This window comes from Photinus pyralis, unplaced genomic scaffold (genome assembly GCF_008802855.1).
Source record: "Photinus pyralis isolate 1611_PpyrPB1 unplaced genomic scaffold, Ppyr1.3 Ppyr1.4_LG5, whole genome shotgun sequence".
NCBI lineage: Eukaryota > Metazoa > Arthropoda > Insecta > Coleoptera > Lampyridae > Photinus > Photinus pyralis.
Window position 1 is genome coordinate 15,736,274 of NW_022170596.1, and position 72,089 is coordinate 15,808,362.

General features: G+C 35.1%; 1 protein-coding gene across 1 annotated transcript; it reads right to left on the bottom strand.

Annotated features, from left to right (window-relative positions):
* Positions 1–29,007: 29,007 nt before the first annotated feature.
* Positions 29,008–57,790, bottom strand: LOC116172213 (stress response protein nst1). The gene is made up of 3 exons (XM_031489373.1): positions 57,194–57,790; positions 48,090–48,406; positions 29,008–30,545 (listed from the first exon to the last, which is right to left on the bottom strand). The coding sequence occupies exons 1-3, from the start codon at positions 57,748–57,750 to the stop codon at positions 29,296–29,298; spliced, it is 2,124 nt and encodes a 707-aa protein (XP_031345233.1). The 5' UTR covers positions 57,751–57,790; the 3' UTR covers positions 29,008–29,295.
* Positions 57,791–72,089: the final 14,299 nt, after the last annotated feature.

Genomic DNA, 72,089 nt, shown 5'->3' on the forward strand with positions numbered 1-72,089 from the left:
TATGGTGAAGTTTTACGATTTAGAAAGTCTGCTGCTACTAATGTTTCAAGTAACTACGAATTGTCTGGAATTTTGAAGAATAGTACTGGTTCAATTTTGACGCAAATTGTTGTAGGTAATTTCGATACAAACATATCATCCCCTAATGGGAAAGCTAGTATCCTTTTCGAGCCGTGCTAGCTACGCAAACAAAATTGGAGAAAGGCTGTGATGCACCTGAAAAGTGTCGATATATACGATTAAGCGTTTAAAAAAAGAGACATTTCCCGTTAGTTAAACTACGAAACAGAAATAATTAGGTACCATGGCCCCGGAAAACCAGCTATCCCTGGCAATATAACGAAGAAATCACTACTGTCTTTGAAGGTGCAGCCTTGCGTTGCATCAAGTTTTGCGCTAATTAGTGATCACATGCAGTTCAGCTTGCAGAAGATCATCAAAACGACCAGTGTGACGCTGAAGGTGCTGATAAGGGAGATAACCAGGATGCTGATCTGCTGATACATCTCCAAAAAGTCCTTTGCAGATCGTTTAAGCTTCTTATATCTAATACTGTCTTCATATTTGTTTATTTTACTGTTATTCAATCCAATATTCTTTAAAACAGTAAATAGTTGAGTGGTAGAGTCATTATCCCAGAAAGAGTTTTAAATTTATCCATTTGTTTGTGCTTCCATATGTATTTAGCAGATACGTAAATGGCGACATTAGTCTATAGATCCTTGTAGGTATTATATGAGGTTAACGAACGATCGGTATTAAGTGCTGTCGGTGCACGAATATGTAGCTTAAGGAGGTGTGGGAGGATATAGTTCTAAGGCATATGTAACGAAGTGCTTGCGCGGAAGAAAAAAGCGAGTGGGAACTTTAAAAAACAGGTTTTACCACTGAAAGGACCAATTGTTAAAGTAGAGATTGTTAAATGGGTAAACTGAATGCACCAATAACAAGAACTGAATTTCAACATACATCGGCAGTTTTCTATTCCCTAATGGATCGTCAAGGAGGCCACGTATTGTTTTACACAACACCTGCTGCGTTTTGTTCCTTTGTGCTCGCGATTGTTTTTTTTAATGCTTAAGATTTGATTTTGAATTACGCCCGGGGTTATTGGAAGAAAACCTAGATGTTTGGTTAATTCCTCAGAATTGTATTGTATTTAGAAGAAGCGGGCGGTGCAGTATATCGAACTCAGTCTGTATGCGCTGATGACGTACGGCTGAAACGCTTATTTAAAATTGTTGAAAAGAAAAACATTAAATTCGTTAGATCAAGGTTTCAGTGTGTCAAATATAAAAGATTTGATAGCTGACTGTACGTTTTTTTATTAAAATCACCTTGAAGATCTCATCGTCTGTCGTCTCGATTTTTTCAACAAGAATTATTCCTTACAGAGGGATGTCAAAAGGTTTATGTTTATGTCTCAAATATTCTGCTAATAAGTTTGACTTAGCATTTTCCCAAAATTTGGTTATGAATTTTTAATTTTCTGTGAAGAAAAATGAAATGAATTGTTTCCTGTTCTATTTTTTCTTTGTTATCTGAGCTAGCCTGGGAAGTCAAGTATGGAAGGTAGGTCCAAACGTATTACAATAAAAGAAGAAGACGAAAAAATTGCATCCATAACTAACCCGAAGTTCTTTTCCACAATTGTAACTACCGTTACAACTGAAAATTAACAAATGCTGTTCGCGTGTATTTTCTACCAAAACTGCCATTGTCCCCTTTTTCATTATTCCGAGAGAGATTTCTTTTGCTCCGAGGCGGGATTAGCCCGAGCAATCCTCAGAACTCAACACTACATTGTTTCAAGAAACAACAAAAGACATTTTAAGGGTTGGTTAGTTTCTATTTAGCTGGTTGGTAAAATTAATTAATTCCTAAAGAGGAAGCTATTGAACACACGTACTTGACTGTAAAGTCGTACGCCAGATACTTCCTTGTAGAGCTTTAAATCATATTAATTCAAATTGAAAATCCTATATGCCCAACGTAAATTTCAAAATTTAATAAGAACGCGAATATTTTCGTTTCTCTTTGAATCATCTTTGAACATTTACTTTCTCTTCTCTTGGAAGCAAAATGTGCTCATCTGTGAACATAAAATTATTTAATGTTGGAAACTGGCAGTAAAATAGTCAGGGGTTGATGAAATTGAAAATTCAATTTGGAATATAGTTTTGATTAAGTGAATCTAGAAATGAAACTATAATGAAAGTGAGGTGTAAACAGTAAGTAAGTTTAATACTAGGTGCTTATTTTGTTTTCAAATAAGCTTCAGATTACGTGAACAACATCAGTAAACCAATTAATCTTTTGTGGGAAGCAGGAGGTAATGGTCAAGATTTGATATCTCCAGTAACGACAAAAGAAATGTTCCCAACTGAGATTCAATACAGTCCATATAAATGTAAGAATAATCAATTAGGAGTCGTGCTGAAAGTTATAAAAATTGAGTTGAGATTAATAAAAGCTGGATTTATGGCTGCTTGACCAATTAATTTCCAAACAAGAACGCCTTTTTTATGGTTATTTTTATGCTCCTTTAGAAATACGATCATATGAATCAATCAGAAGCTTTCCTCCTCGCGAGGAACACGGATTTGATTGTATCTTATTCCTCAAGAATGGGGATTATTAATTGCCCCATTTTTACGTAATTGAATTCGGCTTTCACGGATGAAAATTCGCCGATTAAACTTGCAGCGTTCCACATTCCAAGTAAAAGCCTCAACTATATATAAGGCACGTATTTGATGTTACTAGAATAATGCCCGGGAAAATGGGAAAATGTCATAAACCTTACACGCCAACGCAAAAACCTTTATATATTTTATACCAAAAGCATTTCGATTACATCATTGAAGTAACAATCTTAACCGATTTATATTTGCTAAAATACTTGAGTTTCGATGGAGGATGTGATACGTCGTTTGGAGAGTTTCGCAAATAAAAGCTTTTGCCCCTATTTTAAAAGCACAAAAATTGTGCATTTGTTAGAACATTTTAATTCCCAACTAAACGAGTTTTTTGACTGTAAGGTGTAAGTTTGGCCCAAATTTAATCGACGATTCTCTTGGTACATGCTTTATTTCGTTAAAGAAATAGTTCTTTACAACGTTCTTTGTCTTACGATTCCCGATCTCCAATCATCTTGGTCTTTCCAATCGGTATCTTCCAAGCCTCTGTCTCATATCTCTTCGTGTATCCCACATATCCAACTTCTGGAGCATCCTTGCCTTTTTCTCCCCCTCGCCCCTGGCTTCCACTTCATGACTTACCTATCGTCTATTATTGTGTGTTTCAATTATTGTTAACGTTAAATGTGGTTGATTACTGGGGATTAAACGCAATGTCGATCATATTATTTGATTTCGAGGTCAATGTTTTGTATCAGAATTAATGATGTCTGCTTGTTTTGAAATAATTGTTTTGTTTATTTTAGTTATGAAATTGTAAATTTAATTTGCATGTTAAAAGAATAGACTTATTTACGTAATATTTGAAAACGATTATCTCATGATTTTCTCCGTTCGTTTCGTTATGAGTCCTTATCGCTGCGAAAGCTAATTACGTGCTATCGCAAATGTTTTTTCGCCAGTAAGAAAACACACGTGTTTAATTTATCCGAAGACGCAGTTGGGGGTGGAACGGAAATGGAATGCGTTTTAAATAGAAGAGGCGGACATTAATCGTGGCTCTTTTTTTGGTAGAAGACGTAAATGCAGTTTTTTTTGGACGTTGAAACAGCCGTATTTGAGCGTATTTGTTTGCAAAACAGTCAGTTTTGTTTCACTGTGAAGTTTATGAAGAAGCGATTTATCTAATACGTCGTTATTTAAAGAGAACGTTATAAGTCAAGTTAAGGGGAAGCGTGTTACGAAGTAGTTACCAGTACCCGTTGAAGGGAATTTTGTGAACCATCAAACGGACAATACTATAATTGTAATTACAACGAAGTCACTGCCGTCTAAATCCAGATTCGAATGCTTAACATATCTGGATGTGCAGTATTGCACAAATTTTCCGGGAAACATCGGACTACTCAGAATCGAATCCTATAATTGAAATCGAGAAGTAAAGTTTTGAAGAAATGTCACCTGCTGTTTTGTGTTGCATCGTTTATTGCAAATCGCAGGCACGACAGTAAATTTTGGATTATTCTTGAAGGTAATAATTGTTCTATCAATCACTTGTTGCGTGATATGTGTCACTCTGCCTACAGTGCGACAATAGAGTGTCTAATTTTTGATTGGTTGTTGAGATCGGCATCGAGTTACTGCTACATGTATACGGTTATTGTACGTCATACGTGTATTGTGTGTTGCCTACACTACAATGAATTTTTGATGCAGCATGGTAGCTGGACGAAGCTTTCAGCTCCTATTGCCGCCACTGTCTCGTATAAAGTCACTGTAATTCTGCGTACAGTGAGTCTATAGAGACAGTGTGGTCATACAGTGGTATTATTTTCTATTAGTAGTTGGGAGATTCGCCACGTTTCAACCATCTACACCGGATTGGTAACTCTAAAAAGTATAGGGTGGTCCGTATGAAAAAATATAGTTTAGAGTCGTATAAAAAAACTAAACACCCTGTATCAAAAACTGTGTAGCGCGATGGATTCTACATAAAAAGATGGCGTTGATCGTTGAGTAAGATACTTTTGTGCCTGTGTTTTAAAGGATGTTATACAGGGTGACAATTTGAAAACTTACCACCCCCCATATCTTAGTAAATAAACGAAATATTTAAAAAAATCAAAATCCGTTTCGGTAATTCGGAGGGGGAATCACAATGACATAGTTGGCGACGCACCCCCTCCAACCCCCTGCGCCCCAGCCACCCCAACTTTTAAATCTTAAATAGTGACCCCCCATGTGTGATACGTCGTTGGAAAGCTCTGAAAAAATGCTTTCCAACCATACCAAATAGCATTACATTTAGGTTAGTAATTATCGTGCAAATCAAAAAATAAACATGGAAAATCGTATTTAACTTGAACTTCCAAAGCCGACTCGACAGCAACTCATTTTTGATCGCCAGTTATAATCTATTCTCAAACTCTTGGCGAACCTTTTCAAATGTTGGTTTTGCAATATTTCGACATTCTTGAATTATTCTCTGTCTTAGTTCGTCTATGTTCGCCGGTTGCGTTTTAAATACGACAGATTTCAAATGTATCATATTAGTTTATTTTTTGATTTGCACGATAATTACTAACCTAAATGTAATGCTATTTGGTATGGTTGGAAAGCATTTTTTCAGAGCTTTCCAACGACGTATCACACATGGGGGGTCACTATTTAAGATTTAAAAGTTGGGGTGGCTGGGGCGCAGGGGGTTGGAGGGGGTGCGTCGCCAACTATGTCATTGTGATTCCCCCTTCCGAATTACCGAAACGGATTTTGATTTTTTTAAATATCTCGTTTATTTACTAAGATATGGGGGGTGGTAAGTTTTCAAATTGTCACCCTGTATATTAATGCTTTTAGTATTGTAAAATATAGTAAACTTATTAAAACTGTGTTTCTGTAAAGAGAAAAGCTCGAAATAGTTTAAAAGTTTTGAACTAAAACTATTTCATTGTAATGCCGTGTTTCAACAGAACAAGTTAGTACATGTAAGCATACAAGTTGGTCCCAAAAGCAATAGGTAGTATTTCACAATGACATTTCCCAAAGTGTTAAAGTTCATTTTCCAACATTAATTTACCGCCGTTAGTGAAGTTTGTAATTTGAAATAATTAAAATTCTGAAATTTATCATCTCGAAGTAGCGAAAGTTACACAGCATTCGGTAGACTAAAGTTTTACTTAATAAATAATGGAGCTTTTGAATAAAGTTCAATACTTTAGAGATAGTTGTTCGAGCGATGTTTTCCTAACATGATTTATGTTCGCGGTTTTCCACTGTAGTTTCTAACTTTTATTACCTAAAAATAGTGTCCCAGATTTTCTTGTTTTGATAATTACTGAAAGTTTAAATTTAGTGTTTATTCTTACTAACAAACAAAATAAATAAACAGGAAGCTGACCCGAATTTGTATAAATTGCAGTGCATGGATGCCATTATCTCACTTTACATGACAATGTCACAGCAGTAGTAAGGATTAATGGTAGCACAAAGTTTCCATTCGGTGCACTATATTAGCTATAATACTGCAAAGTTCATTAATACGTTCATTTCGTAGAAGCACCTCAAACAATTATTATCAATTCAAATTTCCATTGCTCTTGCTTTCTTTGTCTGCGTACAGGACAAAGGTTTCAGCGCTGCCGCTAAACGCTTTCCCAAAAGTTTTAATCCAATTTAGGGAGTTATCGAATCATTAACTTAGCGAAACCTATTAAAAATTGCTTCGAAATAATTACAATTTTCGGGCATACCATGGATTCGTTTAACTTTCACAGTACGTGTGGTAAATGTGTTATCCTCAGTTTCCCAACTTTCGGTAAATGCGTTTATATCTACCTGAATTGAATGAAGGGTGTGCACATACCGATTTTTATACCGAACGGGTTCATTCCTGTGCCTCCCTCTTTAAAATTATATTAACATTCATAGTCTCACGAAAAAATTCCTTGGAATTGCAATGTTTGCTTTTCAGTATAGGAAAAGGAAAATTACCTACTAGGAAAATTATAATGTATAATCACGTCTAACGGAGCGAAACATTCTCAAACACCTGGAACCGAATAATCTGAAGAATCCGAAGCATTTGAAGTTACGGGAGTGTCTGAAGAACCTGAAAAATAGTTTGAAGAACTTGAAGAATCGAAAGAACTAGCGGAAACGGAAAAATATCTAAAAGATCTGTTAAATTTGAGGATCCGAAGCATTCAAAGATTCCAGTGCGTTGAAACAATTCGAGGAAATTGTGGCATTTAAAAACTTACAGATTCAATGATTCGGAAATATTTCGAATTTAACGGTTGACTGATGAATTTGAAAAAATTGGTAAATAATATCTTTTTTTAACTGAAATTACTTCTGGAGGTATATATGCCTTCTCGTTCTCAACATTCAACTTTTAAATGCTGAAACTGTTATCAACCAGGTCATCTCTGACCTAATTGCCTAAGGCCACAGAAATACATTGCTTTGGTTGTGGTCGGCCTTCAGTAACTCAGTCTAAATGCCCAAAATGCAATCAGAACCGGGGAAACTAAGGCCCGAGTTTTCTCTCTCCGAGGAGATGACTCATTAATTTCCTTAATTTCGCCCCTCGGATAAACAACGAATTGTTTTGAACTTTATTTTCACTAGTGTTGGGGACGATGAAAGACCTTATCTCAAAGTTAATATTTATAGCTGTTTTTGTAGTGGTTTACTGTATTGGAGACTCGGGAGCTTCTCGAATCGTATTGAGAAATGAAAGGCGGAAAAATAGCCTGGGTACATGTTTAAATACTACTGAAAGCTGTGACAGAGAAAGAGGCATACCCTTACATTAGTTCAGTTTTAGATCGCTTACGCTATGCAAAATTTTTGACTAGGTCGGATATTGATTCAGCTTATTGGCATATTCCTTTGGCACCTGAATCTAAGTCAATTACGACTTTTAGAGTTCCGGATAGGAGGCTTTATCAATTCACTCGTATGCCTTTTGGACTTCCCAACTCGCCTACTACTTTTCGTAGATTAATTGACCATGTCGCAGGGGCTCATTTGGAACCACATGAACCATACAGTGATTAAAAAACAGTTTCCTTCAGATGTGTCGGTGTGATCTGTAAACATACTTTCCATAATAATGACTATCCAAGGGCACAACTTCGCTGTTATGACAATCTTTGTGAACAAGTTTGACAGTAGCTGTCAATGCAGAAACAACTCAATAATTCAAATCTAATGCCTTAGACAAGGAAAGAGAGGGGACCCGTAATACCGCATCCACGGCATGCATGAATTTGACGCGAATTTCGAGACGACTGCCATATTTTCGGTGGCACTCAAAGCGCGGTGGCAGTGTGAATTTTTTGACATTTCTTCATTATTGATAAAGTTTGTGTGTGCAAAACTGTGTGATATAAACGTGGTGAATTGTTCTGCGTACAACTGTAAAAGTTGCAGTGGTCGTTGTCCGGCAGGAATATCATTTCATAGGCAAGATAAAAAACGGCACGTTGTCTGGTTTGGCTAAATTTAATTAAATCTTCATGGTAGTTAATAAAACACTTTTAAGGTCTTCATTTTCATAATCTTACAATTGTCCTATATTTTTGTGCATTAATAAAATACTGCTTTATACTTCTTTTCATTGATAATTTTTCGATTACAGTAAGCAAGTGATATAACCTGCAAGAGATATTCCAGTGACGGCGTGACTATCTACTTACATGACGTAACAGATATGTACATGTTTGGATGCCTAACCCTTAGGCGACTGATTACTTTGTATGGAGTAGTTTAACTACAGTGTATGTTGCCTTTGTACTTACATGTAGTACGACAGATAGGATTTGGTCTTCAAAAGAGAGAGGTCATCGATAGATGTGCGAAGCAATACCGCATCGATCGCAGCCACATTCGATAAACACAAGATATCCTGAGGGAAGATCGTTATGATCAAACCCGTTAGGGGAGAAGACATCTCAATTCAATATTATCACAGTCGTCATCGTCAACGATTTGCTATACTATCAACAGCTTATTACTTAGGTACAAGAAACTGAGGAAGGGGTTTAAAGAAATTCTTTTTAGACACGCTTTGTATTTGTCTTATGCGGCTATCGATTTCGACCTAACTGGTCATCTTCAGGCCGAGCGTCATTGATGAATGCAAAATTTTTTTAACGATGTTATATAGTAGTGGTCAGGAATGACAAATTAATGTACGAAAGAGTGAGGTTGTGTATTAGTATTCTAAAAACGCTGCGTAGAAATGGTTACAATTGATTATCGAAATCAGGGCTCCGTTCGCCTAACGTTCCGTGCGGTGCGTCCAATTTATGGCTTTCGTGGACATCCTGCAGAGTCCACAATCCGTTGTTTAATAAAAAATTTGAGACAACGGGGTCAGTGATTGATGAAGCAGTTCCTGTACGTCAAAGAAACGCAAGATCGTTGGAGAATATTATTGCCGTTCCGAATAGTGTGCGAGAAAACCCCAGGCAGCCCATTCTGCAGAGTGCTCAAGAGATGGGTCTTTCTGGGACTTTAACTTGGCGGATTTTGCGCCGAGACTTGGGTTTTCAGTTCCCTAGTCTATGCAGACCAATCACAGTCAATTGCTGCCCTAAAGACCGGTATAACTCGCTTTCTTCGTGAAATTCAGCCCAGTTTAAGCGAACATGTCCAAAATTGGTCCACCACAATGCAACGTCCACAGCGGAGTCGCGGGGGCCATTTCACTGAAATTATTTTTCATAAATAATGTCATCGAATAATATATTTAAAATATTATAAAACTTGTGGTAATATCACTTAAACAGGTTGTTTTATTTCATTTCAAAGTTCGAGCGCTCTTAATGAAAAACCCTCGGAAAAACCCTTTACTTTCAATAATTAATAATGCGCTTATATCGCGAACCCAGTTTCTGAAACGATCAAAGTCCAGTCGTATGTTTACGTTTATCGCGTTTTTTGTCTCTCTATTCAGATAAGAACCTGATATTATGTCCGACAACTGTACGCACAGGTTAGTCATACCATGATGGCAGTATAAATAAATTGTAATTTCCTAATGTAATACCCGAGCGGGCGCCACTGGTGGTGGCAGTATGATCGCAATTTGCTTCACGCGCGCGCTCTCTATTACGGGTCCCCTCTCTTTCATAGTCTAAGTCTAATGCTATCCGAAGGCTCTACGATATTCCGCTGATGAAACCTGAAAGGAGGGGGGGGGGGGGCAGTTTTCACCACAAGGAAATTATAACTTACTTAAAACTTGACACGTTGTTCTGCAGTCAATTTGTATTGATTAATGTTTCTGGAATTGATATTCTGTGGTTAGGGATGCTACTCGAAGCAAAGTTCTTGGGGATGGAGTTTAGGGGTGTTTACGACAAGAACACCATCATTTATTCAAAACTCGACTATAAATGCTGTACTAGATTTGTATTGATCAGACAATTTCTGGGGTGGAATGTGTGTGGTTGTAACGGGAGCATTTACACGACGTTTGTTTGAGTTCACGAGAAACTCGCTTGTGTAATCCCCAAAATCGCAACATGTTCATGAATGCACATTAGTACTTAAAAAGAAACTATCCCAAATAATTATGAATTAACTTTCACACGCACGACCCATCGAACTAATTTCTTATTGTCATTCCTAACTCTGTTAGATGTTGATTCTTAAACAAACATTACAGTAACAGTATACCAAAAATAATTAATACGTACTTGCGAAAATAAAACTGCTACAAACGCCCAACTCGCGAGTAATTCGACGGTACACTGAATCCAATTTGCTCGTGGAAAAAAATTACTAGGTGCCATTTTGAAGGGGGGGGGGGGGGTTAATTAATTCAAAAAAGATAGGTAGGGATTAATCGGGAGTGATTTTTTAGGTGATTACGGGTTGAACCACGTTGAGTTCTTTACTAGTTTCCAGATCATCAATCAGTAAACAAATTCGGGTTTGGGCTACCAACGTGATGAGTGTGTTACGTTCACTTTGGGCAAAAGTAACAAAATTACCTTGAGATAAACACACGAGAAACTCAGGCAAAGTAGAGGTGGGTCGGGGTGAATATCGGGGTTCTTGTGCACTAACAAAGGGAAAGTGGATGATAGGTAAACCGGATAGGCGCTACTTAGTCATTTTCAAAAGAGAATACTTATCAAAACAGCGAAACAAGACAGACTAAGGGAGCTAAATAAATAAAATACTTGATAGGGATAGAACATAAACAATAATTGACGTAACAATCAAGGGTAATTTAATCAATGATCTCAAAAATATTACATATAGAACACTGTAATATATAAATCTGCTATCTCAATATTTAAATTTAAATTAATTTTTAGAAAGAAAAAAATGGATCAACACATAATCAGAAAAAATATCAAATGTAATTACAATTCGATTGTATCGAAAACCAATATATAATCAAACTTTATATCAAGGAGTCGACGAAAAATAGAAATGACCTTTGAATTTTGGTCGTAGCGGCCGTCTGAATTCAGAAGGGCGCGTTCAGCCTTTGCTGTAAGAGCAAACAACACAAACAACAAATAAAAAGGGTAGTGAATAGCGCGGTACATAAAATATTGCGAAATGGCTAACGTCTGACACGGAGGCAATCGGATATTAAACTGTAATTAATACTCAGAAGGAATGAATAATTGGAATTACTTTACAGTAGCAAAAGCAAAATTTATTTCGACTACGCGTCGAGATTAAAGCCATAACCGTGACGTTAAATTCAAGAAACGTTCTTTACGATGCACAAATAACTAAATTTCTGTTCATCAATCAATTCAAAACATAAACAAGATAATATGAGCCAATAGAAAAAAACTTAACTAAATCCTTGTGGATATCGGTTTCGGGCAACGTTTCAGTGACTTCAAAACGAATTTATAAAGCAACGGTAGCTAATATCGGTATAACACAGCTGATACGAAGGATACAATACAAAGAAATAACCTAACAAGTAGGTGGTCTAAAATAAAGTTTGAAATTTGCATTTATAATAATAAAATTGTTTTAAACGCACGTATTTGGAAAAACATTAAAAGTATGATGTAAAATTATTCGTAGTCAAAGTTGCTCCTCTTGTGGTAGTTTAAAGTGACAATCGTAGTCCAAAAACAACAAGAAATTACTGTGGTAGAGAAGAACTTCGTTTGCCTGCAACTAATAAACACAGAAAGGCAACGCCGGCAAAATTACGTCCAGAAAGCATCAACAGAGACTCCATAAAAGTAAAGGTATTCGTCTCTACAAAGAGGGTCGTACCAAGCCAGTTTTGTATGAAAATCATAATCTGCGAAAGGACATTTTGGTATGACGTACAGTGATTTTAATTTATGTAGAATTAAGGGAAGAGCAAATTGGATTTATTAAATCTAGTCAATATATTCAAAGTTTTATGATAATTTCGTGTTTATTGTTGCTGGTACACAAGTCACAAAACCCAGTGTAAAAAACAAAAAACATTTCCAGATCATTTAACTGTTGTGTAAAAAAATTAAGTTCGCATTAGTACGTTCGATATTTAATTCAACGGAGGGATGGTCAACACCCTTATTTGCAAAAACCCATTGCATGGTTGGGAACGCTACTCTAAATGACGCCTTTGGGAATTGAGTTCAGGGGCGCTACTTTCTCGATATCGACACATAATTTACCCCAAACTCGACAATAAATCCGGTAATCACTTTTTCTTGACTGTGGCGTGCTAATATCAAATTTATTACTTGTCTTATAGTAACATTAGTTGCAACCCTTAAAATTGTTTACTACATCGCAGATAGCGGTTTTTCTGTTTCATTCAGCTTACGGCGATCGCGTGGTTACCTAAGTGGTAAAGCTTAAAGTATAGCGTGTTGGATAGGATAAGTACGTTAATTATGTCGATCTTTCGAACATTAATTTAGGTAATAATGTTGCTAATCATTTATCGAGTGCTTCGTAGCATACAATACCCGAAGCATTCTTGCCTTTGGATAAGGAATACGGTGTAAATTTTGGCATTCAGAATAAGAAAAGCGACTTGCACTTGTTGATAAGCGTATCAACCATTGGATCATATAAAGGGGATCTTGATGTCAAGTCTACATCATTATATTCCGCACGCATTTGTAAGCACGCCAGAAAAGATATCCTATCATGAAGTAGATATCGTTATATGTGTCATGTCATCTACCTACATGTTCGTCGTGCTACTGCACGTGATCCCAGTCTTAATTTCAATTACACTTCAGTCTAGTGTATGTAAATTAATGCAATCAATTTAAGTTTGAAATAAAATTATGCACGAGTGCAACATGCTAATTAAGACAGGTACTTAGCTACAAATGAATCGGTTAGCTACATATTACCTCTAGTCAGAATCGTAAATAGGATTAACATTAACAACAATAGGGAGATTATAATGAAATATGTCACGTTCTGTATTTAGAGTTTCTTCCATTAATTTGTATTTCCATTAGTCCACTAATGCACCCTTAGATCTGAACTATCTTCAGGTTGACTAAGTGAACGGTATATTATATTAGTAGATTTAGTGTAGAACTACATCGTACTATGTTAAGTGCTCAATTTCTGCCTCATTTACGCTATTGACACATCAATTATGCAATATGAGGACTGTTTTTAGTTCCGAATCAAAATAATGGATTTTATAATTTTTCGGAAGGACTGACCGCATCAGCAACGGTGTCACAAATTACGTGTTCACGTAAGTCAAGTTGAAGGTTTTACTGCAATTACGTGGTTGTTAAAAGGGAAACTCTCGGCGTAAGTAGCAATAAGAAACAATAGCATTTGTAAGTCTAAAATTGTAGTATCAATATTATAGCCCTCTCCTTCCATTCTATCAAATCTCTTCCCTCACATTCGCTAAGTGACAAAAATGTTCTTCAAAATTAATTACTCCATTAAATTGTTGTAAAATGTCCATTCACAATATCCTATCCAAACTTCCGATCATAAATTTCAATACAAATTGTCTTTTAAACAAAACTGTTTAATCCCTTTGTAAAGAAGCAATAACTGTCAATAAAATTACAAAAGATTATCTCAAAATGAATACATTTATTACGATTAAACAACTAATAAACGAAAACAAATTCTTGCAGTTTCTAGAACAAGATCAAAAATCAAATTATCCCTGCTGGCCAGATAATTTAGCTTTAGTGTATCGATTAATTCTAAGCAATCGAATCTAAATAATTAAACGTTTATATACCCCACATAAAGAAACGGCCAAACGGAAAAGATTGAAAATATACAACAGTTATACCTTATTGTCCTTTGCGATTCGCACTCCTTTAAAAACTTTCCACTGGCACCCATACCACGAGGATAACTGTCACCACCTCGAATTCCGTCTGCTAATGCCTCAAATCAAGATGGCGGCCAAAAAGGCGACTAAAACTGACTTATCATGACTTTTATGTAGCACATACGTTTTTCCACTTATTACTATTTATGAAAACTTTTGAAACCAAACAAATTTAAAATCGCTGCTGCAATGGCGCTCCAAATACCGCGTTTTGTAATATTCTTACCTAAAGTGCGCAAAAGAATTATAGTTTGTTTGAAAAGTTCAGGATTAAGTGAAAAAGAAATACAAAAACTTTATTTACACATTTTCAAAAATGGCGGACAAGATGGCGGGGCTCGACGCGTACCTAATGTAACTCGCCGGAACTCTTTATTTAGTCATGTGGGCGCATGCAGTGGCATATCGCATAACCCCTTCAGAAGCCATTAAAGCAAGCGATCCGATTTCAAAAACTAGCCAATCACTTTCGACAACAGAGTTGTGATTTCTAGATACAATCGAATTAGTACCTTATGAAAACCCCAGAATCGGTACAGCACTTATCGTGTACCGTTTACTAGCCTCTTTCAAATATGAAATGTTTTGCCTTTAAGATAATAATAAATACTAAGACATATGTAGGGGAATGTGGGGGAATCCCAGTCAGATGGGTAATTCCGGTCACCAGAGAATACAGTTACCTGTCAAACCAAGCCAACATAGAACAGGTCTGCCACCTATTGTATGTCGCCGTAAGTTAATTTAACCAGGTTTCGCTTTCAACGGACCAGTATGATCACAGCAGTGACTAAGATACGTTTAACGTTACAGGAAGTATAAAAATCGGTTAATTTTATAGCGAGGTAAGTAACCAAATTTCTTATGTATTGTAATACTATGGATAGCAATATGTCAAGGAACACGTGTTCTTTCTTATTCTTATTTTGGAAAGTGTCGATTGCTGGTCTAGCATTTTTAATGTTTACGTTTCTACGATAGTGTGTGATTGGGCAATACCGGTCAGAAATGCTGGGGGAATACCAGTCATGACCGGAATTACCCCACCTATTTCGCAATGAAGAAAACTGCTTAGGAATTAGTTTTTGTTGCAGATGCCTAGAAATTACAAAGCACAGGGGAAGAAAGGCACCTGGAGTGCGACTCAATTACAGAATGCTATTCTATTTATTCAAGAGGGCCATTCTATTCGCGAGGCCAGCCGTAAGTACCAAATTCCTTTTAGTACGCTACAAGAAAGGAGAGCTAAACACAGAGACAATGGTCCTCAAATGGGCAGAAAGGCAGTTCTATCTTCAGACGAGGAGACAGCATTGGCGGAGCGTGTGAAATTTTTGTCAGATTTGTTTTATGGGGTGACGCCTAAAGAAATTCGACGCATTGCCTATGATTGTCAACGAGAGCGACTCTGAGGAAAATGATTTAGATGCAACAGATTTATGTCAAGATGACGAAGTTGATGACATACAGAATGAAAATGAAGAAGATATCTGCATTATATGCGAAGAGTTTGGACGAGAAGGGGAGTTGTGGTACCGCTGCACACAGTGTGGCAGTTGGGCCCATGAATTGTGCAGTGGATTTGACAGCCCAGAGAACTACATATGTGACATTTGCATTGAAATATAGATTTTGAGACAATTTCACTTTTTTCCCATTTTTAAAATTAAGTGTTGTTAGTTTTGGAAATTTTTTTATTTTGTTGTGTTTCACGAACAATGTACTGATTTATTTAACGTTCTTACTGTTATTATTTACGATTATTTAATAAAATATGTTCGAAATAAGATATGTCCATTTAAAAAGCATTGGGATAATGCTGACCGTAATTACCCGCATAGTGGGGCGATTCCGGTCAATGACGTATCATCAATTTATCTAAATTTTCTTCATGGTATTAAATATTGCTGTTATCAGAATTTGTCAATGTATAGTAGCCATATTAACCATCTTATAAACCAAGGATCTTCGATAAATGATCAACCGCTTTGCCACAATTCTAATTAAGGCTTAGGTGACCGCTATTCCCCCATTCTCCCCTACTACATAAAAATCATGATAAGATACAACAAGAAATAGTGTTATAGTAAGACATATGTACTACATAAAAATCATGATAAGATCCTTGTTTACAACAAGAAAAAATGTTATAGTGAGCTGTCGTCGCCGTTTTGGACGCCACGTAAAAATACTTGTCACCAAACCAAACCTCTAGAAAATAAGCATTACCGATGTACGTCGTGCAATTTCAATGTTAATCTCTATTTTATTGGGATTGAGGGTTGTCTGCTAGCCGCCTATCAACTTTGATTTTCAAACAGAGAAAGTTTTAGATTATCACGTTAATGTGTAATATTTGCCCACAATGAAAGTAATTTCGAACGTAGGTGTTTGTCCCTTGAGATGAAAGGGGAAATTATGGTTAAAGCGGCAAATAACTACACACGAGAATGCAGATAGAAAATTACATTTTCGTTTTCGTTGAATTTAAAATTTCACTGTAACATTTGTTATCTCCTCTTCAGACAGTTCACTTCGAATGAAAGTGAATTATGTCTCTTTCTTTTGAATATACATACAAAGAGGTATATTTATTAATATTTCATGCGGAAGGATTAAAAAAAAATAAATAGAAATTCCGCTGGCATTGTCGCTTTAAAAAGGTAGTCTGTCAATATTTGCTGTTCGCTTCTCTTTTCAAAGATTAAATATGTCAAATACATAAATAACAAATCCATTTACGATTAGTCGCCATACAACCCGAACTTGACACAAATATGTGTTGCGAATGACGTACGCAGAGGCACGTGTCCTTACCATTGTGTATATTAGCCAAAAACTAGAAGGCTATCTTTCAGAAGGAAAAATGTTTTGCCAGAGAAGGAAAGATAGAGGATGATTGTAAAGTGAAGCAAGTTTTGGCTCTGTTTTCCATCAATAAGATTGTCGTCTACAGTCCTTTTTCACAGGATTAAAGCAGCGACCGATACTAAAAATCTAAGTGGAGGGATGAAAAGAAGACGCTTTTGGTAAAGGAATGCAGTAGCGACTGTGGAAACCGTGCGTGTAAGATAGCCCCTGCGGTGGATGCACCCATCGAACGCGTCCTCGTGTGGCGGATAGTGGGACGCCTATGCAGACAGCTGAATGATCGTAAAGTGACTCGTTCTCAAGCGGTGGCCCCTTTCCTTCGTCAAGGGACTGAGAGCCAAGCCTTGGGCTCTGCCCAGGTGAGACCGCATTTCCGCACTACTCGTGGGAATTGTATGGACGATTATTCAAACAAACCCTTTTTGGGCTCTCAACCAGCAAGCCGGGCCCTCGAAAGGGACTTATGCAAGAATCTGGTGGGGGACCAGCTCCAATTCGCAAGAAGAACAGGAATGGCGCAGAGAAAGCGATGGCCAGGAAGCGCTGGCTCGAGGGTAAGACCTCGGGTCAAGTGGGTCCCGCGCCTAGCCTAAAGCTAAGACTGTGTTGGGTTGTTGGCTCAGGGGGCAACTTGACGTGAGGGACCAAGCGTCTCGGATCGGAGGGATGCACTCCAGGGTCTAGCTCAAGGCCCTGAGAAGAACCATCGAGGTTCTGGATGTAACAGTATTCCTGTGCAGGCTAGTTTTAAAGTTCATTTTAGGTAATTGTTAATTCTAAATATAGGTAATCATGACTCCCAAGTACGAATATGGATGTATGAGATTACTGCATCAAAAGGAATTTGTTTATTTCAGTTCAATGTAGCCGAATGTGGATTTTAAATATGGCCGCCATAAATCAGAAAGAAAATTAGAGTTAAGTAATGATCGCGGCGAAAATAGAATTTTGTTCATAGTCAATTAGGGAAAAACTGCATACGAGTATCGATTATTAACGCAAAGGTAAAATTCCGAGTCATTATAAATAATTAATCTAGAGCTAGTAGAACGATTTGAATCTGTGTCTGTTCGCCACCGCTGTCAAATTAGCAAAAGCTTTATTCATGGGTGAGCTAACTATATAAACGGAAGAGGATTGTGCCCGTAAAGCAGAAATGAGGCCAGCATATAAACACTAGGAGGGTATAAATACGGAAATTACCAGCACCAAAGCAGCAGTTGTCCGCCGTCTTTTAACGGAGCAACATCTGTGCCGTTCGCGTCCGTAAACCATAAGCGCGTATGCGCAATAAGCGAATTGAGGCGAGATTTTAAGAAAATAAAAGTAAAGAACCGAGCGAAACCATCTCCATCGAGCCACCGTATTTAAGCCTCAGACAAAAAATTAAGTTTATTTCTGTATTCGGCAGTTCTAGAGTAAATATTTTGATTTCAGTTGACGTAATAAAGATAGATTTGCCTTTTTGTGAATGAATGAGTTAACCCTGCTCTTCCAGGAATGTGCCACCTCAATCCCCATTTCTTTTAACATGTGTTACTTACAGATTCAAGGCGAATTTCTAAGAAAATAAGAACGTAATATGTTTTAATAAAGATTATTGATTTTTATTCATTTATCCTTTCCCATTTCCTCGAGGCCAGAAAAGGACCATCGACTGAATGCTAGCCGGAGCCCAACAGCAATTGTTTTAATTAAGAAGAACCACCCCGAAATCAAGTAGCTTGAGGAAGAACGGTAGGAAGAGTAGAAAAGTAACCATCCGGTTACATGGAGCACCCAAGTTTGCGGACGCACCACGAACCTATGGGCAAATCGCTGCGGCGGGGCTCAGGGTTGCCATCGTTTCGGTTTCGTACCCGCCTCAGTCCATTATGGCTGCATTGAATGTAGTTGATGAGATGAAGAGGGAGTCCCATTGTGGTGGCCGAATGTGAGAACCAGTGGAACTGGTTGCAGAGGACCGTCCCGCTTATTAGGCCCTGGGATGGCGCGTCTCTGAAAATTCAGAGGCACGTTCCTCGGGTAACCAAAGTGATGATACGGCCACCATCTTGAAGGGCCCCCAGAGGCAAAATCCTTGATTTACGACGAGCTTATGGAGAACGTTCTTCCGCAGGGATGAGCTTGGTAGAATCCTTCTCACATTCGGTGTCGTTGTGGCATCCTATCTTGCACTCCAGCGGCAGAACTATCAGGTACCCGCGGGGGACGTAAGCTTAAGAATATTCACGTAACCTTCTTTTGGTAGCCCGTAATTAGAACGTTCTGCCAAATATTCACAAAGTATCCAAGTAGAAAAAACGAAGTATCATTGGTTTTTTTAGGGTTTTTTCCCCAATAATAGAAAAATTCGGAGCCAATTCTTCTTGTACATTGGATAAAAAGTATTATAAAACACTAGACTGCCATCCAGTTGCTTTCGAATAGCGTGTAGAAGTAGATAGCTCATTAGCGCCACCAAGAGGTTAAAGAGAGGTACCTACTGGACAAATCGCGAGAAAAAACTATGCTGCCTAAAATACGTTACTTTCAAGGAACAATTTGGAAATTTAATTTACTTACAGTCTCACTGCGAATCTTCGACTGAGTTAAATCCGTCACTGAAAATAGAACAGCTATTCTTGCTCATGAACATATAAAGCAAAAACGAGTACCTATCTGCTTTGTGTAGGTCACAAAATCAGATCACTTGTTGTCCTTGGTTCAGTACGAAACCTGGGGAAGAAGTCATTGGTGGTTTGATGGTGTGGTGATCATGTAGAAAATTTTAGACTCAAGAAGAATGGCCGCTGAAGCAAACGTAGCAAAATCCCACTTTTGAAAAATGTAAGGGGTTAAGATAATGTATATATGGGTTAGGTCAGTGTACGAGTATGTTATTGGAAAGTTCGCAATTTCGCATGTTTGTGAAGTATGGATGAAAAAGTAGCAGGAATTAATATTACTGAAAAACCACAAGGATAGATTAAAATCGAATTACGTAAATTTATTTTCAAGGGATGTTTTTTGTATAAATAATATGGAATTAATAAAATAATAATAAGGCCAAGTTCAAAGTGTTTTTTTAACTTTCATGAAACATTCAAATATCCATAGTGACTCACAAACCTATATTGTATTCCTAAGAGATGAATAAAAAATATCATAGCACATAAAAACAAATTTTGTTACCACGCCATCCTGAAATTTTCCATTCGACGTTAATAACTACCCACGGCTGGTCATATATTTAAATTTATTAATTGCATTCGTAATTCGCAGGTACGCCAAAATCTTCAAAAAGATTCAAATATCGTAGCGTTCAATAGAAAGTTAATTAAAAATAGTTAATCAAAGGCGCCGACGTTCGCTACCTATAGAAATACGAGTAAATATCAATTACATTAATTAACTAGTAACTGCGTTAAACGGTGGTCTATTTCTGATATAGAAGGCGGCGATAATCTAAATAACACAATCTAAAATCAATCGGATTCAAATAGGTGAGATAATACAGTAAAATGAAAATTTCGAGTGATTTATATGCCAATCTTCCTAAATTGGAATGATAATATCTAACTGTTATGATATTATTATGGCACGAGCAGATCGATAGCACTTACTGTCAAATTAAAGGTAATTAATCCCAATGAAATATGAACGTTATTTTCCATTCGTCTCTAATTTTGAACCATAAAAGCTACGTACATACTTTTCATGTAGTGGCAGATTAATCAACAAGTAACTGACCTAAGGTGTTTCTATTTTTCTTTCATGCTCATGCTTTAGTTGAGGAATTATTAAGCAATCACTCAAAATATAAAGGTTTCGTTAGCGAACAATTTAATAAACTCATTTTAAAAAATTGGTGGACACCCCGTCTTTTCTGGGGATATTTCAATTACAACAAAATTTCCTTTATAAACCGTACTTGCAGCTACAAAATTTTGTTTTCCGTGATCCATTCCTTAAACATTAAAAAAAACCTGTGCGATACATCATTCAAAATCTCTGTAAACATTTATACATTAAAAACAAATCACTGCAATTAACCGTGCGATTACGAAAAAAAGTCGTAATAATTTCTTAATCCTAACCACCCACACTGTGATTAAGAAAATGTCGTAATCGTTAATTATCGACTAATTTCAGTAGGAAAACCTCCAAATACATCGCCTTGATCCTCAATATATAAATTTTAGCCATTTTTTACTATCTTCTTTTTTACAAAAATATTTCTATATTCCATATATATGTCTATATTTTGGGGAGATATTTATCTACTATTTTGGCTTAAAAAATGCGCTTTAGTGTGCTTGTTGTAACTAGTTCATGATTTTATATTATATCAATTATTATCAAGTTCTAAATAATGTAATCCTATTTATCGTTATTAAGCAAAGCAGAGGCCTAGAACTTCCGGAAATCTATTTTCAACATTTGGTGACCGTGACAGGACCCGTAGGTTGAGAGGTGGTAGACATTTTTGGGTAGGTATTTGAGGCACGCTAAAAACTTGTCCAATACCCAAACACAGAAATGCGGACCTGGTGAGCAATAGCGGGGCTAAATCAACCCTTATATTTTTTAAAATACCAATTCTTACGACATTTTTACATCTTTCAATTCAATATTTAAGAAACGAAAAAATCAATAATCCTGATCATTTAATCGTACACTTTGCCAGGTACTTTCAAAATTTGAAAACCTGGGCTACCTATTTGGATACAAATTATCCGAGCGCCAATTTTTCTAGTGCGAAAATGTCCCATGTGTGCATATGTGTTTAGATATCAAAAAGTTAGGGTAGCGAAATGCTCATGTGCGAAAAATCTTGGTGCAAATTGTTCTGATGAGAATGATGTGTGTGCAAATTGTGGGAGTGCAAATTACTAGGGCACGAATTATCCCATAACCGCTCATCCTACTATACTTTCATTTAAAATAGCCGTACATCGGTTTGCCCGAGCTATTCTATAAATACCAATCATAATTTAAGCATTAGTGTGAGAATCACACAGCATAGGTACTTAAAAAGACACAAAATCAAAGGATGCGTTTGATTTCTCCCTATTGCTTATTGAAGAACGATAAATAAATGATGTTGCGCTGTTTTCATATACGTAACAGTCTAAAATACTCCCTCGATATTTCCTTAAAAACTTGTTTCATATCCTTAATGCGAGTAAATTATTCTCTATCGATATACTTGACCTCAATACCGCTGTTTTTAAAAAAAAGCAAGTTGAAGCAATATTGGCGTGCAAAATCTTCCATGTTCAGCGTCAGCAGTAAAAAATTGGGAGAGTTGTCAATTCTTCTACGCCCGACATTTCTATCAGTTCTAACCCTCGGAAATTTTGGGATATTTTGATAGAATAAGAAAACGATCCAAAGGTTTTATACCACACAACTAATATAAAAGTTTAAATTGCGCAGAATAAAGCTCCTCCATTTTAAGACAGGCAACAAAAGCAAAAGTAATTTAAAGTTAAAGCTTTTTACTAGTTTCTAGAAGCGAATATATACACACGGACTTAATCCTCAAAATATTTTCGGCCTTAACTTCGTAAATAAGAAATTGACCGATCTCTTCGAAACGAACATTTTTAAGCGATTTGCGTACAATTCCGCTGCGTTTGGTGGGCGCGCGCTGTAACAGTATTTCTGTACAGCTTATTTAAACTTTTATTTTTACGTGATTCAAGTGTCCAGTCTAAATGTAATCATGACTCCCAAGTATGAATGATGTGACTGAATGGGAATGCATTTAAAGGGGAATTGTTTATTTTAAGTTATTGTAGCTGAATGTGCATTTCAAAGATAGCCGCTATGACGCAGAAGGAGAATTAAATATAAGTAAATTATAAATATCGCGACGTAATTAGAATTGCATTCGTCGTATGTAAATAGGTAAATTAGGGTACAAACCTGCATAGAAATAGCGAGTATTAACGCTAAGGTCAAAGTCCGAGTCATTGTAAATAATTAGTTGAGAGCTAGTAGAGCGATTCAAATCCGTCTATTTTCTACCGCTGCCAAAGTGTCAAAAGCTTAAGTCATGGGCGTTCAAACTATTTATACATGTGCGAGTTTGCGCGATAAAGCGAATTGAGGTCAGTGGATACTAAGTGAGAAAGTATAAATACGGGGATTTCAAGCACCAGGAGGGAGTTGCCCGTCGCCGTTTTACGGAGCAACATCTATGTCAGTCGCGCCCGCAAATTATAAGCGTGCAGTTTAATAAAGCGTTAAGGCGACTTTTATAAGAAAAGCAAGCAAAAGAACCGAGTGAAATAATCTCCATCGAGCCAGCGTAGGAGACGAAAACGTTTCTTCCCAGCGCGCCGAAGAAAATTGGAAATTTACGAAATTACAGAAGGCTGTTACCGGGCGGGGTAACGTAAGTGGCAAACGGAGGTTGAAAACGTATATTACACAATATTTACAAATAATACAGAGGATATAATGTACATATATAAGATCGCTTCTGGCACGTGGGATGGCGCCGGACTTGACTACGGTCAAGCCGGGAAGTGATGGCGTGCGGAGACGGTACTTGAGCCCAAGCGACCAGCCTCAGTCGCTTGTGTAGGGTAAGGTAGGCTTGCCCAGGCACAAGTGAAGTTCCCCTGTCGGTGCGCTGCTTATAAACGATTTCCGGTAGAGGCGTCTGGCGACGCGGCCAATAGGGCGCTAGTGGATGGTGGGGTGGAAGTTGCAACCCCTCTCCTAGTCGTCGTAACAGTATCCCCCCCCTGTAAAGGGGTTGCGACGGCGGGGTGCAGGCGCTGTAGCAAACGGCGGTGACGGGGTTGTCGTTGGTTCCGTGGTGGCGTCGGTGAAATGATTCTTGGCGGAAGTTCCGGTACTGGTGCCGGGGTGGGTTGGTTGGGTGCAGGGCGTAGATCGTGTACGTGCACCTTTACCAGTTCGTTTCCTCGCCTTATCCAGTACGCGTTTGTGCCCGCCAGCGCTTCGATGGTGTAGGGACCTGTGTACTTCATGTGAAAGTTCCCGGAGTGTTGGTCCCTGGATCTTTCCATCACTCCGTCGCCTACTTGGTACTGGGTGCGGGCTGGCCCGTAGTTCGCGTACCGGCTGCGGGATCGTGCCTGGTTCCTGTGCACCGTCTGTACGACCTCCTCTCGGGCTTCTCCTGTCGGTGGAGGTGGTCGATCCCTGGCTTTCCACTCTCCTGGCCTGGGTAGGTCGTAGCCTAGCAGCGCGTGGCTCGGCGTGAGTCCAGTAGCGGCGTTTCTCCTCGTACGTAACGTAAACATGACAATGGGTAGTACGGCCGCCCAGGCGCTGGGGCTTTGTCCCACCAGATGAGTGCGGAGGCCCTTTTTGATTTCTTGGTTCCGGCGTTCGACGGGGTTCGCCTGCGGGTGCCATATGGGCGTTGTCCAGTGCATTGCTCCCCACTTCCGAAGTGCCGCGTCCCATGTCACTGATGTGAATTGCGGTCCGTTGTCTGAGATGATCGCTCTCGGGAAACCATAGCGTGCGAATACCTCGTGTTCCAGGATTCTGACCACTGTTGGAGCGACTGCTTCCTTTACTGGAAATGCCTCCACCCACATGCTGAAGAGGTCCGTGATCACGACTATCTGGCGGTAGCCTGTAGGTGTGGCGTCGTAGGGGCCCATCAAGTCTACGGAAACCGCTTCCCAGGGTCGTGTGGGTTTGCGTGGGCGTACGGTGGCGTCCTGGACCGGGCCTCTTTTGACTGCCGCGCAAATCCAACATGCTCGTACATAATTCCGCACCGTGTCTCCCAGTTTCGCCCAGTGGTAATGTGTCATTATGGCCCGTTCCGTTTCTTCGGCTCCTGGGTGTCCAGCTGTGGCTGCGTTGTGGTACGCTTCTAGTACCGCTGGTTGAAGGCTGCAGGGGACTACGAGTAGGTTCCCTTGGGGTGCTTTGCGGTAGAGGTAACCGTTGTCCACCGTGTAATCCCGGTTGAACCTTGCTTGTGCTGGTGTCGCTGGTCCTTCCTGCTGTATTCTGTGCCAGGTGCGTACCAGAACGATGGCGTTTTCGTTTGTCTTTTGGCACTCCTTCACATGGTCCGCCAAATTGGCCACTTCCACTGCCGCGATTACCGGGGTGCTGTTGGTTTGTTTGGACTCGTGTGTGGTCGTAGGTGGCAGCATGCGGTTTACGTCTTCTGCCGTGGCTTCTTCGGCTTCTTCTGCTGATGGGTGGCGGGACAGGTGGTCTGGAAGCTCGTTTTCTTTCCCCGGACAGTGGACCACATCAAATGTAAATTCTTGGAGCCGTAATGCCCAACGAGTTAGCTTGCTCTTTTCGTCTTTTGTGCGATCCAGCCACAGGAGAGCGCGGCTGTCTGTCTTCAACGTAAAACGTCTATCTTCCAGATATGGCCGGTATCGTTTAATGGCCCACACTACTGCCAAGCACTCCTGTTCGTTGATATGGTAGCGTCTCTGCGCGTGGTTAAGTTTGGCACTGGCGTAGCTGATAATTTTTTTCTCTCCGGGGTGGGGTTCTTGAAAGAGTACGGCCGCAATCCCGTTTTCGCTGGCGTCGGTTTGCAGCACGAATGGAGTGGCGAAGTCCGGACGGCTGAGTTGGAGTGGTTTGCTAAGTGCTGCTTTTAACTGGCTAAAGGCGACGTCGGCTGCCGCTGTCCATCGGAAAGGGGTGTTCTTTGTTAGTAAGTTATCCAACGGTGCTTGTAATTCGGCACACCGGGGCACGTACTCTCGTAGCCAGTTGGTCAATCCTAGAAAACTTCTTAGCTTCTTCCTCGAGGTGGGCCGGTCTGCGGTCCGGATTGCTTCGATGTGTTCCTGGCACGGGCGGTTCCCGTTCGCCGTGATGTTGTGGCCCAGGTATTGGATCGTTTGCCCCCCGAAGCGACACTTTTCGAGGGACAAGCGGAGTTTGTGGCGTTGCAGTCGTTCCAGCACGAGGTGTAGATGTTTGAGGTGCTCGTCCCAGGAGTCTGAGTAGATTATTATGTCATCCAGGTATACCATGACGAATTTCCGTAAATACCCGGCGAGAACGTCCTGGGTCATTAGCTTCTGGAACGTAGCAGGTGCATTCTTGAGCCCGAACGGCATTACTTTGAATTGATAACTCGCTCCATCAGGGGTTGAAAACGCGGTGAGATGTCGGGATTCCGTCTCTAGCGGCACCTGCCAGTAGCCTGATTTGAGATCCAGGCTGGAAAAAACTTTGGCCGTCCCCAGGTCTCGGAGGGTCTCCTGTATGACTGGCAGGTTGGTGCTCTCGTCTTTTGTGATGGCGTTTAGACGACGGTAGTCGATGCAGAATCTCGGGCGGCCGTCTTTTTTCTGAATTATGACGATGGGCGAGCAATATTCGGACGTGCTGGGCTCGATCACCTGCGCTGCTAACATAGCTTCCACTTCATCCGCGATGACCTTCTTTTTGTTTGGCGAATGTCGATATGGCGGAAGTCGGAAGGGCGTTGTTTTGGTGACTCGGATGCGATGTGTGGTGGATGCTGTTGTTGTGGGCGTTGCAGGATCGGCCAGTGTGCTACCGAAAGTTTCCAGCAGTGTGGCCAGGCGTCGATCGAGTGGTGGTTGGAACCCGTGCTTGACTCCGGCGAAGTTTATGGAGTCGCTCGTTGTTGGGCCGCGGTTCGGAGCTTGGTCCCAGTGTGTTGTCTGCCTTGTATGGGTTCCCCAGTGGATGCACGCTCTCTCGTAATCCAGCACCGCTCGATGTTCTTGGAGCCACTTCTGTCCCAAGATCATGGGCACGACAAGGTTTGGTGTCACCAGGAAGTCGTCCGATTCTTGCTTGTCGTTGAGCGTGTACTCGACTCTGGATGTGCCGATGACTTCCAGCTGATGGCGGGGGTTCGCTAGGCCGGCTGTTTGGTGGTTGCTATGGTGGATTTTCCACGCGAGCTCCTTCTGGATGAAGTTATGGGATGATCCGGAGTCGAGGAGAGCTCTTACGCTTTTTCCGCGTACCTTGACTGCCAGCGTTGGTAGGTTGGGTCGGGTCGCAGTCTGGATTAGGTGGACGGCCGGGCATTGTTCCCGACCGCTGCCCCGTTTCCCTGGTCTCGGCGGCGGGTCAGTACTGGGCAGTCTCGGTGGAAGTGATATTCCGGGCAGTGGTGGCACTTTGGTGTGTTGGGAGGTCTGTCGGCGGGGGTTGGTGGCGATGGTCTGGGTTGATTGTTTCGAGGTAGCGCTTTGTTGCAGTTTTCGATTTCCTCGGCGTGACGCACCAAGTCGAGGAGTGAAGTGGGTGTTGTGGTTAAAAAGGCTACTCTAATGCGTGGGTGCAGCAGGTCTCTCAGTAGCTCGAGGTGCTCGCCGATCGGGATCTTCAGCCGTTTTGCTAGCTGTGCCTTCCTCTGGAGGAATTGCTGCGGCGACTCTGCTCCTTGTTCTCGGCCGAAGAATTCTGATTGCATCTTCCCGCGAATCTTGCTGCTGTCGTATTTTTCGCGGGTGTAGTTCTTTAGGTCGTTGTATGTCGGTGAAAATGCCTCGTAACTGTTCCACCATTTCGCAGCCTCCCCTTTTAGTTGTGCTGCTGCTGTTTTTAACTTTTCCGTCGGGTCGGTGGTTTGGATTGTCTGCTCGAGCGTGCTGAAGAAGACTGTTGGGTCCTCCAGGTGGTCGCCGCTGAAGGTCGGTAGGTCCGGTGATGCGGTTTTCTGCGCGTTCTGGAGGGCGTCGGTCAGCGCCTTTAGCATGTCGAGGGTGTGTTGAGAGTGTTGGGCGCCACTGGACGGGGTTGCCGGGTCCAGACCGGGGTTGATTGCCGGGGTCATCTCCGTTGTTTGAGTGTCGATACCTTCGTCGGCGCCGGAGTTGGACGTCGGGGTGTTCCTGCTCCTCGTATTCATGGTGTTGCGCGTCGGCTGTCGCGGGAGCGTGGGCGTAGATCCTCAGAGCGCGATGCTGCTGGTTGACTCACACGTATGGGCGCCAATTGTTACCGGGCGGGGTAACGTAAGTGGCAAACGGAGGTTGAAAAGTATATTACACAATATTTACAAATAATACAGAGGCTATATGTACATATATAAGATCGCTTCTGGCACGTGGGATGGCGCCGGACTTGACTACGGTCAAGCCGGGAAGTGATCGCGTGCGGAGACGGTCTTGAGCCCAAGCGACCAGCCTTGTTGTAGGGTAAGGTAGGCTTGCCCAGGCACAAGTGAAGTTCCCCTGTCGGTGCGCTGCTTATAAACGATTTCCGGTAGAGGCGTCTGGCGACGCGGCCAATAGGGCGCTAGTGGATGGTGGGGTGGAAGTTGCAACCCCTCTCCTAGTCGTCGTAACAAGGCAAGGATTCCGTTGTCGGTACGTGCGCAATCCAGCTGGAGAGTACCAAACTGAGATCGAGATACACCAGCCTGCCTGTGATTGGTCCAGCTCAAAAGCGAACAGCAGCCTGCAGTGGGCGGTCCGAATTCATTCGACTTCCACATCGATCGTGCGACAAAAATACCTCCAAGTCCTGGTGCACTTATGAACTCGAGGTATTTGTAGACAATAGTTCGTTGTAGTTCGCCTCGTTGTAGATTTATTAATTCGTTGTAGTTCGCCCCATTGTGGATTCATTATTTCGTTGTATTTTTATTATTACAAAACTATTATAAATTGGTATGTTTGTAAAGGCGATTTAAATTACCTACTAGTGTTGCGTGCAATTTAGTGCTTATCAGCACTATTTGCATTCATTTAAACGACTCGAACCTGAAAGCGTTACTACACGCATTTACAGCAGTTTTGTGGTGACTTTCGACTAAAGTGGATAAGAGTTTATGAAATACGAATTAATGTTCTTTCTGTACTCGGCGGTTTTGAGAGTAAATAACTTGATTTAATTCACATAATAAATACATATTTTCTTTTATATGCAGTGACTTTTTGTGTATGAATGAATTAACTTTGTTTCCACAGGATGTACCGCCTCACCCCCATTTCTTTTAACATGTGTTACTTACAGATAAGAGGCGATTTCTAAGACAAAAAGAACCCAACAGGTTTTAATAAAGATTATTGATTTTTATTCATTTATCCTTTCCCCTCTCCTTGAGGCCAGAAGAATTATCGACTGAAGCTAGCCGGCGCCCAACAACCCTCAATGTTTATAGGAAGAACCACCCCCAAGTAAAGGATTTTAAGAAGAGAGGGTAAAGAGAGTTGGAAAGTAACCAGCCGGTTACACATTCCATAAATCGATATATTTGAAAAATACATTCATATAAACATTATGATAAATTCGAAACAATAATAAATCCTTCTTCGTTACACGATGAATAAAATTTGTTTAAAGAGTCAATTGTAATAGTTAACAAAAGGTAGTCATGTTACTTGCTTAAATTCTAACGTTAGAAGTATAAGGCACACAATCAAAAAAACAATAAATAGAGAGATTAATTTACACAAGTCGTCGAACTTGGGAGGGGGAAATCTCAACTGGGGATTTTATTGCAGCGTCGTCGTCGGTTCAGTAGGGATGGATGCTAGCGAGTCCGACGCGTCCCGAATTCGAGACGGTGCTATTGGTGCGCTGCAGCATGTCGGGGAAGAGCTTCTTCGACTTGTCCATCTTGAGCTTGGGCTCGGCGTAGCTGTGCCTGTAGCCGGCCGCGTGTCTGCCCTTCGGGTTGCGGACGTACTTGAGGTCTTCGATCTGGTTCGTGTCGACCGGCGATTTCGAACGAGAGTAGTGGTGGTCGCGTTCGTCGTTGTTTCGGTAGTAGTCGTCCTCGTAGTTGTTGTTCTCGACGTACGTTCGCCGCTTGAGCTCGCGCGCGATTTCGTTCGAGTTCTTCTTGTGCTCCTCCTCGATTAAGCAGAACATCGAGCGACGTTTCGGGTCGTACTTGTCGACGTGCCGGTACCGATCGGACGCCTCCTTCTGGTACCGGACGTTCTCTTGAAGCGTAGCCCTCGGCGCCGGTTCCGGCTTCTCGTCGTAATATCGTACCTTGTCGTCGTACCGCCGATTCACGAACGGCATTTCTTTGTGCGTGGGCGAAATCGGCGGCTCCTTCCTCAACCGCTCTTGCTCCAAGCGCTCCTTCTCGAGAAGCAAAAACTTTTCTTTCGCGTCCTTGAAACGGTCACGTGGCGTGTCGTTTTCGATGGGCGAAGGGCTTCGCTGCCTAAGTCCGGGCCGTTTGCGCACCTCCTCGACCAAGTACTCGGTCGATCTCGACTTTGAGTCCCGATCTGAGTATCTGTCCATTCCCGAATTTCGCCCGTTGGAAAACCACTCCCCCCGTTTCTCGTCGCCGTAATACCGTCTTGAATTTTCGAAGTAGCCCTGTTTCTGTCGCGCCTTCGGCACCGGAGCCTCCCGATAGTCGCGCTGTTCCTCGTAGTAGTGCGGTCGCGATTCCTCTTCGTCGGCGTACTTCGGGTTGGAGTACGCGTAGTTTTCGATGAATTTTTCACGGGAGTACCGTACGTTCTCCTGCTCCCAATCGTCAAAGTTCCTCTGCTTGGCGGTCTCGTGCCTCTCCTCAGTGTAACGTTTACGTTCCAGCGACTTAGGGTGGTTTTGTGACTGTCTTTCGTTAAATAGAAATTTGTGTTTTTCGTCATATCTCGTCTCGGGTTGTCGCGAGTACCGTTCGGATATTTTCGACTCGCTTTTGATGAATCTTTCGGATGCTCTCGGGAAATTCGTTTCGGTTGATCCGTGCATTAGGTATAAGGTGGAATCGGCCACATCGTTGTTCCATTCTTCATCTGAAATATAAAAGATTTCTTTACCAAAATATACTAATATGAAGGAAGGGAAATGTCTAAAAATTTAAGGAAGGTAATTTAAGGGGCTTCAGAAATTTTGAAGAGCCTCAAAGGGGTTGTACAGGGGTTTCAAGAGTTGCCATAAAAAGTAATTTTCAGGAAATAGTTGCTATACGTTGCCCCCCCCCCCGGCACCCCAGTGCTACGTCCTTTGTAGTGCGGAAAAAATGATCCGGGGGGGGGGTCCCCGCCAGGAAATAGTCATCGACTTTTGCATGTACCCCCCAGATCCCACGGTGCTACGTTCTTTAAAAATAGTTCCTCACTTTAATTAATCAATTCTTCCCTCTTAATTAATCAATTTTTTGTTAGATTTTTACAATTTAAGCGCTAATTATGTTTAATTAATTAATCTCCCGACTTCAAGAAATTCAAATTTGCTCAACTTTTTAATCTCCTCTGTCCTCACCTTTATTCATCAATTTTGTTTAATCTTTGCCAGTTAAGCGCTAACTTTGTGCACTTGTTTGACGTTGTAATTATTTGTTTCTTTGATTCTCGCAAAATTCATGCATTTGTTGTTTAATTTTCAGAAATTAAGCTCTAATTATGTTCAATTATCTTGCGCTACAATTTAAGAATTGCACATTTTTTAATCGATTTGAATTAATAGTGGATTCCAACATCACCCCTAATAATTAAATTTTTTTATTTGCAGAAATTAAGCGCTAATTACGCTCAACTCAACCTATTACCGCTATAATTTTTAAACTGCCGACTTCAAGAATTGCAAATTTTTTAGTCAATTTTAATTAAAAGCGCATGCGATTCTCACCTTTATTGATCAATTATTGTTTAATGCTTACAAGTTAAACGCTAATTATGCGCAATTATTTTGCGTTATAATTTTTAATTTTTCTTACAAATTTTTTAATCAATCTTAACAAAAGCAAACTCGACCCTCTTTACTTTATTAATCCATTTTATGTTTAATTTTCACAAATTAAGCGCTAATTATGCTTAATTTCTCTGTACTATATTTTTAATTAAATTAATTAATTTTAATTAAACGCGGACTCGACTCTATAATTTTTAATCTTCCGGCTACAACAGACAAATTATTAACTATAATAATCAATTTTTCTTAATTCCCACAGATTAAGCGCTAATTCTGAGCAATTCTTTGCGTTGTTTGTTTTTAATCTCCTGGATCCTCACATTTATTAACCAATTTTTTTAATTCATTTAGACAAATTAAGCGCTAATTATGCTCAATATCGGATTTGTTCCTCATACTTATTGGTGAATTCTTGTAAATTAAGGGCTAATTATACGCAATTATTTTGCGCTATAATTTTTAATCTCCCAACTTCCAGAAATGAAACTTTTTAGTCAACTTTAATTAAATGCGCATTCGATTCTCAGTTTAATTAACCAATCTTTTATTAATTCTGGCAAATTTCGCGCTAATTACGTTGAATTATTTTGCGCCATAATTTTTAACCTCCCGAATTTGAAAAATGCCAATTTTTAATCAACTTTAATTAAGCGCGGACTCGATTCTCGATTTAATTAAAACAATTATTTTCAATTCTCGCAAGTTAAGCGCTAATTATAAGCAACTGTTTTGCGTTGTAATTTTTAATCTCCTGGATCCTTACATTTATTATCCAATTTTTTTAAATTAATTTAGACAAATTAAGCGCTAATTATGCTCAAAGGTTAATCGCAAATTGCGCAATTTTTTGGCGCCATAATTTTTCGAGAAATGCAAATTATTTCCTCAATTTTAATTAAACGCGGACTCGATCCTCCCTATTCTTTAATTTTCACAAGTTAAGCGCTAATTATAAGCAACTGTTTTGCGTTGTAATTTTTAATCTCCTGGATCCCCACATTTATTAACCCATTTTTTAATTAATTTAGACAAACTTTAATTATGCTAATTATGCTCAATATCGGATTTGTTCCTCATACTTATGGGCGAATTCTTGATAATTAAGGGCTAATTATGCGCAAGTACTTTGCGCTATAATTTTTAATCTCCCGACTTCCAGGAATGAAAATTTTCAATCAACCTTAATTAAACGCGGATTCGATACTCACTTTAATTAACCAATCTTTTTTTAATTCTGGCAAATTAAGCGCTAATTATGCTGAATTAATCTCCCGAATTTAAGAAATGCAAATTTTTAATTTTTAATTTAACGCAGACTCGATTCTCAATTTAATTAACCATTTTTCTAAATTCTCGCATGTTAAGCGCTAATTATGCGCACTAATATTTTAATTTCTCGAATCCGAGATTTACTAATTTTTTAATCAACTTTAACAAAATCTATATCCTCGCCTCTTTATTAACCAGTTTTCGGTTTAAGTTTTACAATTTAAGCGCCAATTAGAGTCAAATATTTTGTGCTGCAATTTTTAATCTCTTCATTTTGAGTAATTGCAAATTTTTGAATCAATTTTAATTAAACACGGACACGATTCACTTTAATAATCACATTTTTTTTTAATTCTCAAAAGTTAATCGCTAATTATGCGCATTTTTTTGGCGCTATAATTTCTCGAGAAATGCAAATTATTTCCTCCATTTTAATTAAACGCGGACTCGATCCTCTCTATTTTGTAATTTTCACAAGTTGAACGCTAATTATAAGCAACTGTTTCGCGGTGTAATTAATCTCCTGGATCCTCGCATTTATTAACCAATTTTTTTTTTATTAATTTAGACAAATTAAGCGCTAATTATGCTCAATTTTTTTGCGCTAAAGTATTTAATCTCAAACTTCAAGAAATGTAAATTCTTTAATCAATTTTAATTAAAAGCGGATTTGTCCCTCATGCTTATTGGCGAATTCTTGCAAATTAAGGGCTAATCATGCGCAATTATTTTGCGCTATAATGTTTAATCTCCCGACTTGAAGGAATGAAAATTTTCAATGAACTTTAATTAAACGTGGATTCGATACTCACTTTAATTAACCAATATTTTTTTAATTCTGGCAAATTAAGCGCTAATTATGTTGAATTATGTTGCGCCATAATTTTTAATCTGCCGAATTTGAGAAATGACAATTTTTAATCAACTTTAATTGAGTGCGGACTCGATTGTCACTTTAATTAACCAATTTTGTTTAATTCTCGCATGTTAAGCGCTAATTATGCGCAATTATTTTAATATCTTAATTTCTCCAATCCGAGATTTACTAATTTTTTAATCAACTTTAACAAAATCGAACTATATATCCTCGCCTCTTTACTAATCAATTATCGGTTTAATTTTTATAATTTAAGCGCTAATTAGGGTCAAAGACTTTGCGCTATAATTTTTAATCTCTCAGTTTTGAGTAATTGCTAATTTCTGAATCAATTTTAATTAAAGACGGACACGATTCACTTTAAATAATCACAATTTTTTTTAATTCCCAAAAGTAAATCGCTAATTATGCGCAATTTTTTGGCGCTATAATTTCTCGAGAAATGCAAATTATTTCCTCAATTTTAATTAAACGCGGACTCGATCCCCCTATTTTTTAATTTTCGCAAGTTAAGCGCTAATTATGAGCAACTGTTTTGCGTTGTAATTTTTAATCTCCTGGATCCTCAAATTTATTAACCAATTTTTTTTATTAATTTGGACAAATTAAGCGCCAATTATGCTCAATTTTTTTGGGCTAAAATGTTTAATCTCCAAGATCTTCAAGAAATGTAAATTCTGTAATCAAATTTAATTTAAAGCGGATTTGTTCCTCATGGTGAACTCTTGCAAATTAGGGGCTAATTATGCGCAATTATTTTGCCCTACAATTTTCAATCTCCCCACTTCAAGAATTGCAAATTTTTAATTAAATTTTAATTAAACGCTGATTCCATCCTCATCTTTATTAACCAACTTCTAAAATTTTTGCAAGTTATGCGCAATTAGTTTTATTTTTTAATTTCTTGACTTCAAGAATTACACATTTTTTAATCACGTTAATAAATTAAGCGTTAATTATGCTTTTTTTAACTGTCACAAATTAAGCGCCAATTATGCGCAATTGTTTTGCGGTATAATTGTTAATCGCCCGACTTCAAGAATTACACATTTTTTAATCAATTTTAATTAACCGCGGACTCGATCCTTACTTGAATTAATTAATTTTCTTTCTTTATAGAAAAGTATCACGAGAGTCCTTACAGCTGTACGTTTTAGGGGAAAATCACCTGGGTGTCTGAGGGGTATGGATATATGCTACTTGTACATACAATATTCAGTGAGGGGAGATTCGAGAGATTGAACGGATCTTTTCTCCTGATGGGTATTCCATACCTCCTCTTCTTTGTGGAGCGGTTCGCTCTTCATATAATTTTCAAGAAATAGTAATTGAATTTTACTATATTGGTGCTCAAGCCGCATAGTGCCCATACCACTTGCACTACAATTTTTGAGCACCCAAGATGCTTCATTTAAATAGAAAAGTGCAGTGACTGTATAAAGACAGCGTGGCCATATTCTCCATCCACGCCATGTTTTTTTCCAAACTTATTATTGAGCCAATTGTTTTTAACCGAATTGGTTACAATAATATCATCACCTTGGTTAATTTCTCCCAATCCACACTGTCTCTATACCTCTCGCTATACGTATAGAGTCACTGTAAGGAAAAGATGCTTTGCATGACCTCTATTGGCAGAAAAAGGAACTACGAAATGAATTCGATCGCAACGATCCAACTTTCATGAATTTCCAGAGGAAATATACAGATGGCGTAAGGGTTGTTTTAGTTAGGTTATACATGCATGCTACCTTCAGGCGTCGCCTCATTAAATTCACCCCTTCTAAGAGAATATTGATCCTACCTCAAACAGCACCCCATGAACGTGTTCTTCTACTTGTAATGCTACACCTCATTGACAAATTTACGTGATATATGCATAATCTATTGCTGACTGGTTAATGCTAACTTCACACTGGTTTTACACCCCCTCGCGCTCTCTTGCTTTTGGTGCAACTTCAGCACATGTCTCGTACCGTACTTCATAAAATATTCTCGTGCCATTGTCGTGAGTAAAACTCCCCAAACTTTAATGAGGCTTACTTGCAAATTCCTTTCAAAGAAAACTCTAACATTCTTTGCCTAGTACATACAAGATGTATTGGAAGTTGTAGAAAGAAGAAGTGTGAAATAACCTGTTCTAACATCTGGCATTAGACTTATCATATTCTGGCCGGATAGACCAGTAGAACAAGTGCAAAGGTTCATCATCTGACCAGGCGTCCTCTTAACGCAACAGTGATTATGGACATTTATCGGGAGAACAATATAATTATGAAAGGGCGGCAAGACTGACACGTTATTATTTGGTCATAATTACGTAAAAATTTCGTTAAGATGCCAGATGGTCGAATAAAAGATCAATACAGTAATCAGAAATGAGGTCCGCATCGGAAGAAGAAGATCTTCCAGATTAATGACTTGCAAAAGTGTTTACTGCTAGATCGATCCTTGGAGTGTACTGCGAACTATGCAAGCGTAAAATTATTTCAGTTTTTATGGTGCACCGTTAGTGAAAATAAAAGTTTATGTAAATCGCTTTTTGCCCGCAATTGGTAGCCTCCTAACGGTGTCGCGTCACCGTTTCTTCTTGCACAAAATCGAACAATCGTACCTTAAAGCGTCGCTTCCGTTTTGGAAACGTCGAGGTAACTGTTAATTCGAATTCGATCGGGAAGTGCTTCTTTTCGTATCGAATTATCCATCCGTTTTTTTCAAGGGCGTTGGTTTGTGAAAACGCGTTTTACTTTTATCTCGATCGACGAAATTTCTAGCGCGAAATGGAGAAAGTCCAATTGAAGATGGAATGGTTTTCTTCGTATAGCGGGCGTTAATGTAGCTATGCGAACGTGATGGACGTACAAATGATATTATAATCGTCTAGTATTTGGGGCGCGTACTGTGCGGTAAACTTCATTTATGGGCCGAAAATTTTATATTCATTAAACTGCGGAGGTTTTGCACATAAGGAAATTCTAATATGGCAGCAGCTCTCCGCCACTGGAATGCTACCTCACTTACCTTTGGAGGTGTGACCAAATAATAAAAGTGATATCAAACTTATTTTTTCTTATAATCAAGAAATAATCGAAACTTCTGACATTGTTTCCTGAAATACTAACTAATTTAACAATTAAAACACTCTTCGGTTGATTATCTCAAAATTGACATTTGATTGGCCGTACAGTGTACAGCGATTTTGAACCACTTATGAAAAATAAGACATCGAGTCCGATTTTAATTAAAATTAACTAAAAATGTCATGTGATTTAAAATTATACCGCATAATTAGCCCTTAATTTGTGACAATTAAAAAAACAAGTATAAGTTGTGCACAACTTTTGTGCAGATAAAGCGCATTTTTTTAACCGAAATAGCTTTTGTTTTGACATCACCAATGGATATATTTCTTGCAGACGTCTCAATCGCCCTTTGTGAGTACCCTCTTCCGACAATCCGTTCTTGAGGTATAAGGGAATATACCCGATCACGATAAGATGCTGAGGAGGAGGACTATGGTTGGTAGAAATTAATTCCTTTCGTTGAGACCTTTCTTTAGAGTACTATGAAGGATAAAACTAGTTTTAATCGAACTTAATTAGCGCTTAATTTGTGATAATTAAATAATTGATTAATAAAGAGGCGAGAATCCAGTTCGATTTTGTTAAAATTGATTAAAAATTTGCAAATATCGGAGTCGCCAAATTAGACTATTAAAATAATTGCGCATAATTAGCGCTTAATTTGTGAAAATTAAGAAAAGTAATTAATTCAAGTAAGGATCGAGTCCGCGGTTAATTAAAATTGATTAAAAAATGTGCAATTCTTGAAGTCGGGATATTAAAAAATATAGCGCAAAACAATTGCGCATAATTAGCGCTTAATTTGTGACAGTTAAAAAAATAAAATAATGAAGGTGAGGACCAAGTCCGCTTTTAAACAAAATTGATTAAAAAAATCAAAAATTTGCATTTACTCAAAACCGAGAGAGTATTTTACCCTAATTAGCGCTTAAATTATAAAAATTAAACCGAAAATTGATAAGTAAAGAGGCGAGGATATAGTTCGATTTTATTAAAGTTGATTAAAAAATTAGCAAATCTCGGATTGGAGAAATTAGTATACACTAAAGTAATTGCGCATAATTAGCGCTTAACATGCCAGAATTAAAAAAAAACTGGTTAATTAAAGTGAGAATCCAGTCCACGCTTATTAAAAGTTGATTAAAAATTGGCATTTCGGGAGATTAAAAATTATGCCGCGTAATAATTCACTATAATTAGCGCTTAATTTGCCAGAATTGAAAAAAATTGGTTAATTAAAGTGAGGATCGAATCCGCGTTTAATTAAAGTTGTCGGGAGATTAAAAATTATAGCGCAAAATAATTGCGCATAATTAACCCTTAATTTGCAAGAATTCACCAGTAGGCATGAGGAACAAATCCGCTTTTAATTAAACTTGTTTAAAGAATTTAAATTTTTTGAAGTTGGAGATTAAACGTTAAAGCGCGTAAAAATTGAGCATATTAACGCCTAATTTGTCCAAATTAAAAAAAAAATTGGTTAATAAATGTAAGGATCCAGGAGATTAAAAATTGCAACGCAAAACAGTTGCTCATAATTAGCGCTTAACTTGCGAAAATTAAAAAATAGAGAGAATCGAGTCCGCGTTTAATTAAAATTGAGAAAATAATTTGCATTTCTCGAAAAATTATAGCACCAAACAATTGCGCATAATTAGCGCTTAACATGCGAGAATTAAAAAAATTGGTTAACCAAAGTGAGAATCGAGTTCGCGCTTAATTAAAATTGATTAAAAATTGGCATTTCTCAAAATAGGGAGATAAAAAATTGTAGCGCAAAATATTTAATTCAGCATAATTACCGCCTAATTTGTGAAAATTAAAAAAAAATTGATGTGTAGAGGGATGTATGGTGGATCGATTTTGCTTTTGTTAAAATTGATTAAAATAATTGTAAATCTCGGAGTCTAATTACCGCTTAATTTGTTAGAATTAAAAAAAATATTCATCAATAAAAATGACGATCGAATCCGCTTTTAATTAAAATTAATTAAAGAATTTGCATTTCTTGAAATCGGGAGATTAACAATTATAACGCAAAACAATTGGGCATAATTAGCCCTTAAATTGATGGAATTTGAAAAAAATTGAACTAGAAATTAATTAATAAACATCAGGATCCAGGAGATTAAAAATTACAACGCAAAGAATTGCTCAAAATTAGCGCTTAACCTGTGGGAATTAAGAAAAATGGATTATTATAGTTAATAATTTGTCTGTTGTAGCCGGAAGATTAAAAATAGTCGAGTCCGCGTTTAATTAAAATTAAAAATTTGAGAGATTAAAAATATAGTACAGAGAAATTAAGCATAATTAGCGCTTAATTTGTGAAAAATAAACAAAATATAAGATGGAATTACTGAGCAGTATCAGGGGCACAGTTGCTTTGTGAATAGCGTCTCTTTTTCAAAAATAGTTGTATAAATACAAGATGCATTAGCACCTCAAAAAGTGCTCAAAAATATAAGTTGGAATTGCTGAGCAGTATCAGGAGCAAAGTAGTGAATGCTTTGTGGATAGTGTCTCTTTTTCAAAAATGGTTCTAGATATACAAGATGCATTAGCACGTCAAAAGTGCTCAAAAGTATAAGATGGAATCACTGAGCAGTATCAGGAGCACAGTAGTGGATGCTTTGTGGAGAGTGTCCCTTTTTCAAAAATGGTTCTAGATATACAAGATGCATTAGCACGTCAAGAAGTGCTCTAAGGTATATGATGGAATTACTGAGCAGTATCAGGAGCACAGTAGTGGATGGATTGTGGATTCTCTTTTTCAAAAATGGTTGCATAAATACAAGATGCTTTGGCCCGTCAAAAAGTGCTGAAAAATATAAGATGAAATTACTGAGCAGTATCAGGAGCACAGTGGTGGGTGCTTTGTTGATAGTGTCTCTTTTTCAAAATTGGTTGTATAAATGCAAGATGCATTAGCCCGTGAAAAAGTGCTCAAAAATATAAGATGGAATTACTGAGCAGTATCAGGAGCACAGTAGTGGATGCTTTGTGGCTAGAGTCTCTTTTTCATAAATGGTTGTATAAATATAAGATGCTTTGGCCCGTATGAAAGTGCTGAAAAATATAAGACGTAATTACTGAGCAGTATCAGGAGCACAGTAGTGTATGTTTTGTGGACAGTGTCTCTTTTTCAAAAATAGTTGCATACATACAAGATGCATTAGCACTTCAAAAAGTGCTCTAAAATATAAGATGGAATTACTGAGCAGTATTAGGAGCACAGTAGCGGATGCTTTGTGAATAGTGTCTCTTTTTCAAAAATTGTTGTATAAATGCAAGTTGTTTTGACCCGTAAAAAAGTCCTCAAAAACATAAGATGGAATTACTGAGCAGTATCAGGAGCACAGAATGCTTTGTGGATAGTGTCTCGTATTCAAAAATGGTTGTATAAGTGCAAGATGCTTTAGCCCGTCAAAAAGTGCTCAAAAATGTCAGATGGAATTACTGAGCCGTATCAGGAGCACAGTAATAGATGGTTTGTGAATACTACTTTGATGAGCCAAAGATCGTCTCTTTTTAAAAAAATGTCACGTAAGTACGTTCAGATTTAAATGGCGCTCGTCGAACTTCTATCCTATTATTTGCAAAAGTTTGATTTCTTTCATTTAAGATTATTTGGGCAGTCCTCTTGCGGAATGTAGGTATATGAAAAGTCTTGTTATCAAAAAACTACTCGGTCTCCTTATTTTAACCTTTTTAATTTAGAGTCCAATATCAGGAGCACAGCAATGGATACTTTTTCGAATTTGCAAGGTTGTTAGATCAGTTTTCCCTACGGATATTCTGTCATAAGGGGAAATTACCCCTTTAAACCGGTTAAATTTAGGGGGCAGTAGCAGGAGCACAGTGCAAATGCCAATTTCATCAGACACCCTTCACTCGTGCAAGGATGGTTTGCGTTCGAAGTCTGGCTATGGCAGAATGCTGATTCTACTCGCTTAGGAGTCCAGTATCAGGAGCACAGCAGTACTTAGGTTTTTGTGAATATCGCCAAGATCATCAATCAAATGTTAATCCAAGCATGACATCACCGCGTGTTTGCTAATGAGGATTTTAGCTTTCAAAAGAGAGAAAAAAAGGTAAATGCATTCAGATGCGAAAAAAGTGCCTGTAATTACAGCTATTTGAAAGTGTAACGCGTCAACGTCAAAAAAGCGTAAAACAATAGATATGTCACCGTTTCGCGATCATTAAAAGCTCATTTCCGAAATTCGGCCCGTTTTGCACGCGCCCGCGCGAACCGGCGGCGGTAGTGGCCGCCGTCGTCCACCGGTACCGGTGAGATTCCGCATTCTTAAGCGATGGCCTACAGCCGTAGGACATCACCTGTACCCCATAACCGAACCTCGCCCAACTTCATTGCCGAGGTCAATTAAACGCGCATCTCCGACTAAAACGACACAAATTACTTTTACTGCGCGTACGCAATTTCACTTCGACAAATAATGCGAGCGTTACCTACAAATTGCCGGAAACGCGCCAAAAATTAGAATTTTATGACGAGCCATCGACTTTTTCGCACAATCGAACGGCCGCATCCATCATCACGTCGAACGACAAGACCCAGATTGCTAACCCCGTTCGCTCAATTTTGATTAACTTCTCGAAAAGTTTCATTAATTAGCTCGGCATACAGCGTAACGACAAAGACGCTTTGTACATTGTTGTATGTCGCGATTTGGCGAAATCCATTACCTGAATCAAGAAGCATCGCCTTTGCTTATTACGTTATTAACTTTTTAGGTTAAATGTGTGATAAAGGTACTTTCGCAATTTGTACATAACACTTTCTTGCATTATCGCTGATCAAACTTCGTTTAGAAGAGAAAACCGCCATTACCGCAGAATGCGCCCCGTGTGAAGTTGGCGTTAAAATTACACATGATTGCACATGTGAACTTAGCATTTGATACATCAATAGAACAGAAAAATGTAAAGAAAATTCTTTTACGTATTGTGTAATAATGACCAATAAACGCTTTCCGCTTAAAAATACGCAATATTTGAAAAGATTTAAATTGTATACATTGCAATTTTCCAACATATTCTGAAACTCAGGAACGGGGTGCTGGAAAAAGTTTTAAAACTTCTATTAGAGAACTTTAGAATTTCATGGATTTAAAATATCAAATAACTTTTAAAATTTTTGAACTTTCAAATAGTGTTTAAAAATTTCAAAATATCAATATTCTTTGAGAACCTATAATCTTTCAAATTTTTGGAATTTTTTAATTTCAACATTTATTACCTCAAAATTTTGATATATCAGTGTTCCAAAAGTTGAAAAAAAATGGCACACATTCCAAATTTTAAATACTTTTTAAAATTTTTGAAATTGTTGAATTTCCAAATTTTACTATTTTACAGTTTCAAAACTGAGAACATTCGAATTTCATAGATTTGAAATTACAAATAATTTTTCAAAATTTTATTGCTTCAAAATTTTAAAATATCAATATTCCAAAGTCTGGGAACTTTAGAATGTCATGAATTTAAAATTTCAAATATTTCAAGTTTTTGGAAATTTGTTTTCAAATTTTATACTTTTAAAATTTCAAAATATTCCGATTTGGAATTTCATACATTTAAATTTTCAAGTAAATTCTAATCTTTTTAATATTTTTAAGTTTGCTTTAAAACTTCAAAATATCAATATTCAAAAGTTGTAAAGTTAGAGAACTAAGATATCATAGAATAATCCTTGAAATCTTTGAATATGCATGTTTGAATTGTTTTCATTAAAATATCAAAACATCAATATTCTAAAGTTTTAAGATTTGAGACTTAAAATTTCAAATAAACTAAGATTTTTGGAATGTTTGAATTTCAAAAGTTTAAATGTCAATATTCCAAAGTGTAAGGTTTCAGAACTTCAGAATGTCAGAATTAAAATATTGATATTTAAAAAAGATTCAAAAATTTTAGAATTATAGATTTAAAATTTCAAATAACATTTTTTAGTGTCTAAATTTTGTTTTAAAATTGGAATATATTAATATTCCAAAGCTTAAGGTTTCCGAATTGTAAAATTTCTTAGATTTAAAATTTTTGGCATTTTTATGGTTTCCAAAATATCAATATTACAAAGCTTTATCGCTTGATAACTTTAAAATTTAAAACTTTTAAATAATTTTTATTTCAATATTTTAAAACATCAATATTCCACAAGTGTAAGGTTTGATAATTTCATAAGATTTAAAATTTCAAATAATTATAAATGTTTGTGAATTTTTGAATTCTAAAAGTTTAATATATCAATAATGTCAAGCTTGCGAACTCCAGAAATATTCCAAAATGTAACGTTTGTCACAGTTAAAATTTTAAATAATTTTAAAAGTTTTAAAATTGTTGAATTAGCAAAATGTAATGTTTCAAAGTTTCCAAACATCAACAAACTGAAGGTTTATGATTGGAAAATATTTAAAATTACAAATAATTTAAATTTTTTCTTCAATTATTACTCTTAAATTTCATATATTAATAAATGTTATTATTCCAAATTTAAAATTTCAATATTCCAAAATTTGATGATTTTGAACTTTAGAATTTCATAATTTCAAATACATACATACCCTTAAATTTATTTAAATTTTAAATTTTTTGTTTTAAAATGTTAAAATATTAATATATAAAGCTCGAGAACTTCAGAATGTAATGAAATTTTAAATAAGTTTTAAAATTTTTCGTTATATTAATTTAAAATATCAATACATCAATGCTCTAACTAAAGTATTTAGATTTGACAATTTTAGAATTTCATAGTTGGAAAATGATGAATGTCACATATTTAAAATTTCAAATAAGCTTTGAAATGATATGTTAAATAAATTAAACCAATAAAATTTATACGAGATTCTAAAATTTCCAAAATTCAACAATTCCAAAAATTTTAAAAATTTAAAATTTGAAATCTATGCAATTTAACTTTTGGATAATTAATGTTTTAAAATGTTGAAATAATAAAATTTGGAAGTTCAAGAATACCAAAAATTACTTGAAAGTTTTCAATTTTAAAGTTCTCATGCTTTGATAAAGCTTTGTAATATTGATATCTTGAAACATTTAAAAATTCAAAAATATTTGAATTTTAAATTTATGATATTCTACAGCTTGGAATATTAGTTTTTTTAAATGTTATTTGCAATTATCTTTACTTTCTGAAGTTTTACAGCTTTGGAATATTGATATATTAAAATTTTGAAATTCAAAAATTCCCAAAATTTGAAAGATTTGAAATTTCAAATTTATGCAAGTTCTCAAATCTTAAAACTAAAATATTGATATTTTGAAATTTTAAACAATAAAATTTGGATGTTCAGATTTTAAAAATTATTTAAAATTTTATTTCTATGACTTTCTGATGTTCCAAGCCTTAGAACTTTGGAATACTTAATTGGACATTTTAAAATAATTAAATTAAAAAATTCAAAATCGCAAATCCCAAATCTAGTTTTGAATATTGATAAAACATCAATTTTTAAAACAGTAAAATTTGGAATTTCAAAAATTTAAAAATTGTTAAAGGCTATTTGATATCTTAAAGTTCTCACATCTTAAAGGTTTGGAATACTGATATTTAGACAAAAAACATTTCGACGGAGACGGTTTTAACATTTCCAAACAAAATTTAAACAATCAAAAATATCAAAATTTAAATCGAAATAGTTTATACGAGTATTGAAGTTTAAAACGTTAAAACAAAATTTTAAAGTTCAAAAATTTTAAATTTTGAAATATGCAACTTTTTGAACTTTTGAAATATTGATGCTTTAACATTTTTAAATAATAAAATTTTATTATTATTTAATCTATGCAATTTTGTGGAAATTTTAATATTTTGAAATTTTCAAACAATAAAATTTGAAAATTCAAGAATTCTAGTTTTTTAAAATTTGAAATGTATGAGTTTACAAAATGGTCAAACCTTGAACTCTTGGGACATTGATATTTTGAAATTTGAAATAAAATTGAAATTTTTAACCACAAAATTCAAAAATTAAAAAATTTTAAATGTCATTTGAAATTTTAAACCCACACATTCTGAAGTTTTCAAGCTTTACAGCTTTGAAATATTGATACATAAAAATTTTGAAATTTGAAATTTTAAGTCTATGAAGGCTCTCAAATCCTAAAACGGAAATATTGGCATTTTGAAATTTTAAAACAATAAATTTTGGAAATTCAAAAATTTTAAGGCATATTTAAAATTTGAAAGCTGTAATTTTTTAACTTTTGGAATATTGATGTCATAAAATTTTTAAGTAATAAAATTTGGAAATTCAAAAATACCAAAATTTATTTGAGTTTTAAATTTAAAGTTCTCAAGCGATGCTTTGAAAGCTTGTTTTAAAAGTTATTTAAAATTCATGACATTCCACAGTTCTGAATCCTTTGAATGACATTCTAAACTTCTTAAGCCTTGCAGCATTGGAATAATGACAATTTAAATTTTGAAGCAATAGGATCTACAAAAATTGAAATTTCAAGTCTATGAAATTCCAAATTTTTCAAATCTTAAAGAATATTGATGGTTTGAAAATTTAAAATAGTTTTTTTTATTGAAATCTATTTTATAAAATTCTCAAACCCTGAACTCTTGGAATATTAATATTTTGGAATTTTAAAACAAAAAACCCAAAAACTAAGTTATTTGAAATTTTAAATCCATACATTCTGAAGTTATGCTTTGGAATATTGATAGGTATATTTTTCAAAATTTTCAAAGTTTTAAATTTTAAGTTCTCACATCTTAAAACTTCGAAATTATAAAACAATAAAATTTTGAAATTCAAAAATTCCAAAAATTTTTAAAATTTTTTGACATTTTTAATCTACCAAAGTTATCAAACCTTAAAACTTAGGAATGTTGATATTTTGAAATGCTGAAATAAAGTTTAAGAATTCAAAAATTATTAAAATTTTAAATCTATGGAATTCTAGTTCTCCAACCTTACATGTTGTATTGATTTTGAAATTTTGAAACTATAAAATTTGGAAACAAAAATTCCAAACATTTTAAACATATTAAATCTTAAATTCATGGCATTCTAAAGTTCTCAAGCTGGAATAATGATATTTTAAAATTTTGAAGCAATAAAAATTATAAGAAATGTTAAATCTATGAAATTCTACAGTTTTGAAACCTTAAAGTTTGGAATATTAATATTTTGAAATTTTAAAACAAAATTTAAACTCAAAAAGTATTATTTGAAATTTTAAGTTTATGAAATTTTAAAATTTTCCGCTCTTAAAATTCTCCAAATTTAGTTTTAAAATTTTAATATATTCCGAAGTTTAGTTTCAAAATTTTGGAATTTCATAAAATTTCAAAGTATGATAATTATGTGATATTTTGGTTTGAGAGCTTTAGAATTTCACATAATTAAAATTTCAAATGAACTTTTTGATATTTTTGAATGTCTAAACTTTGTTGTCTCAAAATTCAAATATCAATACAACAAAATTGTAAGGTTGGAGAACTTTAGGGAATTTAAAATTTCAATAATTTTTGAATTCTCAAACTTTATTTCAAAATCTCAAAATATCAACACGTTAGTTAAGTTTTAAGGTTTGATAACTTACGTCGATTAAAAATGTCAAATAATTTTCAAAATTTTTAAATTCCCAAATTCTATTGTTTAAAACTTCAAGGTTTTAAGATGTGAGAACCTTCACAGACTTTTTGAAAAATATTCCTATCAATATTCCAAAACTGTACTGAGAGCTTCAGAATGTATGAATTTAAAATTTCAAATAACATTTAAAATTTTTTAAATTTTAGAGTTTTTTGTTTTAAAATTTCAAAATATCAGTATTTTAGTTTTAGGATTTGAGAACCTTCATAGACTTGAAATTTCAAATAAAACCTTCGAATTTCAAAATTTCCAAAACTGTTAATGCTCAGAATCTATGGATTTATGACATTTAAAATTTTTTTTTAATTTTTGAATTTTTTGGTTTAAAATTTCAAAATATTCTTATTCCACAATGTAAGGTTGTAAGAACTTGAGAATGTCGTAGAATTAAAATTTTAAATAATTTTTTAAATCTGATCATTTTATTAACATTTTAAAGTATCAATATCCCAAAAGTTTAAGGTCTCATAGATTTCAAATTTTTAAGTCTTAAAATTTTTGAATTATCAAATTTTGTTCTTTAATGTTTCAAACATCAATACTCCTCTAAGTGTTTAGATTGGAGAAATTTTGATTTTTTTGAATTTCTAAATGTTGTTTGGAAATGTTAAAATATTAATATTTTGAAAATGAAAAGCTGGAGAATGTTAAAATTTCATAGAATTAAAATTTCAAATGATAGTTACAATTTTACTATTTCAAAATTTTAAAAATCAGTGTTGTAAAAAATTGCATGGAATTCCATATTCCAAAGCTTTATCGCTGGAGAACTTTAAAATTTAAAAATTTAAACTAATTTTTATTTTAATTTTCCACATTTGATTACTTCAACATTTTAAAAATCAATACCTATGCAAAAAACTTAAGGTTTTAGAACATTAGAATTTCATAGACTTAAAATATTATTCTTTAACATTTTTGAAACTTTAAAATTTCAAAATATTAAACTTCCAAACTACAGTTTGAGATCCTTAAAATGACATAGATTAAAAATTACAAAAAACTTTAAAATTGCTATAATCTTTGAATTTTAAAATTTTATTTTTTCAAAATTTTATAAATTCCTCGATTTAAAATTTCAAATAAACCTTAAAATTTTTAGAATGTTAAAATTGTTTAACGCCTGAAAACTCAAGGCATAACCAAATTAGCTTTTGGACTTTTAATGAAACTTTAGAAGTTTAATTGTTGTGTAATTGTACAGTAAACGTGTGTCTCGTTACAGTACCCCCTCCTTATTTTTTGCCAGTAATTAATTTGTACGTGTACGTACACTATTTACAAGTACTAGTGGTAAAAATATGAATTAATTTGCGAGCCCCCCCCCCCCCTCGCCCTTCTATGAGTGCAATAAAGCGAGTTTCTTCATCGCAATAAATCCGTATCTTCGCACACGTGTTAATGGGACGTTAATTTGCATTTACGACTCGTACACCTGGCAAATCGCCGGTTCGCAAAAAAAAAAAGTGAAATTATAAACGCGAACACGAAATCGTCCAATTAACCTGTCTCGAATTTCGTACCTAATGAAAGGTCCGTCGAAAAATTCGCTCTAAAACTAAATCGTAGTAAAAGTTGAGGAAGAAGGTGCGGCCCGTCCTCGAGGTAGATAACGCATATGGGGGGGCCCTCGCGCTTGTTGTAAAAGAGACAATTTCCTCATTGGCCCATGACGCAACGAAATTTGCCCCAATGAGGAATTGAAAGGTTAATCGATGTCAATAGAACTTTCGCGTCGGTTGCGTAATTTGATTGGCGGCGACTTACCGCTTGTACTTTGATTGTCGATGGTGGTGAAGCGCGTGTCGGGGGCGTCGGGCGACTCGGGCGAGGGCGGCAGATCGGAACCGATACCCGAACTTCCTCCGCTGCTGTCGATCTTCCGCCCGCTCTTCGCGTTCTGGCCGACGATGCTCGCGTTGAGGCACCTCCGCAGCTCGATCCCGGTGAGATTGCCCTTCTGCCGGTGGACCGTGTCGTAGTCCCTCGGCGGGAGCAGAATTGGCACGTCGTTCTTGTTCAGCTTCGCCCTTAGCTCGGCCGCCACCGAATCGTACAGTGTTGCCACTCGATCGCTGCCAAATCTGAAAGAGACTCAAATTAGTTGACTTGCGCTCGCCGCCCACTTTAGATTTGTCCCACAAACAATAATTTAACCCATGACCCGCAAATTTTTTCACCTAAAACCCGAGGCTATTAGCCCTAATTAGAAAATTGTAGGTGTTCGGTTCTGTTATTGGCAAACTTGGTAGGTGAAATCGCGCTTCTATTGATATATTGCTTGGACGACAAAAAAACTTCGATAGAGGCGCGCCTTTAATAAAAACCGCGGTGGCTTACACCTAAAAAGCAGAGCAGAACTACTTGTCTTGCCAAATTGAGCGAAAGGAACGAAGAAATGAAAGTTTCTGCGATTATCACCTGCTTAAAGCGGGCATTTAATTTCCACTTGAGCACGACAGAGATTTTCGATGTGCGATCAATGGCGTAAATTTCAAAAATTAATTAATTATGGGCGAAAAGGTCACTAATTATGCGCTTGCTAATAAAAATTTAATGCATTTCAATTCAATTCAAATTAATTAATTATGGACGCATAGGACATAATTAAGCGGTTGCTCAAGAAAATGTTTGCCGGAGTGTACCCACCAAAATTTTTTGAAATTCTTGGTTCTAAACTCAGCCATGAATTCCAAAAAACAATTAATTATGAACGCATAGGTCACTAATTATGCGCTTGCTAATAAAAATTTAATGCATTTCAATTCAAATTAATTAATTATGGACGCATAGGACGCATACTTAAGCTGTTGCTCAAGAACATTTTTTGTCCGATTGTACCTACCAAATTTTTTTTAAATTCATGACTGAATTCAGCCATGAATTCCAAATATAATTAATTATGAACGCATAAGCCACTAATTAAGCGTTTGCTAATAAAAATTTAATGAATTACACAAAATTAATTAATTATGGACGTATCGGACATAATCCTGGACATAATACAGCGGTTGCTAAAACAAAATTTTGCGCGATTGTACCAACATTTTTGGAATTCATGGCTCTGAATTCAGCCATGAATTAAAAAAATAGTATAGGACACTAATTAAGCGCTTCCCAAACAACATTTTTGCGCGATTGGAACAAATCAATGCCATACATTAAAAAAAAAATAATTAATTATGCGCAAGGACCACTAATTCAGCGCTTGCTAATCAAAATTTATGCGCGAATTGGCTAAATTAAATGCCACGAGCTTGAAAAATTAATTAATTATGGGCATTAACACTAATTCAGCGGTGGGCTAAACAATACATGAGCGCCAATGGAAAGAAATTCCCCGAAATGGCTGCAAACTCAAAAATTATTTAATTATAGACGCCCATAGGCCACTAATTAAATGCTCGATAAGCAAAATGTTTGCACGATTTAAACGCTTTCCAAACAACATTTTTGCGAAATTTAAACAAAATGGCATAAATTTCAAAAATTAATTAATTATGGACGTATAGGACACTAATTATGCGCTTCGCAAACTACATTTTTGCACGATTGGATCAAATCAATGCAATATATTTCAAAAATTAATTAATTGTGAACGCATAGGATACTAATTAATCGCTTGCTCCACAAAAGTTTTCTGAGATTGTACCAAATTCTTTTGAAATTCTTGGCTCCTATTTTCGCCAAAAACTCCAAAAAATAATTTATCATGGACGTGTAGGACACTACAATCACCTGCTTGAAGCGGGCATTTAATTTCCACTTGAGCACGACAGAGATTTTCGATGTGCGATTGGAACAAATCAATGGCGTAAATTAAAAAAAATTAATTAATTATGGGCGAAAAGATCACTAATTAAGCGGTTACTAATAAAAATTTAATGCATTTCAATTCAATTCAAATTAATTAATTATGGACGCATAAGACATAATTAAGCGGTTGCTCAATAAAATTTTTGCCCGATTGTACCTACCAAAATTTTTTGAAATTCAGCCATGAATTCCAAAAATAATTAATTATGAACGCATAGGCCGCTAATTAAGCGCTTGCTAATAAAATTCTATGAATTTCAAAAATTAATTAATTATAAAACGGTTGCTCAAGAAACTTTTTGCGCGATTGTACCACAATTTTTTTTAAATTCATGGCTCTGAATTCACCCATGAATTCCAAAAATAATTTATTATGGACGTGTAGGACACTAATTAAGCGCTTCCAAAATAACATTTTTGCGCGATTGGAACACATCAATGCCACACATTTCAAAAAATAATTAATTATGAACACGTAGGCCACTAATTAAGCGCTTGCCAATACAAAATTTAATGATATTCAATAATTAATTAATTAGGGCATAATAAAGCGGTTGCTCAAGAAAATTTTTGCGTGATTCTACCAAAATGTTTGGAATTTATGGCTCTGAATTCAGCCATGAATTTCAAAAATAATTAATTATGAACGCATAGGCCACTAATTAGGCGTTTGCTAATAAAAATTTAATGAATTGCAAAAATTAATTAATTATGGATGTATAGGACATAATAAAGCGGTTGCTCAAAACAAATTTTGCGCGATTGTACCAAAATTTTTGGAATTCATGGCCCTGAATTCAGCCATGAATTAAAAAAATAGTATAGGACACTAATTAAGCGCTTCCTAAACAAAATTTTTGCGCGATTGGGACAAATCAATGCCATACATTTCAAAAAATAATTTATTAATTATGAACGCATAGACTACTAATTCAGCGCTTGTTAATCAAAATTTATGCGCGATTGGAACAAATTGGCTAAATTCAATGCCACGAGTTTGAAAAATTAATTAATTATGGGTAATAACACTAATTACAAAGTTTTTGTGCGATTGGACCAACATTTTTTGAAATTCAGGACCGAATTTAGCTATGAATTAAAAAAAATTATTTATTACGGACGCATTTTGGAAATTCAAATTTTGTAATGAATTTCGAAAAATTTCTTATGGACGCATATAGGATACTCCCAAATCACATTTTTGCGCTATTGGACCAACATTTTTTAAAATTCGTGGCTCTGAGTTTAACCATGAATTTCAAAAAGATTGTTATGGGCCCATAAAGCATTTTCAAACAACATTTTTGGGCGATTGGACTAAAATTCTTTGAAATTTCTGGCTCTGAATTTAATCACGAATTTCAGAAAATAATCTATTATAGACGCATATAGGACAGCCCCAAACAAAATTTTTGCACGATTGGTTCCAAATTTTTGAAAATCGTGACTCAAAAAATTATAGACGCATAGCTCCCTAACAAAATTTTTGAGCGATTGCACCAAATTATTTTGAAATTCATGGCTCTGAATTTAGTCATGAATTCCAGGAAATAGTTTATTATGGACGTATAGGACACCCCCCAAACTTTTCTGCGCGATTGTCAAATTTTTTTTAAAATTCAAGACTGAATTTTGTTAATGAATTTCAAAAAATAATTTATTATATGCGCATCTTTTGAAATTCATGACTGAATTTCGCCCTTAAATTAAAAACAAATTATTGTGGATGCATATGACACTACCAAACAAAATTTAATTTTTACGCGATCGGACCAACATTTTTTGAAATTGATGGTTCTGAATTTAGCCATGAATAAAAAAAAAATGGTATGGCCGCAGAGGACACTCAAATAAAAATTTTGCGGGATTGGACTTAAGTTCAGAGCTAATTAATTAATTATGGGCGCATAGAGCACTAATTAATTATGGGCGCATTTTTGCGCGATTCAACCAAATTTTTTTGATATTCAGGAATTAATTCACGAATTTCAAAGAATAAATTATTATGAACGTATAGGACACTCCCAAATAAAATTTTTGCGCGATTAGACCAACATTTTTTGAAATGTGGAGTCGAATTTAGCCATGAATTTCAAAAAAATTACTATGGACGGATAGGAGACTCCCAAACAAAATTTTTCCGCGATTGTACAAAAATTTTTTCCAGACCGAATTTTATCATAAATTTAAACAAATTGATTATGGACACATGACACTCCCAAACAACATTCTTGCGCGATTGGACCAACATTTTTTGAAATTCAGGGCCGAATTTAGCTATGAATTTAAAAAAATTATTTATTATGGACGCATCTTTTGAAATTCATGGCTTTAAATTTAGTAATGAATTTCAATTTGCGGCTCTGAATTTAATCATGAATTTCAAACAAAATTTTTGCAATATTGGATTACAATTTTTGAAAAACGTGACTACATTTAGCCATGAATTTCAAAAAATTATAGACGCAACGGTACCAAACAAAATTTTGCGCGATTGAACTAAAATTTTTTGAAATTCAGGACTGAATTTAGCCATGAATTTTAAAAAATGATGTATTATTTCCGCATTTTTGACATTCGTGACTACATGCACATCAAAAAAATGATGAATGCGTAGGACACTCCTAAACAAAGTTTTTTCGCGATTGGACCAAACATTTCTGATGAACGTATAGGACACTCCCAAATAAAATTTTTGCGCAATTGGACTAAATTTTTTTGAAATTTGTGGCTCTGAATTTAGTCATGCGTGGCAGGAAATAATTTATTAGAGACGTATAAGACATGCCCAAACAACATTTTTGCGCGATTGAACCAAAATTTTTTGAATTCGTGGCTCCGACTTCAGACATGAATTTTAAAAAATTTGTTATGGACACTAATTAAGCGCTTGCTAAACAAAATTTATGCGCGATTGGAACAAAATTTCAATGCCATAAACTTCAAAAATTAATTAAGGACGCATAGTACACTAATTAAGCGCTCGCTAAACAAAATTTTGCGCAATTGGACCAAACTTTTTTGAATTCCTTGCTCTGAATTTAACCAGGAATTCCAAAAATAATTTATAATGGATGTATAGGAGACGAATTAAGCGCTTGCTAAACAAAATTTGTGCGCCAATGGAAAAAATTTCGCAAAAATCGCTAAATTCAGAGCCATGAAATTCAAAAATTAATTAATTATGGAAGCACAGGACTTAAATACTTTACTTTAAGAACGAAAATGTTTTCCAATATATAACAAGCATAGAAAGAATGCAAATGAAATTACTACAAACGTTAACAATGTCCAAGGTTGCAATTCCTCAATAACATTTACAAATTATAAGGTGTGTGAATTACATTTAATTACGTATCTTGATTAAATATTAATCTCCAATTAGTAGCGGTAAGCGAAACCAAACAAACGTAAACAAATAAATGCATAGCATTCATGTTTTTCACTTCAGTAAGTACCTAATAGAAAATAATACTGTGTGTAATCAAAACTAATGGCTACCTTGAATGGAACCTTCATTTTTAGATTATAAACATATTTGAAACCTTTTTTGGAAATTTTAAAAAAAATCTATGATAAATTTCAAAAAGATTTTTTATGTTCAAGGAAATTTTTAGATTTCCAGAGTATTTCAAGAAAATTTTGAGAAAAATTCAAGAAGAGTTCAATAAGATTTCTACAAAATTTTCAAGAATTCGAGATTAAAAAAATTTCAAGATTACAAAAAGAATTCAAGAAGATTTACAAGAGAATTTTGAAAAAAAAAATATTTTCAAAATTGCATGGTTACAAGCAGACTGCTCGAAGAAAAAGCTCCATAAGGATAATGAGAGACTTTCAGTCGATTTTGAGATCAGTATTGTTAGATTTCAAGAAAATAGCAAAAAGATTGCTAAAAAAGTTGAAGGAAATTTTAAGATTTCCAGCGGAGTTAAAAAAATTTCGAGAAAATTTCAAAATTTCAAGAGTTCAAGAAGATTTCTAGAAAGTATCGAGCAGAATTCCAGAAAATTTCGATATTTCAAAAAGCTTTCAAAAAATTCTAATTTTTCAAAAATATTTCTGAAGGATAGAAATTTTAAGATTTCAAGAAAACTTGAACATTTGCCATTGCAAGGTTACAAGCAAATTACACACTGATAAGAATAGTTCAAAAGTCATTCCGAAAATATTTCAAAAATATTTTAGAAAGATTTCTAGACGATTTCAAGGAGATTTTATGAAAAATTCAGGAAGATTTTAAGCAGATTTCAAAAAGTTTACAAACAGATCTGAACATTTTAAGAAAATTTAAAAAATATATTTAAGACATTTTGAGATTTCGATAAAATTTCGAAAAGATTTCTAGAGAAGTTCAAGGAAATTATCAGATTCTAAGAAAATTGCAAAGATTTTTAATGGATTTCATGGAAATTTTAAGATTCCAAGAAAAATTGAAAAACGTAAGATTTCAAGATTTGAAAAACATTCAAGAGGATTTTAAGAAAATTGCAATTTACGTGTAGATTTCAAGAAAAGTTCGAAGGTAACAAGAAAATTTCAAAAAGATATCGAAAATATTTAAAGAACATTTCAAAATGTAAGTATTTCAAAAAGAGTTCAAGAAAGTTTCAAGAAAATAAAAAAAATCGAAGAAATCGAGACATTTCGAGAATTGCATATAATCTCGAGAAGTTTTCAAGAAAATTTCTAGAGAAGTTCAAGACAATTTTAAGATTTCCAGAGGGTTTCAAGAAAATTTTGAGAAAGTTCCAAGAAGAGTTCAAGAAGATATCTAAAAATTTTCAAGAATTCGAGATTCAATAAAAAAATTCAAGAAATTTCAAAACGATTTCAAGAAACTTGATTATCAGTAATTCTAGATTTCAAAAAAATTTCAAAAATATTGCTAGCGGAGAGATATCAAAGGGACTTTAAGAAGATCTCAAAACGACTAGAATTTACAAAAAGATTACAAGATAATTGCAAGAGAATTTCAAGAATCCAAGAAGAGAAAATTTCGATATTTCCAAAATATTTCAAGAAAATTCCAAAAACATGTTTAGAATAGTTTCAAGGAAATTTTAAGGTTTTCAGAGAATTTCAAGATTCCAAAAGTTCGAACAGATTTCGTGAACATTTCGAGAATTCAAAAAATTTCGATATTGCAAAATATCAAAAAATTCCGATTCCCAAAAGAATTCTAAAGAATTGTATAGAAAATTAAAGAACTTTCAAGAAAATTTCAAGAGAATTTTAAGACAATTGCAAGCACATAGATTTCATGAAAAGTTCAAGAGAATTTCAAAAAAATATCAAAAAGATTTCTAAACATTTCATGGAAATTATGAGATTTTAAAAAAATTTGAAAAACGTAAGATTTGAAGGTTTCAAAAACATTTTAAGGACCCTTTAAAAGAATTTCGAGAAGATTTGAAGAAAATTGCAAGCAGATTACAGATATTTTTCAGGAACGGTTCAAAAGGCAACAGAGAATTTTAAGAAGATATTGAAACGATTTAAAGGAAATTTCGGAATTTTAGTATTTCAACAAGAGTTTAAGAAAGTTTCAAAAAAATTCCATTTCGAGGAGATTTCAAAAAGAATTCTACAGAAGTTCAAAGAAATTTTAAAATTTTTCAAAGAATTTCAAGAAAATATTGGAATGATTCAAAATTTCAAGAAGAGTTCAACATAATTTCATGAAAATGAAATGAAAATTTCAAAAAAATCGAAGTTTTCGAGACATTCCGAGATTTCAAAAATATTTTATAAAGATTTTTAGACAATTTCAAGGGGATTTTATGAAAAATTCAGGAAGATTTGAAGCAGATTTCAAAAAGATTTCAAAGAAATCTGAAAATTTTAAGAAAATTAAAAAAAAATTTGATAAGATTTCGAGACATTTCGAGATTTCGAAGAGATTTCTAAAGAAGTTCAAGGAAATTATCGGATTCTAACAAAATTGCAAAGATTTTTAATGGATTTAATGGAAATTTTAAGATTCCAAAAAAAAAATTGAAAAATGTAAGATTTCAAGATTTGAAAAACATTCAAGAGGATTTTAAGAAAATTGCAATCTACGTGTAAATTTCAAGAAAAGTTCGAAGGCAAACAAGAAAATTCGAAACGATTCAAAAAAATTTCAAAATGTAAGTGTTTCAAAAAGAATTCAAGAAAGTTTTAAAAAAATTAAAAAAATCGAAGAATTCGAGACATTTCGAGATTTGGACAAAAGTTTTCAAGAAAATTTCTACAGAAAATTTTAAGATTTCAAGAAAATTTTATCAGTATTTCTAGATTTCAAGAAAATTTCAAAAATATTACTAGAGGAGAGATATCAAAGGGATTTTAAGAAGATCTCAAAAAGACTAGAATTTACAAAAAGATTACAAGATAATTGCAAGAGGATTTCAAGAATCCAAGAAGAAAAAATTTCGATATTTCCAAAATATTTCAAGAAAATTTCAAAAGATGTTTAGAAAAGTTTCAAGGAAATTTTATGGTTTCCAGTGGATTTCAAGATTCCAAAAGTTCGAACAGATTTCGAGAATTCGAAAAAATTTCGATATTTCAAAATAAAAAATTCCGAGATTTGCAAAAAAGTTAAAAATTTCAAGAAAACATTTTACAGAACGTTCAAAAAAAGTTCAAATTTCAGCAAGATTTGAATGAGATTAAAAAGAATTAAAAAAAATTTCAAAACAATGTTTCGAGTTTCCCAGATATTGTGCCGTTTCGATACGTTATTTTAGTTTTTGTTGATATTTTGAAACATTTAAACTTCGTGATCTTGAAGCATTGAAAACAAACGAAAATTTCAAAAACCCGAAGCGTCTTTCATATTTCAAGAACGCGATTGTTTGGAGTTTTCAATGATTTCACAATTCTAAGCTGCACAAATATTAAAATGCGATTATTTCATAATATCAAACAAAAAAATGTTTTCAAAATTTCAATTTGTCTTAAGTGTGAAATTTCGGGACATTTTAATTGAACATGTAAATGTCTAAATTTTAAAATGTCAAATTTCAAAGATTTTAAAATTTCAAATTTTAAAATAACCTATAACTAACCTTTCTTCACTAGACTCACTCTCCCTCGTCGAGGTTCCCGTATCACTTCCAATAGAAGATTCGATCTTCTTACTCTCCTTCGGCATTTTCAGTCGATTTTCGATCTCGCCAAACTTCTTTTGGTTCTCTGGCCTTTCGATCAGGATCTGCAGCTGCTGCTTGAGCAGCGTCGCCGTCTCCAAACTGTCGCATCTGTATGCGTGCACATGCAGAGGACATTTCGTAACGGGATTGAACAACAACAAAATACACGATATGATATCGTCCTGCTGGTACACGCACGTTATCGTATTGTGGGGTATAAAGTGCTTGATCGTCTCGTTCTTCGGCTTCGAGCTCTTCGAGCCCTGCGTCACGACGTTCTGGATGATCTTGAGACCCTTGTGCGAGATCTGCAGCGTGACCTTGAACGGCTCGACGTCCTTCTCGCGATCGACCAGGTGCTGGATGACCGGAAGGACGTACTCGGAACCGCGCAGGCCCTTTGATTCCTTCGCCCCCAAGAACCAGACGTAGTAGGAGGACTTCTTTATGTCCTTGCGTAGACGCAGCGCCATTTCGACTTTTCTTTACCGCCCCGCGCGCCGCGCGTCTCACATCTCCTGCAACAAGAGCAAAACCGGCGATAAGCAAAAGTGATGACAACATAACCTCGTTTTTCGCAAACAATGGCGCGTAACCTCATTCGAAATGACAGATGCACTTTATTGGCCCAATCGTAACCTCAATTGGGCCGCGTTCGGCCAAAAATCTCGGTAGCCTCAATATTGTCCGTAGATTTTATTTACAGTTAATCACGGAGTTGCGGCAGATTAGTGTTATTACGGAGAAGTGCGTGTATTTACCCATAAACCTACTTCATTACGACGATTTGCATATAATCGAAATTTGCTAACTGGCAACGTCGCTTCCGGTCAAACGCGGCAATTATGAATTAATGATTGCGTAACCTCAAAAAACGACAAATTTCGTAACGCGGAGGTCGTGTCTCGAGGAAAATGCTGTTTTAATTGCGTTTTCGTGGCGCGCGAGCAAATTCGGCTGCTGCGGCGTTCGCTCGTTATGCAATTTGAAAGACACGCGGATTGAGGTTAGGTCAGAATCGGACAGAGTGCTCGGAACAATAAATAGAGCCGCACGTCACGATTTTATGCAACGGCATCGACCTTTTATTGTTTGAGCGTTATGGGAAAATACCAGGCTGCGTTAGGGGAGAAAAATGGATTCGCAACGACGACTTTCACAATCGTAGATGATCGATTTTCGTTTTAATGGCGTTAAGGAAGTGACCTTCGGCGCTAGATTACCTGATGGTATCCTTTAAAGAAATAATGAAAGGAGTATATTGGACAACTGTCGTATTGCCATTTATGGTTTATGGCATTCGCGGATTGCGGAATTCCTCTTCGGTCACTATACCGGAAATGCAGTTTTGGAACGGCTGGAATGTATACGGTCTGTTGAGTAATAATGGAGAAGTACACGGCGAAAGGGTAGAGACCTTTGAGGGGGAGTCTGTGGGCAAGATTAGGTTCAACATAATTGGAACACAATCGAAGAACACAAGATAAAGTAGTAGAAGCAAAAAGTGGATCAAAAAAGGACTCAAATCTGTAATCGGCACATAATCCAATTTGGATTTGGATCTGTGGATTAGGAAAAAGACTCGTCAAGTGACGCAACAAAAATTATTGCAAAAAAAAAACGATTTTAATAGAGCAAAGTGTATATCCTTGTCCCGAAAGTGACTTGAAAAACGCCCTTTCCCAAATCCACAGTCAATCGATTTTCAATTTTTCTGTCGAGAAGTATATCCAGTTACACATTGTTTTACTAAAACAATTGAAAACGTTAGTTTAGAACGCGTGGAATTTTAATTGCCATCATCAATATTTATTAATCTCCGGCGATTGGATTCATTAATTTGGGGATTCCGGAAATATTCTTAGGACGGATTCAATTTTTTCATCGACAATAGAAATTGCTGCTTCATCTACAGAGAGGGCTTACCTTTGAGTTCATTTGGGTCATTAATTTGAGTTCAAACTCGTCAGATTCTTCATTTTAGATTCCCATCCTTCGTATTCATCAAAGTGGTTCAACTTCATGTTCTCCAAAATCTCAGGATTCTTTGGATTCTTCCGATCTTTCTAATTCTCCTCCTTCGAATTGTTCAAATCTTTCAAATTCATAATTTCGAGTCATTTCGAGATTTCAAAAAGATGTCTAGGCGATTTCAAGAAAATTTGAAGATTTCAAATACAACAAGAAGGTACAAGATCATTTGAAGGAGATTTCAAGAAGATTTCCACAATTTCACGAAGATTTCAATAATATTTCAAGGAAGTTTCAAAAAGAATTCTAGGGGAATTCAAGGAGATTTTAAGAAGATTTCAAAATTAGAAGATTACAAGAGAATTGCAAAAAGATATCAAGGGGATTTCAGGAACATTTCAGGAAGATTTGTAGTAAATTTCAAAATGTCAAAAAGTGTTCAAAAAATTACATTGAGCTTTCATAAGAGATCAAGAGGATTTCAAAAAAATTTCAGGAAGATTTGAAAGAAATGTCAAGAATATTTTATAAGGATTAAAATGAGCTTTCAAGAAGTTAAGGCTTCAAGAGGATTGTAGGAAACTTTCTCAAAGCTTTGAAGAAAATTTCAAGGATTCTTCACGAAGACTTCACTAAGGTTTCAAAAATATTTCAACTTCAAGAAGATGACAAGATGATGACAAAAAGTTTACATGAAGATTTCAAAAGGGTTTTAAGGGAATTTTAGGAAACGTCTAGGAGAGTTTAAACAGTTTTTAATGAAAAATTTAAGAGGAATTCATGGAAATTGCAGGAAGATTGAAATATTTCAAAGAATATTTCGAGATTTCGAAAATTTTCAATATTCCGAGATTTTGAGAATATTTACAAGAGGTGTCCAAAAGAGTTTGAAGAGAGTTTCGAAAAAATGCCAAGAAACTTTCGAGAGTTCAAGATTTTAAGATTCCAAGAAGAGTTTCTAAAAAACGTTTCAAGATTTCAAAAAGATTTTAAGGAATGTTTAAGAAAATTTTAAGATTGCAAGGGAATTTCAAGAAAAGTTCGAGATTTCAGCATTTCAAGGAGGGAAGAAAATGTCGAAAAAATTTGAAAAGATTTTGAGACAATTTTAGAAGGTTCGAGGTTTGATGGAAATTTCAAGAAGTTGAAACTTTCTTTCCATTTCAAGAAAATACCTGAAACGATTTAAAGAACATTTTGAAAAGTAAGGTTTCAAAAAGAGTTCAAGAAAGTTTCAAGAAAATAAAAAAATCAAAGAATTCGAGACATTTCGAGATTTGAACAAAATCTCGAGAAGTTCAAGAACATTTTAAGATTTCCAGAGGATTTCAAGATATCTAGAAATTTTCAAGAATTCGAGGTTCAATAAAAAACTTACAAGATTACAAGAGAATTTCGGAAAAAATTCAAGAAATTTCAAGACGATTTCAAAAAACCTTTGAGATCAGTATTTCTAGATTTCAAGAAAATTTCAAAAATATTGCTAGCGGAGAGATATCAAAGGGACTTTAAGAAGATCTCAAAACGACTAGAATTTACAAAAAGATTACAAGGTACTTGCACGAGGATTTCAAGAATCCAAGAAGAAAAAATTTCGATATTTCCAAAATATTTCAAGAAAATTCCAAAAAGATTTTTTAGAAAAGTTTCAAGGAAATTTTAAGGTTTCCAGTAGAAAGATATTACAAAAGTTCGACAGATTTCGAGAAGAATTCGAAAAAATTTCGATATTTCAAAATATCAAAAAATTCCAAAATTCCAAAATGATTTCTAAAGGATTTTATAGAAACTTTTAAGATTTCAAAAAAAAATTGAAGATTTGCAAAATGTATAAAAAATTCAAGATTTGAAGATTTGAAAAACATTTAAAGAACTTTCAAGAAAACTTCAAGAGAATTTTAAGACAATTGCAAGCTTACAAGCATATTACACATAGATTTCAAGAAAAGTTCAAGCGAATTAAAAAATATATATCAAAAAGATTTCTAAACAATTCCTGGAAATTATAAGATTTCAAAAAAATTTGAAAAACGTAAGATTTGACGAACATAGAACTTTCAAGAAAATTTCAAGCAATTACAAGCATATTACACATTGATTTCAAGAAAAGTTCAAGATAATTTCAAAAAATATCAAAAAGATTTCTAAACATTTCATGGAAATGATGAGATTTCAATAAAATTTGAAAAACGTAAAATTTGAAGGTTTCAAAAACATGTTAAGGACCTTTTAAGAGAATTTCGAGAAGATTTGAACAAAATTGCAAGGTTACAAGCAGATTACAGATACTTTTCAGGAAAGGTTTCGGAATTTCAGTATTTCAACAAGAGTTTAAGAAAGTTTCAAAAAAATTCAAAAGATTTCGAACAAATCTCGAGAAGATTTCAAAAAGAATTCTAGAGAAGTTCAAAGAAATTTTAAGATATTCAGAGGATTTCAAGAAGATTTCATAAGGATAACAAGAAAATTTCAAGATTTCAAAAAGATTGAAATTGAAATTTAGAATTAAAAAAAAGTAGAGTCGACGGAGGACAATAAAAGCGACACAACAAAATTTAAGGAAAAAAACGATTTTATTGCTAATTATGCGGCCTTGCCTCGAAAACCGATTGAAAATGTTCACCGAAAGTCCTGTTGCAAGGAAATTTCTTTTCATTTAGCACTGATTGATTAGCTCAAATACATGGTAATTTTTTTGCAGTCGTCACTTCGGTCTTTAAAGTCGCAGACCACTTCAAGTCTTAAACCTTCTCGTATGCTAATGCCGCCTCTTATCCGTTCGCTTTTCCGAAGAAAAGGAACTAGCCCGCAAAAAGAGGTGGAAAATCAGATGCCTCATCATATCCGGCTTGGCCAGATCGAGATGTATACAAATTGATATACAAGAAAAGTAGCTTAATAGAGAAATTTAAAAAAATGGAAGAACTTTTCTCTAATTCTCGAAACTTCTTGAAATGTTGAAATTTTCTCTAAATTTTTTTCCAAATACCTGGCTCCGCCACTGCCAAAAGGTTTTAAAAGATGTGGAAATTATTGGAATCTCTTGGAGATGATTCAGCATATAAATACCAACAATTTGAAAGTTGGTACCGTTTTTGAAAGGTTCTAAAAGACTACTAGAGGGTTTTAAAATTTTCTTGAAATTCCCTTGTGATCTTTTTGAAATCTTGAAAAGTTTTTTAGACTTTCAATTCCTGTTGAAATCTTCTCGAAATCTTAAAAATGTCCTGAAATATCTTTCTTTTCCTTTCTTTCTGAAATATTTTTGAAATCTTCTTGAAATCTCGGAATACTCGAAATTTTCTCAATTTTCGTTAAACCTTCTTGCAACATCCTTCACAGCTTCTCTTGAAACCTCTTTGTAATTTTTGTAATCATCATGGAATCTTCTTCTGTTTTGAATCTATTTCATGCAATTTTTTAAAATCTCAGAATTTCTTTTCGAAATGTGGATTTTTCTTGGAATCATTTTGAACTTTTCTTGAAATCCTGCACTCTTGATATATTGAAAATTTGAAATCGTTTCGAAATCTTTTTGTAACCTTCAAACCTCAAATCTTCTAGAATTCTCAAAATCTTTTCAAATTTTTTCGAAATTTTCTTCCCTTCTTGAAATGCGAAAATGTCGAAATTGTCTTGAAATCTCAAAATTTTCTTGAAATTCCCTTGTAATCTTAAAATTGTCTTAAACATTCCTTGAAATCTTTTTGAAATCTTCAAATGTTTTTTAGAAACTCTTCTTGAAATCTTAAAATCTCGAAATCACGAAAGTTTCTTGAAAATTTCTTGACATTTTTTCGAAACTCTCTTGAAACTTTTTTGAAAACCTCTTGTATTCCTCTTAAATTGTTCATTAAAATCTTTAAATCTGTTCACTTTTCTTGAAATCTCCTTCAAATCTTCCTAGACTTTTCCTAAAATTCCCTTAAAACCCTTTTGAAATCTTCATGTAAACTTTTTGGCATCATCTTGTCATCTCCTTGAAATCTTGTTGAAATCTTCGTGAAGAATCCTTGAAATTTTCTTGAAATCCTCTTGATCTTTTCTGAAAGCTCATTGTAATTTTTTGAAATCTTTTTGACATTTTGAAATTTACTACAAATCTTCCTGAAACGTTCCTAAAATCCACTTGAAATCGTATTGCAATTCTCTTGTAATCTTCTAATTTTGAAATCTTCTTAAAATCACCTTGAAATCCCCTAGAATTCTTTTTGAAACCTTTTTGAAATATTCTTGAAATCTCATTGAAATCTTCGTGAAATTTTGTGAAATCCTCTTGAAATCTCCTTCAAATGATCTTTTTGTAGTGTTTAAAATCTTCAAATTTTCTTGAAATCGCCTAGACATACTTATGAAATATTTTTGAAATCTCGAAATGTCTTTGAAAAATTTGAACAATTCGAAGGAGGAGAATTAAAAAGATTGGAATAATCGGAAGAATCCAAAGAATCCTGAGATTTTGAAGAACCTGAAGAACCGGGGGAAAACTGAGGAATCTGAAGAATCTGAACAATCTGGAGAATCTGTGGAATCTGAAGAACCGGAGGAATCTGAAGAATCTGGGGAATCTGAACAATTTAAAGAATCTGTAGAATCTGAATAATGTGAAGAATCTGAAGAATCTGAAGAATCTGAAGAATCTGAAGAATCTGAAGAATCTGAAGAATCTGAAGAATCTGAAGAATCTGAAGAATCTGAAGAATCTGAAGAATCTGAAGAATCTGAAGAATCTGAAGGATCTGAAGAATCTGAAGAATCTGAAGAATCTGAAGAATCTGAAGAATCTGAAGAATCTGAAGAATCTGAAGAATCTGAAGAATCTGAAGAATCTGACGAATCTGAAGAATCTGAAGAATCTGAAGAATCTGAAGAATCTGAAGAATCTGAAGAATCTGAAGAATCTGATGAATCTGAAGAACCTGAAGAATCCGATGAACTACAATACGTCGAAGGAGCTTTTCAATTCCAAAAACATTTAATACGTGAAGAACGAGGTGAAGAATGAATTTATGAAGAATTCTAAAAAAATAATTGGAGGAATATGAAGAAACCGAAGAATCTTAAGATTTTAAATACAAAAATTGGAAAAATTGGAAGAAGTTTTTGCATAATATCAAGAATTTCAAGAACTGAAAGGATTCCAGTGAATCAAAAAACTTAAAAGAAACTGAAATTTTGGAAGGGTAAGAATGAAAATATCCAAAGAATCTGAAACAGAAGAATTGAATGAAGACGAAGAAATCAAAAATTTTAATGGATTCGTACAATCTAAAGTGAAATGAATTCAAAGAAAATGGAGGATCAGATGAACGCAAAGAATGTAGAGAAGTTAGAAAGTTGCCAAAGAATTTGAAGAACCTGAAAGAACAAGAGATTGGAACAATCTGAAGAATCGAAAGCACTTGATATTTGAAGGGTTTGAAGAATATCATAGAAGTGGAAGAATCTGAAAACTCAAAAATTGAAGGAATTAAAAAAATGTGGTCTGAAGAAATAAAAAAAGTGAATGCTCGAATTGGAAGAAATCCGAAAAATCATAGAATGAAGAATTAAAAAAAAAATGTGTCCTATAACTGTAATTTGGACACTAAAGCCAAGTAAAGTAAGGTTATTAAATGGAAGGTCGCGATCTCTTTTGTTTACCGTAAAAGAGGAAGATTAATTACTCCCCAGATTTAGAGAAATCCCAAAAAAATTGGGTAGGAATGCGACACCTGTACAAATATTTACGGTGGGGGGCGTCGCTTTCGGTGCGTACAACCGATTTTTGATAAAATGAAAGTACGTGGGCGACACCAATTTCGTCAATAAGAAAAGAGAAATGCAGATGCGATCGAGCGAGGGAGTGGAGGGGGAGCGCTGGTGATGTAAGAGGAGACTGTGAATATGAAATGAGCCCGTTCGCCACGACCATGGCCTATTGCTTACTATGTGAGCAGTGAGAGGCGGCTGTGGAACTTGATGGGTGCGTTTGGTATCGAGGACACCGAACTAATATAGCGACAAAAAGGGACATTAGTATTATTTGTTGTTTTTTTTCGGAGGACGATGCCGGTTCGTTATGCAAGAGAGACGGAGGGAACTTTTGATTGTTTCAAGGCATTCCCTTTTTTTCGCCAAATTGTTTATTACTAGCATCATTTCTAATTATGTCATTAATGTTGTTACCTTCGAATGCAAATTGCCCGGTTATTATCGCCAGCGCTTCTATACCTAATTGGCAAAAAATTATAATCGAAACAAATTCCCATTTCGACTAACTGTACAGCACGAACGCTGACCTCGATCATTTAATGTCAATTATTAACATGCAACCGCTTTTTTTCCAAAAAAAGGTATACAACATTTCAAATTCTTTCAATTCTTCAAATTCATATCTTCGAATCCATTCGATTTACTCTTTCCATGGACACTTTCAGATCTATTCATTTTTGAAGTCGCTATTCTTTTTGGAATTCTTCAATTTTTTCAAATCTTCACATCTTTAAATTCTTCCAATTTTTAAAATAGATAAAATCTTCGGATTTGGGGCCATTGACACTTCAAATTCTTTAATTCTCCAAATTATTTAAGTTCTTCAATTCATGAAATTGTTTAATCTGAAGCATATGAAGAATCCAAGAGGAAGAATGAGATGAAGAAACGCAAGAGTAAAGAGGAGAAGATTTTTTAGGATCCGAAGAACCCACATGAACCACTTGAAGAAACCATAAAATCCGTAAGAAGAAAAGTGGAAGGATGTGAAATACGTGAAGAATTTTTGTAGATCTGAAGATTGGAAATTCAAGGTATATGAAGAATTCAAAAAGAGTAGGTAATTAAAACACTTCAGCGGCTAACATTTTGCACAATTCAAAGAAATGGAATTATTTGAAAAATTGAGGTATCAAAGGACCTTTGGGATTGAAAAACACACAAAAAAGCAAGTCCAAAGATTTATTGAATTTCAAAAACTGGCAGAATTTAAAGTCTGGATGTGAAGGAAAACTTGAAAAACCTAAAGAATCCCAAAGAATGGATCCGAAAAATTCTGTGAATTGAAGAGATCTGATACGAGATATGCATGGGGAGTGTGGCATAAAATATAAAAAATAGGATGAATTTGAAGAAATTGAAGAATATCATAGATGGGATGAAATGTTCCTATAAAATACCCTTCTTCTAATTTTGAAATCTTAAAATCTCCTTGAAATCCCCTAGAATTCTTTTTGAAACCTTCTTGAAAGAAACTTTTGAGCCTACTCACCCTACAAACCTTCACTTCTTGAAATCTTCGTGAAATTTTGTGAAATCTTTTTGAAATCTCCTTCGAATGATTTTCTTGTACCTTCTTATAGTGTTTGAAATCTTCAAATTTGCTTGAAATCGCCTAGACATCTTTTTGAAATATTTTTGAAATCACGAAATGATTCGAAATTATGATTTTGAAAGATATGAACAATTCGAAGGAGGAGAATTAAGAAGATTCCTGAGGTTTTGGAGAACATGAAGTTGAACCACTTTGATGAATACGGAAGATGAGAAATGAAAAATCTGACGAATCTGAAGAATCTGAAGAATCTGACGAATCTTAAGAATCTTCAAAGACTAACATTTTGCACAATTCAAAGAAATGAAATTATTTGAAAAATTGAGGGATCAAAGGACCTTTGGGATTGAAAAAAACTCAAAAAAGCAAGACGCCTTGGTCTCTTTGGATGCTTCATATTCTTCAGAACCAACAAATCTTTCAGATTCTTAAAACTTTCTTCATTAGTCTTCTATTTCTTCACATTCCTCGCATTCTACAAATCTCCTAAAATCTTCTTTATATTCTTCCGCTTCTTGTGATCTTTTAAATTCTTCTCTTTGAATTCATATGCTTCCAGTACTTGAAATCCTTCAAAATCTTGTAATACTTTCGATTTTTTCAAATCTTCGATTTTTTCAAATCTGATCAATAAAATTTAAATAAATTCAATAGTTTATAAAGATCGAGCGAATTCTTCAAATTCTTGAAAATCTTCCCTGTCTTTAGATACATCGATGTCTTCGTCTCCATTTCTTTTATCCTTGGTATCAGACTATTCTCCGGTCTACGAGTATATTCTTCCTGGTCCAAAGATCGTTCAGATTAGTCTCTTCAAAATTTTAAAATCCTTCAAATCCATCCAATTCTTTACTTTTTTTACATCCATAGCACCTCATATGGGTCACGGGATTGCTCCGGTTCTTCAAATCGTTCCATATCCCTCAGATTCCTTGCATTTTTAGATTTTTAAAATTTTTCCATTTTTGTAGGTCTCGATTTCTTGAAATTTTTCGGTGGTATTAGATTCTTTGAATCATTTTATTCTTGAAATGCTTCAATTTGTTTTAATTCTACGAATTATTGATTTTCGTCCAAATTCAAGTTCAATTATTTTCTTTCTTTGGATTCTTTAAATACCTCCCTTCACATTCTTTAGATCTACGGATCCCTTATAGCTTACTCTGTTTTTTTAAATTATTCTAATTCTCCACAGTTATGATACTATTCATTAACTTTCTTCAAACTTCAAACAAAAATTGAGTAATTGAATAATTGAGTAATTGGGTAATTGTGTAATTAAGCAATTGATTAATTGAGTAATTAAGTAATTGAGTAATTGAATAATGGAATAATGGAATAATTGAGTAATTAGGTAATTGCCTAATTGAGTAATTGCGCAATTGATTAATTGGGTAATTCAGTAATTGAGTAATCGAGTAATTGAGTAATTGAGTAATTGAGTAATTGAGTAATTGAGTAATTGAGTAATTGAGTAATTGAGTAATTGAGTAATTCAGTAATTGAGTAATTGAGTAAATGAGTAATTGCGTAATTGAGTAATTGATTAATTGGGTAATTGACCGACAGATAGAATATCGAACTTCTTCCGATTCTTCAAATCGCAACGTTTGAAAGCTTCTGTGTCTTGAATTTTTTTCAATTCTTCTCGCAGAAGACTTCTTCAAATTCTTCACGACCGTAAAAAATATTCCTCATTTTCTTTAAGAATTTAAAAATTTAAAAAAATATCCGTCCGTCTGGACCAACTTCTGACCATCAGATTTTGTTGTCATGGGGGGTGGGGATGTTGTTTTTGAAAATAACTTTTACATGCGACAACCAATCTGTGTCACATACGCATGCCTTTAGTGTTGCCAAATAAAGCTGTTCAAAATAGGGGGAGGGGGAGGGGGGCGAATACACCCTTTACCCTTCAGCGTGAGGGGTGACGAGTGAAGGGGTGGGGATAGAGATTGATTTTATCTTTCATTAAAAATTAAAAAATTAAGCGCTTGCTAATAAAATTTTAATGAATTTCATAAATTAATTAATTATGGACGTATAGGGCATAATTAAGCGGTTGCTCAAGAAAATTTTTGCGCGAGTGTACCAAAATTTTTGGAATTTATGGCTCTGAATTCAGCCATGAGGTCCAAAAAAAAAATTTATTAAGAACGTTTAGGACACATTAATAAGCGCTTCCTAAACAAAATTTTTGCGCGTTTGGAACAAATCAGTGACATGAATTCCAAAAATAATTAATTATGAACGCATAGACCACTAATTAAGCCAAGTGCTTAATTAGTGGTCTATGCGTTCATAATTATAAATAAAAAAATTAATAAAAATTTAATGAATTTCATAAATTAATTAATTATGGTCGTATAGGGCATAATAAAGCGGTTGCTCAAGGAAATTTTTGCCCGATTGTACCTACCAAAATTTTTTGAAATTCATCATCATTCAGCCATGAATTCCAAAAATAATTAATTATGAACGCATAGGCCACTAATTAAAGGTTTACTAATAAAAATTTAATGAATTTCAAAAACGGACATAATAAAGCGGTTGCTCAAAAAAATTTAGCGCGATTGTACCAAAATTTTTGGAATTCATGGGTCTGAATTCAGCAATCAATTAAAAAAATAGTATAGGACACTAATTAAGCGCTTCCCAAACAACATGTTTGCGCGATTAGAACAAATCAATGCCATACATTTCAAAAAATAATTAATTAATTATGAACGCATAGACTACTAATTCAGCGCCTGTTAATCAAAATTTATGCGCGATTGGAACAAATTGGCTAAATTCAATGCCACGAATTTGAAAAATTAATTAATTATGGGCAATAACACTAATTACAAAGTTTTTATGCGATTGAACCAACATTTTTTGAAATTTAGGACCCTGTTCAGGACCGAATTTAGCTATGAATTAAAAAAAATTATTTATTATGGACGCATCTTTTGAAATTCATGGCTTTAAATTTAGTAATGAATTTCAAAAAATTTCTTATGGACGCATAGGATACTCCCAAATCACATTTTTGCGCTATTGGACCAACATTTTTTGAAATTCGTGGCTCTGAGTTTAACCATGAATTTCAAAAAAATTGTTATGGACGCAAAAAAGCACTCCCAAACAACATTTTTGCGTGATTAGACCAAAATTTTTTGAAATTTGTGACTGAATTTAATCATGAATTTCCAAAAATAATCTATTATGGGCGCATAATAAAACACCCCCAAACAAAATTTTTGCAATATTGGATTAAAACTTTTGAAAAACTAAATTTAGCAATGAATTTCAAAAAATTATAGACGCAACGGTACGAAAAAAAATTTTTGTGGGATTGAACTAAAATTTGTTGAAATTCAGGACTGAATTTAGCCATGAATTTCAAAAAATGATTTATTATGTCCACATTTTTGACATTCGTGACTCTGAATTTCGCCATGCATTTCAAAAAAATGATGGATGCATAGTACACTCCTAACCAAAGTTTTTACGCGATTGAACCAAAATTTTTTGAAGTTCAGGGGCGAATTTAGCCATGAATTAAAAAAAATTATTTATTTTGAATTTCGTGACTGAATTTAGTCATGAATTTCTTATGAACGTTAGGACACTCCTAAATAAAATTTTTGCGCGAGTGGACTAAAATTTTTTGAAATTTGTGGTTCTGAATTTAGTCATGAATTTCAGGAGATAATTTGTTATTATTCTTTGAACTTTTTTGTATTTCTTTTCAAATTCGCATAGATTCTTTGAATTATTGATTTTCGTCAAAATTAAAAATAAAGATTTGTTCAATTCTCCCTTAAGATTTTTCAGAGCCTACGTATTTACAGGTTTCCTCAAGTGGTTCATATTCTTCTCCTAGGGTTCTTCGGAAACTCGGATACTTTTCATTCATCAGATCCTTCAGATCCTCCCATTTCTTTGAATTTCTCCAAAACCATCAGATCTTAAGATCCTTTAGAGCACTTTTTTGACATCCTTCTGTTATTCTAATTCTTCATGCTTGATCGCAATTAACTTTCTTGAAACTTCAAATTCATAGGATCTTATGATTTCCTTACATTCTTCCAATTTTAAACTCTAGGATCCTTTAGAATTTAGAATTTTGGACTTTTTTCGATTCTTCAAATTCGTTACACTGCAACCTTCAATGTCTTTGATTGTTTTCAATACCCATTAAATTCTTTGAATTACTTCTTCACAACCATAGAAAAGAATCCTCAATTTCTTATGTTTTCTGAGAGCCTTCAATTTTTTTTAGATCTTTGAAATTCTTCCAGCTATTAACGTTCCTAAAAAATCTTCCCCTCTTTACTCTTGCGTTTCTTCCTCTCCGTCTTCCTCTTGGATTCTGCATATGCTTCAGAGTTTTCATGTCTTCCCGATTCTTTGACTTCTTCGCATTTTTTTTTTGATTTGTTAAATCCTTCCGATTCTTAGAGCTCGTCTTTGATTCATAAAATTAATCATATCCTCATGATTCTTCAGTTCGTTTTAATTCATTTGATTCATATATTTATATTCTTTTTGTGATTTTATTGGCACTTTGGACCTTGGAGCTTTTATTTCAATCACCTTTCCATTAATTTCTTGGCGAAGCGACGTGAATTCTGCAAATCTAAAGAGACTGCATCTGCCGGCTGGGGAGCAGTCTCTTCTTAGGTGTCCGGTCTTACCGCAATTCCAACAACGCAATTTCTCCTTCTTGAATAAACGCCGATCTTTCATTTTCGAACCAGTCCACTGGGGTCCTCTTTTTTGGTGCTGCATTCCACGGCTCCCACCCGATGAGTATCTTTGCTGCTTCGCTGGACAAATAGCTAATTACAATCATATAACATTGCTTTAATTGAAAAATTGCTACTAATTAATTATAATTGGGCTATTAATTAAGTGTGATTTACGCGGATTTGCTATTTGGGATCCCTTATGTATCAAAACCAATGGAGTGAGAAATCGTAAGGTAAGGTGGTAATTAATCAAAGGTCAATTGACTGGCAGTTTACTTTTTACTTAAGTGCAAGTCAAGGAAAGGCCGACTAGACATTTTGAGTATAATTGATATTTACAGACACTATTTATTACGTAATTACTTAGCTTTAATGCATAATTACCGAACGATTCACGCTAAAATTTCGAACTGACTGTCTTAAATTGAGGAACTTTGGGATTAAGCAAAATTAGTAGTCTAGGGCTCTAATTATTAACCAATGGTTTCGTTTGGTACATACAACCTACTTAATTAATTACAACCACCAACACCAGTAATTAAGAGTCTTTCAGCGGAATTTCGAAAAATGGGAAATTACAAAGGCTGCTTTTAAAAAAAATTAATAATCCATAAGAATGTGATCACTTCTACATACACACATAATCATACGTGTGCAACTTCGTTACGAAATTATTAAATAATTCCTAATTATTCATTCATAGATGTGGAGCTTTCTACATAATCGCATTAAATCATTTCCCTGTAAATTAAGCAAATATCGAAGAGTGAAAATGATTTTAAAAAAGGCGAATCTT

Excerpts from the sequence above, each read along its gene's own strand:
- LOC116172213 (XM_031489373.1), bottom strand. The coding sequence starts at position 57,750 with ATGGCGCTGCGTCTACGCAAGGACATAAAGAAGTCCTCCTACTACGTC. Across the intron at positions 48,407-57,193 it reads AGTGAGTCTAGTGAAGAAAG|ATTTGGCAGCGATCGAGTGG; the intron begins GTTAGTTATAGG and ends AGTCTCTTTCAG. Across the intron at positions 30,546-48,089 it reads CGACAATCAAAGTACAAGCG|ATGAAGAATGGAACAACGAT; the intron begins GTAAGTCGCCGC and ends TTTATATTTCAG.